The following is a 57619-nucleotide window of genomic DNA, read 5'->3' on the forward strand; positions in this document are numbered from 1 at the left end:
TACGGGCCCTTATCTAGAGAGCCTCCTCCTGCACAACAAAAGCTCGAGTTAAAGCCAGGCCCCGCATTTTGGCCAGGTATGTACCCAAGTCCCAATCATTTCCTACCGATGTTGATGGCAACCTCCAATGCTACGGACATTATAGTCGGATCTATGGTAACCAAACGATCTTTGGTTTGCAAGTCAGCTGAAACATACCAATAGGGCAATTTTGATTTGGATATGAGTGGTACCATCCAAACCCGTTGATTCAAAAGTCCTGTCCAAAGAAGAAACGATGCAAGAGTCTCGTCGCTCAGGTTAGGGGGTGGGGGGTGTGGGGGGTCAAAAGCAGCTCAACCGGAAAAGCTTAATCCGACACGGACCGGTTCAACCAAAAAGCTTAAAACTGATAGTTTACTTGTACTTCAACAATCTCTTCTCTATTAACAGAAAACGGCACATCTGGTGCAGCCTAGGCGTGGTCAAAAAATAACACGAACAGACAAAGGAATATGTGGTTTGGATAACTGATGCTCGAGGGCTAAGCCTATCTTTAACCAAGTGTACCAAGCAGTTAAGTAACCTGAGGAGGCTTTCGCAGATAAGGCTGCTATGAAGTCCTGATGTCACTTTCTCCAGAATTTCCTGGATAGGATTGGGCGCTGCCGCTCTCATAAAATATCTGCACCTCGGTTCGTTCTTGGGAAGAAAGGCACGGCCAGCATGCGCGAATGCGTCCGTGCACGAACAACTTGCGCCATCCTTTGGTTGGTCGCTGCATCTCAATCTCACGCGCACGCGCAGCGTCATGCCAGCAAAATCCAAGCTCGATCGATGCTCGTACAGATGCACGTAGACCTGTTCAGAAAAAAAAGATGCCCAGATGACGTAGGCAGCAACATGTACGTAGCGCTAGCGATTTTCGGAGAAACAATCCCTGCCAGAAGAGCAGAGTGATCTCGCGATCAAGCTCCCTGAAATCCTCCCACGGACCCGACCTGTCAGGCCTGTTCATTCCACAATTGTATCTGAAAGGGAAGCACGGTCGGCCCTCTTTGCCCGTGCTCAGTCAGCAGATGCACAGCACGCGCTCCTAATTGGCTGATTTCCCTGTGATGACGCGACGCCGCACGAATGATTGGTTGGTTCGTTGCGCTCGCACACGGCCGGTTGCCGTCGTCCCACCAGATTTTGCGTGCCGAACCCCGTCAGGCCACCAATTATCCGGCACTAGCTACAGCTGCTAGCTACCTGCGCCGACAGCCGTGACGACAGCGACACGCGCGTCGACGAGTTTGGTATGGTCCCATTTCCCCGAGAGGAACCACCGACCCATGGCCGCCTGCGCGCGCGCCTCGGCACGGCAGGGCAGGGCACGTCGGCCGTCCGCCCGCCCGGGTCCCCGCGCCGCGGCGCGCCGGTGCCTGCGCGCGCGCGACCCCCGACCCCGTCACGGCGCGGTGCGTGCGCGGCGGGTGACGGACGAAGGCAGGGGCGGATCGTTGCGGGAGTGGGTGTGCCGTGCAAGCGACCGCCGAAACGGGGGACCGGACGGGCATCGTCATCAGCAGCAGTAAAAAATACGGCGGGCGAAAACCAACAAACGGGGGCAGAACCGAAGGCAAGGAGGAGGAAAAAAATAGAAAAATATCCAGCTCGTCGGCTTCCCCGAACACTTCTGGCTGGAGCGCAGGAGGCGCAAATCACTCCCACTCCCTCCCCCCAATCCGACCCGGCCCGATCCAATCCAACCCGTTCCATTCCTCCCATGAACAGCGCCCCGGCAATAGATTACTGCTAGATTTTCATTATCCTACTACTTGTTGGATAGAAAGCGCGGAGAGAGAGAGAGAGAGAGGAATGGAATCATCTTACCATACTCCATGACTCCATCTCCAGACTAGAGAGAGGGAGGGAGGAAAGAAAGAGAGAGAAACCCTTCTCCCCCCTTTGTTCCTCGCGTTCATCACCCATTCCCCCGAGTCTCCGGCCCATCTCCACGAGCGTCAAGCCCGAGGAAGCGGAGGCGGCGGCGGCGGAGGAGGAGAGGGGGAGATTCGGCTTTCCGGCCGGGAGCCTAGGAAGGAGAAGGAGGAGCACGGGAGATGCAGCGGCGGCGGGGGCACACGTGGGCGGGGGTGGGGAAGACGGCGCAGGCGGCGGCGGCCCACGCCGCGCTCTTCTGCTTCACGCTCCTCCTCGCGCTCAGGGTCGACGGCCGCACCACATACTCCTGGTGGTACGCACTCTAAACCCTAGACCTCCCCGCCGCTCCGCTTTGATTCGATCTGATTGCGCGAGCTGGGGGGCTTCGAGGTGTTCCTTTGTGCGGTGATTTTTTTTTGGGGCGGGGCGGGGGGGGGGGGGGGGGGGAGTGGCTACACCTGTGATGCAGATGCGGTTTTGGGGATTGGTCGATTCCTATGCTCGCTTTGCGTGCGATTGAGGGTTGGGTGATGGTGCCTGGACTAATCTGCTCTACTGGCGCGTTATTCAGCTAACTTTCTGGGGCACGAATGTTGGCTAGTGAAGATTTGCTGGTAGCATCAATTCAGCTCATGCTGGTCAGTGACCCGACTTATTATGCCGGCCAGCATTTCCCTTTCGTTATTGTTCTGGGGAAGTAGATTTCATGCCAATTTTGGTACCTGCAGCCATTGTTCTGATTTGCTTATGTTTTAGCAGAATTTAGAAACTCTTCTATAATTAGGCCTCCCGAATTGCAGGTTACTTCATGACAACTGCTGCAAATTGGCAATGGTATAATGTGAAATGCTAACTGTGCTTTTTTGGTCATGTAGGATAATATTCACTCCGCTATGGCTCTTTCACGGGATTGTTGCGCGTGGAAGGTTTTCAATGCCAGCACCTTCTTTGCCTCATGGCCGTCATGTAAGATTTAGATACTGATATGTCTGTTAAGCATGTTCTATTTCCACTGTTTGCACTAGCATGGTTCATTTGGCACCCAAAGGGTCTAATATGTTTCTCCTTGCGTGCAGTGGGCGCCATGCCATTCAATTGTCGCAGCACCTTTGCTAATTGCCTTTGAACTGCTTCTGTGCATATATCTTGAAAGCTTAAGAGGTAGGGTCTGAATCCATTGGGTACACTAAACCTTGGCAACTGCATTTGAGATAATGGAATCCATCGAATTTTTTAATCTAAACTGCAGTTGCTGCTAGCTCTTTCATCCTGCGTTCTTCACACTTTTTTCTTTTGTGTGTGCCCAGTTAGGAATCATCCATCTGTTGATCTGAAGATTGTGTTCCTTCCACTGCTGGCCTTTGAAGCAATTATTCTTATCGACAATTTTAGGTAATCAGTGTGAACTATTCCCTTTTCTTTGTGGGGATTCTCAGTCTGATACTATAAGTGTTTTCCCCCAAATATGAGAATGTATTGCCCAATGCCCATGAACAGGAGTTACCATCGTCTTAACGCTTGATATGCTTGGAATTGCTGTATGTACTTGATATGCTTGGAATTGCTGTTTGTACTTGATATACTTGTAATTGCTGTAGGCAAACGACCTTTCTAAAATTCATTGCCTTACAACTTCCAGAGTTTCAGAAATTCTTAGTTGTGTGTGATAACTGCCACATTATGTCTAGGACAGGTGTATGTTGGGTTAAACACCATCTTAATAAATGATCAAATTCCTAATGTAGCCATGCAAGTTTATAGGTACTGTATCACAATATGAATCCAAGTGGATTATTCTTGATGGCCCTTTATGGTGCTAGCTTTCTTCTGAAACAGATTTAATGTTCCAGTTATCTCTGCTGGGTAAAGGCTGGTCCTGTATAAAGATTTTATCATAACTTCTATTCCAATTGAATCATCTGTCTATAATCACAGCCTAAGCTATAAATTTTGATTCTAGTTCCAAGTAAAGCTCCATTACCTGCAAAATTACATGCGACAGATTGGACACAAAATCTTGTGATGGGGATTTGTCTTCCATTGTTCTTTTGACAGCATTCTGACCATAGTTAATTCACAAGATCCTTCTGTCCATCTTAGTTTGCTGTGCTTGTGCCATACCATCGTGGTGTAGCTCTCTTTGCTGCATACAATAAGATTGTTGCATTTTAGTATTCTACCTCAATGTTATGGATGATATCGTTAAATATAAAAAAAACTCCACCGGTAGGGGAAAGACCGCCCCCACGGCATTGCACTAAGAAGAAACCTCAGCCAAGCCGGCCGAGAAAACCCCCGAACCCGGCTTCACCCTATAGGGCCGCACCGTAACCTGGGCCGACCACGACCCACTGTGTTAGCGACCACTGCAACTACCCCCTGGTAGGAGGGCCCAAACCAACCACAGGTGCCACAGGCCGGCGCCCTGCCACTATCTTTTGGGTTGCCAGCGAGTTTTCTTTTTTTTTTTTTGCTGCCACCAGGATTTAAACAAGGTTTTAAATAGCTGGCTATAGCTGCCGCTAAACCTGGCTATAGCTGCTAGGAAGGGCAGCCGCTATGGCATTTAGCCCGCTAAAGCCGGCTATAGCCCGCTAAATGCCGGCAATATCCCGCTAAACGCCATAATTGCAGCCCTGCCGCTAAACGCCTTAGCCGACGATTTAAAACCATGGGTTTGAACCCTGGTTGGTGTTTTCCTCAACTGGGAAGCTTACCATTACACTACAGGAGTGTTGGCGATATCGTTAAATATTAGCCATTGATCACACTTTCATGTTTGCATGCATTCAGGACATTGAGCGATGTTTGAATCCTTTTGATCTTCTTCATCGGTCCTAATTGTGAACCTCATTGGCCAAATATAAACAGATTATTGTTATTGTTATTATTATTGTTATTATTTTGCTTTCAGAGAGTAACTATATTATAGTTGCTGTGGACAATGGACATTGACGTGTACCTATTTGTTGGTATTTTTTGTTGTTGTTCAGGATGTGTAGAGCTTTAATGCCTGGAGATGAAGAAAGCATGAGCGATGAAGCTATTTGGGAGACACTTCCTGTAAGTTTCTCATACTAGTGGATCTGACTACCTTAGGCACATTTTGTCCACTGGTTTGAATTGCAGTCCATTGTTTAGTAAAAAGAACTATAGAATACGCTTAACCAGGAAACTTTGAGTCGTGCAATTTAGTAGTATACATTTGATGCGCTTTGGTATTGAATGGAGCACTATGTGCCACAAATCAATTATAGGGTTGAATACAGAACAAATATATGATGCAACGTTTTGACATTATTGGAAAGATATTTAATAGGACAAAACAAGAATATTGACATAACTTTTAAGCTGCCTTGCATCACTTTGCGAAAGTACCATTTTAGCACTTCGGGTCAGTGTAAAGGTGTGTTATAACTATTTCTGGTGCTCTATAGTGAGAACTGATACAATGAACATATGTATCAGTTCATTATTATAACATGTTGAAATTTGTTCTAATCAGAGTAAGCTCTCACCAGGACTTGTATTTATCCAAACATGTTCAGATCGCTCTCTGATATTCTGTATGGTAGCTAGAAATTTACTTGTTTCATTTCATATGAATATTTAGTTAATGTAAAGCATCACGCTTACCCCCTTATAATTTACAAGCAGACAACCCTTTTGAATTTTGATATTGCGTAGATATCTCACTAATAGCTGGTATAATCTTGAGAATGCATCATGTTTTACTTACAGTAGAATGTTACACTATCTTATGACATTTGACCTTGTTTGGTAACCAGCATTTTTGGGTTGCAATTTCAATGGTTTTTCTTATAGCTGCTACAACATTCACACTTCTCAAGCTGTCTGGTAAGTTTCCTAAATCGCCTTCCAATTACTATTTCCAAAATTGATTGCCTCATTATAGCTGACATGGCCTAAGTCCTATTCTCTTTATGATTGAACATCTGCAAATTTTGAGGCAGCACCTTATTTATTTCGAGTACGGCAACTACGGAATTAACGTAGAGCGTGTCATGTTTTAGTTATTCTGTTTGTAGAACATGATGCATTGTGAATAGTATCTTGCATGCTTACTTGACTAGTAGAGTTCACTAAGGTTCCTCAACGTGAATCCTTAGAATTCAACAAGTTTTTCTTCCTGTTAGCTAGAATGACTGTTTATCATGATATTTTTCTTCTCTTAGATAGTATTTGGGGGTTGGAAGTGGAACATTTCTTTTTGTTCTTAGGTTGGACAATGCTCAGTTTAGAACTATATCTCTCCCTCCCCATGAGCCTGTAGGATAGTTGAACTGGTAACTATTTTAAGTTGCACAAAGGCAAAGTTTATCTTTCCCCCTCTCAGGCCTCCTCTGCCTTTGTTGTACAATGTTCTGTAATAATGTGTTATTATATATGACAGGTGATGTTGGTGCGCTGGGGTGGTGGGATTTGTTTATAAATTATGGGTGAGATTTGTCTCAGTGTCATTCTTCCTTATTTGTTGAGATGTTTCCTATAGTCTAATTCAGGACCTTGCTCATCCAGGATTGCGGAGTGTTTTGCATTTCTTGTTTGTACAAGATGGTTTAATCCCATGATTCATAAGCATCCCACTAATGGGGAAGCTAGCTCGTCATCAGCAGCAATTAGATACCGTGACTGGGAAAGTGGCCTTGTTCTCCCATCACTAGAAGATCACGAACAAGATAGGCTTTGTGGTCTCCCTGATATCGGAGGTCATGTAATGAAAATACCTCTGATTGCTTTCCAAGTTTTGCTTTGTATGAGGTTGGAGGTATGTTACATCCAGATCTTGTACCACATAGGAAACATTTGTTTGATAAACATAATATGGGGATGAAATGACCAAAGAACGTTTTGTCGTCTTCTTTTTGAACAAGAACCATCACATTGCATTGTTTTAATATATTAGAATTTGACCTATACTGATTACGGTTTTACCGAAACAGCTTTAACAAGTCAACAATACTGGCTGAGTTTAATTTTCTTTTTTGTGGTAAACTCGGTCCCAAGCCCAGACAGCTGGACAGCATACAGGGATGAATTTACAAGGAATCCTTCTTTTTTGGGAACACGAACCATCACATCTGATTGTTTTAATATATTAGAATTTAGAAAATAATTTGACCTATATGATAACAGTTTTATTGAAACAGCTGAGACCATGTCAATAGTACTGGCTGAGTTTAACTATCTTTTTTGTGGTAAACTCATCCCAAGCCCAGACAGTTGGAAACTAGCTGACAGTTAATGGCTGCTCTCTGTTAACTGATATAATCATTTTTCGTTAGTGCATGACTCACCATTTTGTTTCAGGGCACACCGGCTAGTGCTCAGTACATCCCAATATTTGCACTCTTCTCGCCACTATTTATTCTGCAAGGCGCTGGTGTCCTTTTCGCTCTAGCAAGATTGGTGGAAAAGGTTGTTCTGCTATTGCGTAATGGGCCAGTTAGTCCTAATTATCTTACAGCCTCATCAAAAGTTCGTGACTGTTTTTCCTTTCTTCATCGTGGTTCAAGGTACAATCTGATATCTAACATGAGCTATTCTCTGTATGTATTTATCTTGCTGGTGTGTCTTTTGATTTGTTTGAATCATACGCTTTCCACCCTCATGCAGGCTTTAAACTGTAGCTTGTTTATCCATGTATGATGCAGGCTTCTTGGTTGGTGGTCTATCGATGAAGGGAGCAAGGAAGAGCAAGCCCGGTTGTTTTACACTGAATCTACTGGGTATCTTAGTGTTCGTCTACGTTCTGTTAGTTTGCGCTGTTTTTTCATGCATTATATTCTGATTATTCGCTCTTTTGTTTGAAGATACAACACATTTTGTGGTTATCCACCTGAGGTGGTTAGGAAAATGCCTAAAAAGGATCTTGCAGAAGAGGTTACATGATATAATCATATTTTTTTATTCCATGATTTTTTGTCACCACATATCTCACATCGTTGCATGATAAAATCAGCAGATATTGACTTCCATCTTGTCCACTTTCAGGTTTGGAGGCTACAGGCAGCGTTGGGAGAGCAATCTGAAATTACAAAGTGTACCAAACAGGAATACGAAAGGCTTCAAAATGTATGACCCCTTCCTGTGTCTGCATTGTCTTTCCATTTGAAGTATGCTGTGTCTGCATTGTCTTTCCATTTGTAGTATGCTGTGTCTTCATTCTCATCTTTTTTCCATTTGAAGTATATTGGCACCATATGCCCTCTCACAAGTGAATCATTTAGGTTTAGTCAACTTTAAAAGACCTTAGGCGATTCTAATTATACTATTTTAGGGAAACTGTTGACTTTGTAATAGGAATGGATTATTGCCATTGTCTACTGATAATTACCTTCTTTTATATGGGGCACAGATAATAAATTATTACAATTCATCACCGAATCTAACAGTCATCTTTTCCTCCTTTTTCCAGGAGAAGGTTCTTTGTAGGATTTGCTATGAGGGGGAGATATGCATGGTCCTACTTCCTTGCCGGCACAGAACTTTATGCAAGTATGTTTCATTCTGTTTTTTCATAAACGCTCTTACCAGCTGAGCAATGGCTCAATCATTTGTTGCACATTGAATTGAATGTACATTTTCACTGTATTAGGTCTTGTTCTGAGAAGTGCAAGAAGTGTCCGATCTGCCGTGTGCCAATTGAAGAGCGCATGCCTGTATATGATGTTTAAGCCTCACTAACTCAAGCTTAACATTACAAACCTGTACATGTGGGTTCTGTCATGCCGTGCATTTGGGCTCGATCACAACTTTAAGCTGATTGAGGTGTGCACAACATCAGAAAAAGGTTTACAGTATGCATATATGGGGGAAATACAAGTATCCTGTCTAACCAAAAGCATGCAAAGGTGGCTGATGAGCATTTTGTTGGTTCGGTCCAGTTATCTATTGTAAGTATATGGTCAGTGTATTTCCCTTCCTCTTGTGATTGATAGACGGGTCAGGTAGTCTGGTTGGTTTAGCAGCATCTTCTCAGGGACATGCAGTTGTCTCAGTGTAAATAAAAACTTTGCTTTGTTTGAATGTAGTTCTCTCTTGGTTGAGAAGTGAAACAAGACAGACGGTGTAAACCTCTCTGCTATATCATCTGATAGGAAAAATATCCGCGCCCAATTATCTGACTGATAGATATTGTTCGTCCAGTAAGGGGTCAGGTGGCTTCTCACAATGCGAAGGGTCACCCAAGCGTGTCGGACAAGAAAGGTTGCACCTGGTCTGTGCCAAGGAATCATTGGTGATTGGAGCCAATTATACGTTTGTCTTGGAGATCATCTTGAACTATAGGAGATGTTAGGCTGTTCGTGTTTGGGTTTATCGTGCTGGCGGAGGGAGTAGCTGACCATCGATGATGGTGCTAATATGTTTCTGCGAGCGCTGGAATGAGTACGAGAAGATATAAAGCCTATGCTTTGGGGCAGATCAAGCTGCCCATGAACATGTTTACTGATCAACCAAGAGGACGGAGTACTACTAAGAATTTGGATTTGTACTAGTATCTTGTGATTTCTGCACAGCTTGTAGGTGAAGTTTCTTATTTCTTAGCTGGCCGCAAAGGGCCGACAGAATTATCTCTCCGCTCCTCTATTTTTTTCATCTGCGCAACCGTAAACTAAAATGCGTCCTTGATGCACTAGATAAGAAGTTACTGTGGACCAATTTTAAAAGTTGCTTTGTGAAATAATAGGATGTTTACATTTGCTAATCGCTTAATGAAAGGGAAAAACTAGCCGTTCCTTTTGGTGACCCTAATCAATCCCAGGCGGGCATTCCTGTCGAAATAATGTCCCCCGAGTTCCAGATGGAATTCTTGTGAAGCTTTCCATGTTCCAAGCAGGTCTTAACCTTCACCGCCGGTCAAAATGTAACTACCGCGGGAGCTCTGATCTAATCGAATTTGCTTCGAGTCAAACTGTCAAAGTCTATGCATGCGTCCTCACAGTCAGCGCTGCACCCGTGGCCCGGCCGGCCGCGATGCGTGCTCGACCAGCACAGCTAGCTAGGGTTAAGCAGCTGCCGAATTCAGGCCTGCTGCGCCGGCGGCTGCATCAACAGAGAGTCTATCTATGGTCGAGTCAAGATCTGGAGGCGCGAGTGAATCCCAATTCAGACATGCATCGTCCAGCGCACCACCTCCCCCGGCCGGCGTGCTTAGGAGCTTAGGATTTGAAAGGGCGCCGAGAGGATCTTCCTAGCTAGCTAGAGTGCTAGACCCGGCTGTCCGTCCGCTTGCCTGTCGGGCTGCGTTACCCTGTTCTAGAACATGGAAATCGCTGTTCATCGAACTGTTGATCACGCTTCCACACGAAACGACCCGCTGCAACAACTGCCATCGACTTGATCTGCGCCGGTACTAGACGTATCCATGTGCTTTCGCAATCGCAGTCGATTCTTTGGTACAACTGCTGATAGGGCAAGGGCAACGGCTGATGCTCGACAACACCTTAAGGTGGGACCCATAAACAGTTGGACATAGCTATGGTCAACTTCACAATGCTTATGGTTTGTACTTGAAAATAAAAAAGCATCTAGCAAATGGTGTGTGAGAGAGAGAGCAAAGGGGAGAGATTATTTTTTATTTACAATGGCTTGACCTTAAGCTTAAGGTGCACCATAGGAATCTTTTTGCTATTGCTACTTTCCACAATGTATAAGGTGCACCATAAGATTGCATTTATTGCTTAAGGTCACTTTTTTTAGTACATTGTAGATTCAACTGTATTTCACTACCGTAGTCTGTAGGATCTACTCCAAAATGTATAGCAGAACTGAAGAATGTTTCGAGGATGGCCGGCAGGATCACCAAATTAAGCATGCGCTAGCTACTGTAGTAGTACTACCAGTATAATTAGCAGTTTAGCGCTCGGAATTGCCATGACCTATGTGTTGCGGGCATCTAACAGCGGCTAGGATAGTGTGGATAAGAGCTGCCGGCCCGGCGCCGGCGCGGAAGGGTTTGGGGAATTGGCGAGGAGGACGCGGTCCGCGCGCTCACCGGGATGGGACGGCACGAGCGTGGTAGGGGCCCGCTCCGGCGGGCGGCCAGCATGGCAGGCGTGCGGGTGGCGCGCGGCTGTGCACGCATGTGGCGCGCGCCGCACGCGTCTGGTCCCGCCCTGGAACGTCGGCTTTGTCCGGGGCCCCACGTAATATATAGCACGCCCTGCCATCTCTCTCTCTCTCTCTTCTCCCACTGGCGTCTCCGGCCAGAGCGAACGAGCGAGAGAGAAGGGCTGCGTCCTACTGTGAGGAGCCTTGGCGTAAACGCTACAGGTTGACGACGGAGCTAGCGGGAGGACCGAAACGGGGTCAGCTCGGCTAGCTGATAGCCGCCTCGGTGTTCGCGGGAAGCATCGTCGTCCGGGCACAGCGCTCCGCCACTGGATCCTTCCATTGCACAGTGCTGATCGATGTGCTCGCCTGTTCGGGGCACTCGTTGATGAGCCCCTGAGCTTCTTTTTTTCGAAGAACAAGCACTTGAGCTCCCAGGTAGCTGTCGATGAATGCTCACGGACGCATGGTTGTTCTCGATCTCTTAGCTTGGCTAATGAATTGAAGCTACTGAGCCGCATCGTACCAGTAATTAACAGGCACTTTAATTTGACATGCATGTGGAGATGGCAACACTTGCAGGGTTGTTGGTTGCTTAACTGACAGAAGTGGAACAAGCCTCCACTCTCCTGATGAAAGTACAGATTACCGCATGGAATATGCAACACACGCGTGCACCTTTCACACTCTGGCCTCATCTGCACGCGCGTACTGCCTTTGATTATATGTGGGTAACTACACTACTACTCTCGTGCTGTTTGAGCACTATGTAAATCGCACTACGTGCATGTAAAATGATTCTTTCGGGAAGAAGAAGAGTCATCTATACAAATAGTGCAGAGCTATGCGGTTACAGTTTACTGTGCGTTTATTTTCCCCTTGCGCTCTTCAGGTGCATGATGTACTCTGATCGTTACAGAATAAACTACATACTAAAATTAAATAATCTACATACTTAAATTATGTTCAAATATAATGATTTTAAACACGAAATGTAGTACTGTATTCGGTAGGTTAGCTGTACATTGAGTCCTAAATGAAAATGCATTCACATTGCTCATTTTCAGGGGCAGGTGATGGTATCACTTCGCCCCTAAAAATACTTTTCCAAGTGCACGTCAATGGCTACAGTAACTCCGCTCATTTTGTAGCAGCGGATTACCTTTTTGACCTGTTATTGGAAAAAATGGAACATACCAACAAATCATTTTTTACAGAGAGAACCATCTTTGACTGATCATATGCTAGCTGTCTCACCAAAGCTTGGTAACGTTGTAATTAAAATATCCATATTTGGAATACACAGAACTTTATGAAGCCCAAGCTCCATTTGTTAGTGATTAAGGGTTAGTTTGTGACTACAATTGTGAATTTGTGATGCTGTGTTGCATACGGAATCTAATGTACACAAGAATCTTCATTAATTGCAAGCAATATGGTTGCGTTTACCATATTTTTTGAAATATGGTAGCTATTAGTTAGAACACTACTTATACAATTTCATTATGGCAATAACGGTGGTGGATCTAGAACAAAGGTATTGGGCTGAGCTGGTGGGTGTGGGATGGGCAAAGAGGGGGCTGATTTTCCTCCTCTTCCACCTCTATCTATCCCCCTGTTCTTCACTTCCATGTCGAAAAATTGATGAAGGGGCTCATGAGAGAACTCCACTATTGGCAGGCAAAGGAAGTTATAGACCCTCCTGCCTACATATCTAGATCCGCCCCCTGTACCAAAAGATGGAAAAAAATCTACTCATATTTCGTGGTGAATTGAAGTACTAAAAACAGATAGGGATCATTGAAATAACAAATAACCCAACAAAAGGCTCTCTTAAATTAATCTAGAGGAAGTAATTATTATGTGACCATTAAGCTTGAGAGATCTAGTTCAATACAGTAATTGTTACGTCGAGTGATCCCAGCCACGCCATATATTATAGAAATGTTGAAGGGGTGCCTTTGTCCTAAAGTCAAAGTGGTGAATGTAGTTATTTTGTCTTTACGGGCAAGCATAAGAATTTTTGTGAAGCTACTACATTGCTAAATGAAACCTTAAATAAGATGAAAGTTATAAAGTAGATTTGCACATGTAAAAAGTTTAGAATATTCTCTTTACTAGCATAAGCAATTTTTGCAACAAAAGGCCTCCCAATTTTTCCGGTAGCTATTATCTATTTTTTATGATTAGGTTTTTTAACACGTGTCCAAACAGTTACTTACACGGATGCATGGTCACCCGTAAATGCACGTCACATATTTTACCCCTATAAGGACATTCGGAAGACTACGATGATAGGTCTTGAGATTGACAAAGTTATCCTAGTCGCATCACTATCAACTAGAGCGCTGTCTGTTAATAAAAATAGTGTTGTTAATTTCTAAAATATATACAGAAAAAGAGGCGAGTATGATTCAAATATTGTTGATATGTTCACCATAAGGAACATAATCAATCAAACTACGCTCAGTGTTTAGTTTGCGTATTCTTTTTAATTATTTTATGTGAATTATAAGTAAGATCTACTACTGGGTCGATATGGAGGCACCGGCACATGCATAAGGCCTTGAAAGCTCGAACTTTGCCTAGTCACCTGAGGAAATATTAAGTGGAAACCACCTTTCTAGTAGAAGCATAACAACCTCCTACAGATATGATTGCAAGTATTTCAACAATTTAAGAATGATACATGACCACAGCGCTGCACATCAATTGTGCACCCATACATGTAGCAAAAGTTGAGATTCAAATTTGTTTACGAAAGTTTCATCCAAAAATGACAAATTTCATATGCAAGTACACTTGAAGACAAAATTCTACTACCTACAATACAGCTATTTTTAGGTTTTCTCCAAGTCAAACCTTTTAAACTTTGACCGTAGATGGTAAAAAAACCATAAAGATTGTGTCGGTGTTTCGAATCACTGACTAGTAAATCTTGTGATTACGTGTGTCGTCCGGATGGTGAGCAAAAAAGACACGGGGGTTTATACTGGTTCGGGCTGAATGTTGCTACGTCTAGTTCGAGCTGCTTCTGCTCTTACACAAGATTTGCAATGGGGATTACAAACGGACGAGAGAGGGATTAGGCTCCCAAGTCTGTGGTGGAGTGTACGTGTACAAGTGTGAGTCTGAATCTCCCCCCTCTGGCGGGGGGTCTCCCTTCCCCTTTTATAAGTCAAAGGAAAGGGAGTGGTTACAGAGAGAGAAAAAGAGCGAAAGAGATCCCCGGGATTGTGCTGCTTCTCCCCTTCGCGGGGGCCCCACTAGCCCTGTAGATGACGATGGAGGCGCTCCCATGCCGTGCCCTGGTGCGACATGCGACGTACATCCCAAAGGGATGGGCGGTGCGGATCTGTCCGGCCGTAGGACGGGCGACGTGCGCCCTGCCGAGATGGGCGGCGCGAGCCTCCGGCGCATTTTACGGCTTAATCCCAGCATGGTGGACAGCTAGGGCTTGCCGTTGTTGCCTACCCTTACGCCAGGGGTATGTCCTCCGACGTGGCCCGTCGTTTCATGGGGTCCCTGGGCCCCCACGGCCTATGGCGGACGTGCCCGACCCCTCACCCTTGGGGTTAGGCGAGGCGGACGTGGCCGACCCCTCATCGTTGGGGTCGAGCGAGGCGGACGCACCCAATCCTTTACCCTTGGGGTCGTGCAAGACGGCCATGCCCATCTCCCACGCTTCGCATTGGGCTGTTGATGCCCCTTCTCCTGGTGGGCTGTTCTGTGGTCTTGTGACGGCCCAGCTGGCCCAAGCTAATCAGCCTCCTAAGGAGCGCTCTTTGGGTTGTCCATGATATTTTCCCCCGACAGTAGTCCTCGAGCACCGGCGCGGCTTGGAGAGCGGTGCTGGGGTTTCGCTTTACCTGGGCAGCGTGGCCCATGCCGGTCCAAACGTGTTCTCGGCTCAGCGTTTAGGTTGACGTGACTCGGAGGCGACTTGTCTTTGTCATGCTCATGCGAGCGCACCCACTGGGTGTAACCCCCGAGCCTCTGGGCGAATCAAAAATTCACACAGAGGGTTCTGCTGGCGTGCTCGTCTTTATGTCCTTGCTGATGCGACCGCTCAGAGCGTCTCCCTCCTCGTGTCTCACGTGGGTGTGCGCAAGCACACCCAGTGGGTGTAGCCCCGAGCCTCTGGGTGAATTGGAGATTCGTACAGAGGGCCAGCTAGCATATCCGGGGGTTGCCTAGTGACGACGTCCTGGCTCAGGCGCTTTCCCGTCGGGTCTCATCTTTGACGCCCGCCGACTATGGCCGGTGGTAGCTTTGGTGATCACCGAGTTACGTGGCGTGCGCTCTCCAGCCGCGTCCGCGCTCGCTCGCCTTAGGGCTCGCGCGATGTCTGTCGCTTGCTCCCATCCTAGTATGCGTCCGCCTACCCCATCTTTTCTCGTGCCATCCCGCCGGGCCCGCAATCGCTGATGGGGGTTGGGGTAGGTGGACCCTTTTAATGCTGGCTGCTTGGTCTCCTCCCTGTTCGAACTTGCGTTGTCAGCTTGCCCGGGCACGGCTATATAGCGCTGTTGGGTTTCCGGTTGTGGCACCAAGCCCGGGCGGCAAGTCCTCCAAGAACGCATTGTAGAGCTAGGCCTCATAAAGCCTGGGTTCGGCTCGTACGAGCTGGACCCCGTCCCCCCGTCGGTTGCTGTTTGTGGATTGACTGCGAGCGGAGGAGCACGATGAAGGAGAACTCGAGCTTCCAGATCCTCAGCTTCGCCTTTAGGAGGCGGTTGCCTTGGATCGGGTGCTGGTTCCTCCCGGGAGGCGGATTCGTCGCCCTTCGTGAAATCGTTCTGTTGGGTGCGACTCACCCGTAACTCCCTACTTCCTTCCCGCAAGGAGGTGGGGGCGAGTCTTGCCGCACCTGCCCTGATTTCACGCGGGGCTAGAGGTTCCTCCGGTGCAGCACGGCCTCGCCGAGCTTCCCTCTTTCTCATTCTCCCCGCTACCGTTGCTGGAGTCACCCAGCAATTGCTGGGGGGCGTGTCTAGGCAGCACGAGATGTACGTGCCGTCTGCCGGCCGCGTATGGCTCTTGCTTTCAAGATAGTCTCGCTGTTAGTGGATGGACTGCGACGTAGCCACCCATCTTGGCCCTATGTCAGCCGGAGAAGACCTTGGACAACCTTTGGCGTTACCCTGCGCGGTAACGCTTAAGTTGTTTTTATTCGCGCATGGCCCATGGCCGGCTACCTTTATGCCAGAGGTATGTTCTCTGGCGTAACCCATCGTTTAATGGGGTCCCTGGGCCCCCACGGCCTATGGCGGACGTGCCCGACCCCTCACCCTTGGGGTTCGGCGAGGCGGACGCGACCGACCCCTCATCGTTAGGGTCGGGCGAGACGGACGCGCCCGATCCTTTACCCTTGGGTCAAGAGAGGTGGCCGTGTCCTTCCCTCGCGCTTCGCGTTGGGCTGTTGACGCCCTTCTTCTGGTGGGCCGTTTTGCGGTCATTTGACGGCCCAACTGACCCAAGCCGAGTACTTTGAGAAAGCTAATCCGTAATCACCCTCATAAGGAGTGTTCTTTGGGGATTCATGATATTTGCCCCCGATAGATTTTTAACAACATAAAAATAATATTAATTTATTTATAATGAAACCAACTATCGTAATATGTAATTTTTCTATTTTAAAATAGTTATTTTTGAGATATTATTGGTTAAAGATAAAAATGTTTAACTTTAACCAAGTCAAAAGTTGTTATATTCTGAGGCAAAGGTAATAAGTTTTTTCTTCAAGCGTACGTGCACCTGATTTTATTTTTATATAATTTTTCTATATTAAGTTTGCATTTCAACTTTTGCAATAAATTATATACCTGGATGCACTATAAATATGCATCTTTTTATTTTTTTAATATTTGTAGCTTTTAGTAGGTTTTCAGGCTCGGAAGGGTGATTTTCACCTAATATTTTCGCTGGCCATGTGGACGCGTGTTGACAAGTCACGCGCCTAGCAAGCAGCTTGCTGGGCATTCCTCGGGAAAAATGAAGGGAGAAAAAAGAAAGAAGGCAATGCAGGTTGGTAGCCTCGTACTAGCGATTTCTGTTGATTTGATGGGTCGTACACCATGGAAACGACATTTCCTATTTGCGGTGCTTTATATTCTTGGGGCTAACAGTAAAAGTTGTCCTCATCCTCCAGTTTTATCCAAAGCCAAGCGACGTGTTGGAGGTGGATTGCACTTAGCCAGTTTCGTCTTCCTTTGTTCTCTTCTCTGGAAAAGAAAGGAATACCTGCAGCCTTTTGCTACAGCAACTTTGAAGCATTTCCTCGAGAAGCCAGGAACCATCACGCCAAGAAATGGTATATCCACTCTATATATAGAGAGAGAGAGAGAGAGAGAGAGAGAGAGAGTGAGGGGGGGGGGGGGTGGGGGAGGGGGGAGGGAGCGAGAGAGAGAGAGAGAAAGCCATGGTGGGAAGTAGAGATACTGCCATTGGTGGGAAGGAGATCAATGGCCACTTCCTCTACCTCCTGGTTTCTCCTCACCGGCGGCCGTCTAGGAAACTGGGTGAAAGAATCAGCAATTTGTTCCAACGATCGAGTAGGGTGGTAAGCTAATGAATCACTTCTTCTCCTCCTCGTCTCCTTTATTCTTCTCCTCCGATCCTTGGCATCGCGTCATGCTCCCATTCGAGTTCCAGGCCTCATCACCTAGATCCCCCCGGCCCGCCGGCCCCTTCCTGAGAGTTTTCTAGTACGTATAAGATTTTTTTGGTTATATTATGGAGGTAAGCTAGCAATTATAGTGACCTTTTATAAGCAAGCTAGTAGAGTGATGGGTTATTTTACTTCTGCTCTTATACCAGTCGACAAGGCTGCTACAGCGTCAATTCTTCTCATTTTATTGTTTCCCCCAATTCCCTATGAAATGCTGAAGAAACAGCATGCGCGCTGTATAAGCTCTCTGTACTTGAAAAGCGGGCTACATTAATTTGGTTTTACTTTCTACTAGAACAAATTTTCGCACGTTTCATTTTGTTATTCTCATGAAAGAATTTTGAATTTAGAGATGATATTTGGTTGTCTATAGATGGTATGGTATCTTCTCCTCCCGGCTCATAGTTGTCAGAGGCATTAACTGTTCTCTGAATAATGAATAGCAGAGCTCCAACACTTATTTCCCAATTGAAGTGTTACAATGGACAATGGATCAAGTACTCTATATATATGAGCTGGGTTTCTTTGATGGATTAAGCTACTGTAGTCATGACAAGGATTCTAGTAATTCTCAAACTTCGATACATCTTTGTATACACAAGTTATGAAGAATCTGTTAAATGATCCGCATGTTTGGTGTGGCTCTCTACCACACTATGGCACAAAACCCTTGATGTTCATCCTCTATAACTGCTATTTATATATAAAAATCTCGTGTTTTATTGGTTTCGGTTGTACAATTTAGATAAGCACCCTTATATAAAACTAATTTTTTATATATGGTTCATCTTCTTGCCGTCTCAATTGTGTGAGAACTCTTAAATTATATATAACATTAAGATACATATAAGATTTAGCCTACAACATCCTCATATAATGCGGTGAATGTATTTAAAGATTTCTGTAGATACAGGTTTGCATAGATGGAAACAACAAAATTAAGGTTCCTTAAACTGAAAATTGACAAGGATAGTTAACTTTTCAAGGATAGGATCCATCGATTAAACAAGTAGTGTAGGTGATCTCATTAATACCCAACATTTTTTAGATGTAAAGTACTAATGTTATATCTTTCAATGCATGAAAGTAAGTAGCTTGCACTATTCTTCATATACTTGTAACTATATAAGCAATCTAAGATTGGATCAATGAATGATTTGATTATTGCCTCCCCAATCTTTTCTGCAGGTGATATCCAGGAGTCCTGAGTTATGCAATTATTTTTAATTGGATTTAGAGTTGATCGACCATAGTAACAGGGTGAAAGGTCTGAAGCCCATATTAACTAAGGTCAACTCAAGGCACATCTCTTTCCAATAATATGAAGTGTTGTATTAACTTGTTAACACTATCACAAGCAGGCATGTGTGTGCACTAAATTTGGGTAGATTATAAAGTCATCACACCATTCTTCTGTTTGATGCTCCTGAACATTTATAGTTGATCCCCAACATAATATACTCTAAAATAATTGAGGTATGCTGTTTTGAAAGTACTTCATAATAAAGTAATTAGTGGTCTATTTTTATATGTCCAATCTTGATAGTTCCAAAATACTGATGGCGGAATTCTAGAAGTATTGGCATCACAAGCTGTAAACATGTACAAGAACAAATAATGCATTTTTAAGTCAAATAAAGACAAATGAATATTCAATTTCACCAAAGTGTTTACTGATGTATAGGTAAAGCATAAACAAATGACCCCAAAACAGACACCACCATTGTTTTTCAGAAAACAAGATATGAAATACAGTTTCAGATGAGGCACAGGAACACAAACTACTGAAGGTATACTCTCCACAATAATAAATTCTTTCCCATGCATAAAGCACATGGTAAAAGAAGACAAAACTAATACTGAACAGATGGGTTACTATAAATACTTCGTGTAACATACACTAGCTATAGACCAGTGCATAATTATTGTGATTATTGCTCAATTGTTTTGTTAGATGATCCTTTATATGAGGATAATGGAGATAGATATCATAAACTTTGATCCAGAGAAACAGGCTGACTAAGATGTTGTAATATAATATTGAAGCATGACAAACCCGACATGACCTCTGTTTAGATACATTGGATAACACCAATCATAACACTGATCGTGCTAATAGAATTGATATATACATCCACTACATGGACCACAGCACAATATGTTATTTTGGACTCTTCATCTTTTTCTTTTTTTGTAAATTGTTTGCTTCTACTAATTGCACACTAGATTGTCAACTCTAATATACACAATTGGCAGTAATCAATTAACTAATTAATAGTGACTTATGGTGAAAAGTGATGCTTCAAAATCCAAGATAAGGATATACGTTTGCAAATACAGAATTTTCTAACAATTGATTTTAAGAATATGATCTACATTGCAATTAGTACACGCTGAGATCTATTTATTCTAGAAGACCATATTTTTTAAAGAAAAAGGCCATGGTGTGCGCAGGCAGAAGAATAGAAGGTGGCCAAAAATGGTGAAAGCAAGAAGCTAGAATGTATATACAGATAAGGAACTACTTCAGGTATAATATTGTAATACGAGGGAGGTCCAACGTCCCCATGGAGTCCCACATGAGCTTCAACTCTGATGCTAAATTCAACAGGTCAGATATATTTGCAGGTATTGCTATTTTTTCCGAGAACACCCTTGGATGCCTTTTGAGCCGAGTCTTCCTTCAAAATTCTGAGTTATCTGGGTATCCCAGCTGATGTTTTCAAGTGAGTGAGTATTTATAATGTTCAAGCCCTAATGTGAAGGCAGTCACATCTAGTGTTTCAGTTCCTCCTTAGGTAGCAGGTGCTGAACTGATTCCAGCTCAAGATCAATAGGTTTCTGCAGCGAAGCACTTGTTTTGGAAAGGTGAGCCAAATGAAGAAATTATACTTTCATGTGTAGATGACCATAATACAAAGATTAATCTATTTTCATAGCTAGCTTTGAATCATCATCATTGTTGTACCATAATGAATACATAGCGTATGCTTGAATCATCATAGCATACAGTACTTTGTAACTGTAATTTATTGAGTAACAAATAAATGTGGTTAGCCCCTGCATTTCCCCCAAGTAACTGTTCATATCTCTAGGAAGAAAAATCTTATTAGTCAAGGGTGGCACCGAAGGCATATATATTGGTTGGTGTGGTCATATGACGACTCTGTGCTTTTATTCTTGTAGAGACTATACAACTTTGAGACAATTGCATAGAAGTACACAATGCTCTGAATTTATTTTGCTCATAAACATGTCATATTGTTTTTAAAAAATAATTGCATAATTATACTGAAAATATTCTACAATTTATATTTTTTGCCCCAAAAATACATGGAGTTGCAATTTCACTTGTCACGCATCACATTGCCCCAAAAGCACAATTATATACTGCTTAATTGATCTCACAGAAAGATCACACATGGTGAATCCTTTCAATTCAGTTCAGATTTTTTTTCTCTGGTGCATTATAATTTCAGAATCATTATTTTACATGTAGGTAGATCCATGCATTTATCTTGTGTCAATATTCTTCCATAGGCAATATGACATTGTTGCCCTTTGATTGAAATTAAAATTAAAATGTTTCTGTGTTTCGCGCAGATTGAGTAATTGTTTGCTTCAATTCGGTGGCCGGCTCGAGCTCCTGCACTCAAGTAGGGGCGTGCAGCTGGTTTGCTAGCTGCAGACGAATGAACAGTCTCCGGTACAGTGTGCTGCATGCTCAATGTACGTAGTGATCCTGATGTGGGGTACGTACGTATTGCCTGTTGCACAGATCATACAATTGCCTTGGTCGTCTTTTTTAAACACAAAGTACTCCAGAATGACAAGACTAGATACATGTGCACACACTGTTTGTCCGAAGCCTTGCAGTACAGCATGTGACCTCTGAGAGAGGCTGCATTGTGTGGGTGGAATTAATCGGTGGTGTACAATTTTACGTGCACCAACAGTTACCATATGTTACTGCATGCTAGCTAGGGCCCATCGCGGTGACAGATCAATTGCAGTTCTTGTTATAGCTGTGGCCAGTGAAGGACTACAACACAAGAGAATAGGCAGGCTTTCCCATTAGGCAAAGCATTCTTTTAAGAGTATGCTAGCTCTCCCTAGGCATTTTTATTTGTGGAATAATTTGTGATCAATTATTACATACACCTAGCCAGCTGAGAATGTTAATAGGTAATAAAGTATATATAAAGGACCACTGCGATCTTACTGTAAGTAATACAACTGTCACCTCGCCAAAAGAAGGTACAGGATCAGAAGGTAGGTTATTCTTTAGCATTACATTTTGTGTAGTTATTCTTAAGCATTACATTTTGTATTGTTTTATCAGTTGTTCCCCTTTATTTCCTTAGCTGGGATGGCTGAAAAAACTTTGTAATAAAACAAGGCTGATGCTTATGCAGACGGCGGAGTCATTTCCATTTTTTTAAAATATAGATTTTGTGTAGTGCAAACATAGATGGGCAAGAGGACTGCTAAAGATAGATAAACTATCCTGTACTCTCTTGTGGTGTTGTGCTTAAAGATTTTCGTGGCCACCTTAGTCAAATTGATTATCACTTCGCCGCGATTAGTTTATTAGTTCTCTATGGTATTTATCTACTTGTTGATATATAGTATACCCTCTAATAGTATCTGTCACTCTGCACCCTCTGCTAATATATGCCGCTCATCCTTATACTAATTTTTGGGGATTTCATTGCTGACCATCTCTAGCATTTAGTACATTTCTTACCCAGAAACCATTAACGTGTGCTAACTTTGAGTGCTGCTAGCTCAAGTACAATACATAGCATCCTTGGGGAAATCAAGCTTCAATCTAGCAATAATTAAGCTGCATAAATTTAAAATCTGTTTAGCTGCATTCAGCTTGTTCTGGAAAGAATATTGTTTGATTTTTTGTAGATAAATATCATGGGCAAACTGCATCCCATGAAATTGTAAATTCAGAAACAGGTTTTCATCGCAAAAAAAAAAGAAACATTGTTTTCATCTGGAAGCTACAAGACCTGTGCATATAAGCAACACCTCTAGGTCTGGAGGAATACAGTTCTACATTTAGAAGTATATACACCTAGGTTAGGTTCATGCACTTGAGCACTTGCAAATAAATTATTTAAAATCGCATACACTGCCTGTTAAAATACTTACATTTGTGCAACAAAAAGTTCCTATATATAAACAACAAAATCAAAAAACCCTAAGAGGTAAAACTTATCCTCCAGACCTAAAAAAGCTTATCTATTTTTTTTTCTTACCAAATGCAGGTGTATATATATACTTCAAAATGGTGTACAAGGTATAATTTTTTTTAGAACTTTTTGAAATATAAATTAAATATGCAGAAAACAAACTTTGATGTTGATACACCTGACGTAGAAAATCAGCATGTCATCTTTCTTATGTTAACATCAAGTTAGTTGCGTGTATTGACAAAACTAAGACGCCAAGGTCTCACTTTAACCTGATTATGATGTTGTCGCCATGGACCTATAGTTTCTGTCGGCTGTGCAAGTGATGGGTGTTATTTGAGCTGACTGGATTCTCAATAAAGGCTAGATTTGAACTGAGGACGTTGATGTGCCTCCTGAACCTTATTAATAGATAGACATACATAACTTTCAGCATATACTCTATGCTACAGAAAATGTGTAATTAAGCATGCATGGAAGTTGGCTAATTAGTATAATTATAGCTGCATGATATACGATCCACTCAAATAGCAGTTGATAATTAGGTATACAAACTGAAATCATGCATGGTACTTTTAATGTGGAGGTATGGTATGGTAATGTAATTAGAATATGAACTATAGCATATACAATAGCTTTTTAGCGTAACTCGAGCAGAAGAGTATGATGTCAATCTACCTTGAGGGACCGAAATATTGTGGAGTATTCTCAAGAAGGTTCGAATCAGATTTGCAATTCATAAAGAAATTAGTGGGAGATAAAAGCAATTATTTTATGAACATCCCATGAACTATCAGACTATAAAGCCATTATTATTAGCTGCAGATTTTAACATGCATACAAGCTGCATCATGGTACAGCTTCAGCCTTCAGCTGCTTAAACTCATTCTTTCATGAAACAGCTGAATTATACTTGCTTGCCAAATAATGAAGTTCCATCAGCAGCAGATACTACTTGATCCCTTTCATTAGAGAGATGCAGTAGTTTGGAAATCACAGGATCAACATATAGATTAGATTCCATTGATGAATCAACACAGTTCATGCTAGCTATAATACATCATGCGATGACCAAACCAAGTTCAACGTCACGCAGTCAATTACGAAGGCTAGGAAGAAAAATACACACGAATTAATTAAAACAAGAAATTATTGGGAATAAGTTCATGGGAGGGGCAAGGATATATGTAAGTTGGATTGGAAGAGTACTAGTACCTAGTGCCCATGTTCAGTAGAAGCGCGAGTTCTGCTGAAAGACGACTCCACCAAGGTCCCATTGTTCTTGGCAGTAGTAGTTGCCGGCGGCGCCGTATCCTCCATTGCCGAAGGCTAGGATCACGTCGCTCGCCCCTGTGATTTCTTGCATCCTGGTTCCTCCATTGTTGAGGGTTGATGAGCACCTCTCCTCCAATTCAGCAGCACCACACGCCATGTTCGACGATGAGTGGTGGTTCAAATTGTTCGAGCTCGGCCTGTCCCTCGCCACCGAGGCAGCCGCCGCCTCCACGTCAATTGCTGATGCAAGCTTCACCCACCGCATCCGGTGCTTCTCCTTCGTCCGCTCCCTCGCCCTCTCCCTCGCCTTGGCCCTCGTCTCCTTGTCGGGGACTGGGTGTGCATTGCCCGATTTTCTTGGTGGCTTTGGGGCGGTCGCCGCCTTTCTTGCCTTGGCCGGCTTCTTCCCCTCGCTGCGGTCGTTACACTTCGGCTGCTGATCTCCTCCTCCCAGTCCCAGCTCCACCGGGTTGGGCTTGCCGTCGACGGAGAGGCTGCTGGAGCCGTCCTCCGCGCACTCCGACGACGCGTCGTCGGTCATGATCTCCTGGATGGCGGCCTTGGACGTGTTGAGGAGCCATTGCACCGTCTTGCTGGCCTTGTCGAAGCCAAGCATGTCCTGGAGCGCGAAGAACTTGCGGGCGACGTCGAGGGAGAGCCGCATCCGGCGGTCCCTCATCCCGCCGGCGGTGCATATCTTGCTGTGCCGGTCTTTCCTCGCGACCGCGGAGGCCCTGTCGAGGCTGACGCCGGCGCCTTGTGCATTGGCGCAGGCGGCGTCCAGCTCTGATGCCGGCGCCGGCGCCTGCTCCATCAGCGGCTGCGCCGGCAGCTCCGGCGAGTCGATCACGGCTTGTGGCGGGGTGGCCGCTGCGGCGGCGCTACCGAGCTGGTAGCTGAGGTGGAAGCTGGCGTCGGCGGCGGCGGCGGCGAAGGGAGGGGAGCATGGGTAGTAGAAGAAGCTGCTGGATTGGTCCGGCTTTGGGGAAGGCGGGCTGAGCTGCAGCTGTTGGTAAAGCGGTAAGTCCATGGGGCTCGAGGAATCACAGAAAGGAAACATGTGCTTTACTGATGGGACTCCAAGGCCCCCTGATGCCTCTCCCCTCCCCGCTAGGTCCTGGCACCAAGAGCAGTGTGTGTCGATCTCTGTGAGCGTGAGTGTGAGAGAGAGCGGCAGGAGGAGTGTGGCCTATGATCAGATGTGTCCGGCCATGCATAAGGTCTAGGCTTGTGCTTCAGACAGGTGAGAGAGAGGAGAGAGGTCTAGCTAGGTGATCAGATCATCTCATCTCTATGCAAGTATGCAACTGCAGACAGAGAAAGAGAGAGAGTGAGGAGGACTGGAGGAGGAGGCATGGGCTCATGTGCATAGCCTGTGTAGGAGACCAACAAGCAAGAGAATTGTGCTTAGGAGAACCTTGGCATTTTTTTTTTATGTGAGTGTGAGACACTCGCCCCTACCTGAGAGGGCTGTGCCATCTTATAGAGAGAGGATGGGGGAGAGGGACACTGCCTGTTCGTGTGGATGAGGTGAGGTGAGATGAGGCCGTGAGGTGAGGGAGTATACAAGGACCTGCACTATTGGGGAAAAAGCTGCGTGCATGTTGAGACGCTATTGGCTACAAGTGACCTAGGACATTTATTGGCCAGAGATGGGGGCGCCCATAGCTGCACTAGGGTGGATGTGCCTCCTTGAAATCCTTCTTCAGGAAACCAAAGACCGTGTATTTTTGCAACATCCACAGGGATTTGAGTTGTGTACACTGAACATTGTCAAAAACAAAGGACCAGCACTGTATGTAGTGTACAAACATGGTAGGGGACCGAGATGCGGTCATATGGGCTGGTCTTCCCAACTTTAGGCATATGGGACCTGTATTGTATGAGTGGTGATAGAGATCCAATGCAAATGTGATGATCGATCTCGACGTCACACAAAATGGCTGCGTGCAGACAGGAAACTAAAAATTATTTGTTCTGCGGCACAAAATGCGATCTGGCGGTGCATTTGTGTTTTATCGGCATACAACTTCGTAGTAGGTGGTTAAATAAAAATTGTCTTGAAAATTAAATGATTCCGTCGTGATGCTAATTTTTTTGATAGACCTTAAACAAGGATGCAAATGCCAAAGTTCTGTCTCGAGAAAATTTCCACGTGCAGAGAGTATCACATACACTAGCTACTTCCAGATAGGAGTGCGAGTTCTGTCCTATTTTCCACTAGCATAATTTTTCAATCTCTGATGTGTTTATGACATATTGGACCTCTATTTGCAATATGTCATAGACACAGACATAGAGATGGAAAGTAAGAAATCGAAGGGATTTTTTTTCCGGGTACGGAATTTTTATCCCATATTTTTTAGTACTATATTCCAACCAAATTTTCTAGTAAAACCACTTGCAAAACCAAATTATTACATGTAGCTTAATCACAATTTCAGTTTTCGCACAACACATAGTTTTGAAGATATTGTGAAAATCTAACCACATTAATTATTGAAACCACTTTCAGAGTATTCTTGCTTGACATCCTTTCTTAGGCCAAAAAAGACACAAGGAAAGAAGATATTTTCTCGGATTCAAAATACATGTCGTTTAAGAGATCGACACGGTTACAAGGTGACACCATGACCAACAATTCCACCAACACTACCCATCAAGAACCTAGATACATTTATACAGTCAACTTAGATATATATATATTTAACAATTTCCATATAAAGATAATGAAATATTATAAAAGTGTTTTTCGTGATGAATCTAGATATATTTATACAGTCAATCTATTTAGATGATGAAAGTTTAAAACATAACCGTCGATATCACTAAAATGACATGCATTTTTAATCCAATAGAGTATCGATCTACCAACAATATCTGTCGGCTCTTAACAAATGACCGGTGCATAACATACCTGGCATCGAAGGGCTGCCAAAAGAACTCTTGTGGTAGAAACAATTTATTGTTATTTCTTATTCAATTTATATTTGTTCCAAAACGAAATTTATTCAGTCAATTTAGAATAAACTTCTGCTCTACGAGTCTTGTTTCATTAGCATTATAATGAGATTGCTTCTTATCTATAATTAAGATGATACTTATTAACCCAAATATTACAAATTCTTGCAAAAGCTCACTTGCTTGATAGCCTCCCTACAGGGCACCGGCTACCTCACTCTGGCACTTGGCTTGCAGATCCGGCAAGGTCATCACTATTTCCTCTTTATTTTTAAAAAAAATGAAGGTACTCGCTATTAAACCACCCTACCCTACCATCACACGTAATGTTCTATGTTCTTCCTCCAAAGTGCTTCTATCCCTTTGATCTGAACCCTTACCTCACTGTGCGAGGTGTCCTGATGTCCGCGATCGAGAATTATAGGATTTCTAGGGTGACTAATTGACTTTAGGATCACTTCCCGTTATGTTATTCTTATAAATAGCTATGCCTACAACGGAAACGTCCCGGACCGGCGTAGGATTGTTCTGACTAACTTGGGTGTATTGTGACGTGCTAACAAAACTCTGTGGTTGGTGGTGGTATGTGAGTTGGCTTCTTTTGCACACGATGGCATTGCATCTGCCCTAAGAAACAACCACATCATGCAAAGGCAAAGGTGCATGGTCCCTGATAATTAATTAATGATGTGTACAGTTATGTGCCATTATTAATTAGTTCTGGAATGTGAATTACACTCAGCTCCCACCGATCAACTCGATAAAATAAAGTAAAATAAAATAAGTCATAGGGAGAGGTCAATTTTTTACCTTTACTAATGCTTCTGTACTTTTTGGACAGTTAGGCTCATCTTAACCACTACACAGTAAGCAGATATACACTAGCATGCACATGCACTGTACGTGGACCACATTCTGACCAAAAGGCCCTGTAGCTCGCTAGGTTTTGCCAAAAAACTGGACCGGTTAGCTGCACGTAGCCACAACCCCTGTAGCAGTTCGATCGGATTGTTTTTGCAGTTTTTTTTGGAGGTGTGGGGCTAACTGTGTACACGCATGGGCGTGGGGCCAACTGAATTCACCCCAAAATAAAAACCTATTGCAGAACAATCAAATTGTTGGTGTGCATTTCTTAGCTCTGAGAACACAGCATCCTCAAAAGAAAAAGGTTCTGACCGCACAGTCAATGTAGCTTCAGTACTAGGTGACATAGCATTTCGTAGAGTGAGGTCGCGCCCCATCGAGCTATAGCCGTAAACTTTGAAACTAGCTAGCAACTGAGATATGAAATGATTAAATGAGCATCCACCAGACCACCACGCAGTGAGGAAGTGATAATAACACATGTTAGCTGCTTGGTTTTTTTCTGGGCCGGAGTGATCTGCCAGAGTCAAAGATCGAATAATGCTTCTCGTTCTCTGTGATCTATGTTAGCCATAATATAACACTAGAATAATAATGCTGGCTTATCTGCAGTTGTAGTCTTCGGTACTTTGTTATGTATGTCTTTTTGCCAACAGTTAGATCTTTCTGTCTTTTTCATTTTTTTCAATATATGTGTTTAGTTACTTTATCATTAACCTACTACACATGTGATACCAGCTCATATGTTAATTTCTTTATTTTTATTGCGAGTTCAAGTTATCTATGCTGAGTGTGATTTTTTATTTGTGCAGTTTCATTCAATATATCTGCGCCATGTGATACAAATCATTGCTAACTTCAAACGATCTCTTTGGTTAAACCATCACACGTATATAGACACATAATTAAGCAAAAAAATCTATCTAGACTTGGGAAGTGTAAGGTGCCCTGCACCGATAAGTAAAACTTAGAAATGGAATGCTCTGTGGTATGCAGTGTACAGGATTTCGAAACACTCAATTGTGAGCTGTGTTGTGTTTTTATGGTTTAAGCAAGACAAAGCACAAGTACTTTTGAGAAAAAAGTTTTTTTTCATTTGACTCAGTAAAGGAAAAATATATAATATGAGGTTTGATTAATTCATGCATATTTTCCTTGAATTGCTGTAGAAAACCAATTCCATAAGAATTTGTGATCCTCAATCAAAGTTCTAAATCTCCCGCTATAGCTGTTTGAGGCAGGTTACAACTATTTGAACTCATGTATAATTTACCCGTTATAGACCGCTATTAGCTGTTTTTAGAGTTCCGCCGCTAAACCCCTTATCCCGCTATTTTGAACCATGTCCTCAATTCTATGTTCAACTTTGTTTTTTTTAAAGAAAAATTAGCATGGCAACTGGTGTACCTCATGTATGACGATTATGCTTAAGAAGGTGATTTGGACCTTGGAGAAAAGTATCCTCATTTGTTATCATGCTCGGTCTTTGATATTCTTGGAAAAAGAAATCACACCATCGATCTCCCCTTTTCAGTAAGCTATTGCCTTAAAGCAGTGCTTGTGCTTGGTTACGAAAATCCCAGTGGCCTCCATTTTTCTGTTTGGATAGATATCGATATTTTTGCCCCTGTTGCGGTACAGTGTTCAGTTAAGTAGCTTTCATTGATGGTGACAGAATTTTCCAACAGCACAGGAGTAAATGCATAAGTGGGGCGTATACATGCCTTGCAGGTACTGCTAGCCCGACATGCGCTAGCTGTTGACGACACAAGTGCGCTGAAACCAACTTTTAGCGTTGGATAGAGCCTGCTTATCTCCTGAAACAAATGGTGCCTGCCTGCCTGGATTCGTGATCAAGAACAGAAGTGTATGTGGAAATACTGGGATCGAAAACAAGAAGCAGGCAAGTGGCATCAGCGGCATGCATTTCGATCGGCATTGGCTGGTGCCTCGCCTTGCCTACATGTGGACTAGATCGATCTGCCTGCGAGCGAGGTCGATTGGACAGTGTGGTTTTTCTTTCGAGTAAGTGGCTAATTGCCATATTTCGCACCGGTCCGATCCTTGGGAGGAAAGAGTGGTGGTGGTGAGGTGATGAGGGGGCCAGGCGGGGAGTGATACCTTTCGCCACCAAAGTGGAATTTGCCCCTGGCCTCAATGCCGTTATTGGGGCACACGTTTCGGGATGCCAGAGGGAAGCGGACGCTGCCATGCCTGTAGCCTAAAGCAGCCATTGAAAGGGTCGCCGTGCATGCTTGTGCTCCCAGTCCCAGCCAGAGCCTCCCAGCTTTATAGCCAGCCAGCCTCGCTCTCCTCTCGCTCACAGACACTTCTGTAGGCACAGTCCGACTCCATTCCCCAACAGATGTTCGGATGGAACTGAAACCGACCGATCACCATCGATCTATCGCCTGGTAAAAGCTCTATCCATGGCCTATGGGAACTTGGGAGCCCTTGGCATTTGAGCTGTGTGATCATGTGAAACTCCCGTGAAATTGGGTCGATCTCCATCAGTCCCAGAGGTTGAAATAAACTAAAAACCCTAAAGATCGATAGATGTAGCTGAAATTCAGAGACATGAATGGCCCTTCATTCGAGCCGACGATGCAGCTGAGCTTCTTTACCGGTTTACCCTGCCCCAACAGTCCTCGCAGCAGCAGCAGGATTCTGGTCCAGATGCTAGGTAACGTTTGGGCGGGTAGGGAGGTGTAGCAGCAGCAGTAAATAGTTATGGATATGTCCATCAAGCTACTAGCAAGCATCGACGACTGCCCGCAGCTGGGCATGGCGCATGGCAACAGTGGCCGGCCAGGCCCAGGCCATGAGGCGAAGGCCACCCGCCATCGCCTCTCCTCCTTCCCCTGCGTGCGCGCCGGCGCCTGCTCCGCTTTCACTTGTCGCTATAGGTGAGCAGTGACTGATCTGAGTTTGGTACGTACGAGCATATGGCCATCAGGGCAGGCCATGGCCATGGTGGGTGGGTGCGCCTGCGCAGGGCAAACACTCCACCTACAAAGCAGCCTACATCTACATGGGCTAGCTAGCTGCTGCTGGTGAGTGTCCCCTAGACTGCAGAGCAGAGCGAGCATCTCTCTCCTCTCTGACACTCTTCTCGGCCCCTTCACTCGTGTTGCTGTTGGAAGCCCGAAGGGACAATTATTTCTCGCTGGTGCTGTCATCGTCTCCTTGCTGCTGCTACTATCTAGCGTGTGTACTCTCACTGCCCGCCCTCATCACTTGCCCTACTGTTTGACCGAACCACGATTGCATCCTGATCTCTCCCCCATCGCCATCGCCCAGTCCGGCTGCGGCACGCTGCCCCCTGTCGGTCGCCTGCTAATAATGGTCAGACACTGATGGGGATCTGAGCACAGTCGTCGTCTCGTGTTTCAAGGACACGCGTGGTAACAACACCAGTTATCCTAGGATAAGATAGGTTTTTTCCTCCTCCTTGCAGACAGTTTTCTTTCTTTTAGATAGTTTCTTGCTGTCCTTGAGGCTGAGGCAGGCGCGCAACAACCTTGGACGTACGGCCGGGAGGATAGTAACACAGCTCATCGCGTTGGCAGCAGGTTCATGGAACCGAGATGGTCGAGCTAGCTCTCGGGTCTCGGCCAGCGAGAAAAGCCTGGGGCCTGGCTGCTGTGTGGTGGCGAAACTGCCACCGGCGAGTGAGAGACTAGCAGGAGCAGCCTCTTCAAAAAGAAAAACCCACCGGAGACTGGGCCGGGAAACCTCATTTACTGGTCAAGGCTAGCTCGGCCGGATCGTTCGGCCGGGAATCCGGGGATGGCCTAGCCGGCCCGGTGGCCACCAGCGTGGGCGGATCGGGCGTTCTCTTCGCTCCCGAGGCCACAACCCCCCTTGCGCGCGTGCATCTGTTGTTGTTTCTTGACCGAAGAAGGAGGAGAACTGTAGATGGTATCGGGTAAAATCCGCGTGGATATTAACTTTGTATATCTGTATCCGCGTACTAAAATCCGTACCTGCGCTCACGCCCGCAACCCGCCACTGACACGAAACGACGCCCGTATCCGCTATCCGCGGATATCCGCGTACCCACGGGCACGCCCGTGTACCCGCAGATCATAATCTTAGCTGGAACTCATGCTTGTGTCTCTCCTGTAACTTGTTATCTAGTCAAATTTCTGGTAAATGACCTTGCGATGGTTTTCTCCATGGCTAATCTATCAGTATCATAATGGTTTCTACCAAATGTTATGGTTTGTAGAGACAATTCACCTTGTATACTGCATAAGCAGTAAATATGTTCGAGCTAGGCTGCACATAAAATCATTAGAATTTGATAAACTATCCTCTACCTTGGTGCATAGTTAGAGACCTATGCTATGCAAGTTATTTCAAACAATGTATTTCACTTCCAGCTAAATTCATGTGGCAAGTGTATACGGAATCATCTCTTTATAGTGCATCCACAATTCCAATTTCCACATGCTTGAACCACCTAGCCTATCCATCTTGCTTAGGACCAAGTGACTAACAGAGAAACAGGCTATGTTGTTGTACCTTCTACTGGCCAACGATTGGAGCAGTGATGGCGGTGGATGGCGGCACGGCGCGGGCGGGGATGGGGACGGCCGGCGGCGGCGGGGATGGGTGACGGCGGCGGTGGGGATGGGGACGGTGGCGGATGGCTACACGGCGCAGGAGGGGATGGGGACGGCCGGCGGCGGGGGGGATGGGCGACAGCGGCGGCGGGGATGGGGATGGCAGCGGACGACGGCGGCACGGCGCGGGCCGGGATGGGGACGGCCAGCGGCGGCGGGATGGGCGACGGCGGCGGTGGGGATGGGGACGGCGGCATGGCACGGGCGGGGATGGGGACGGCCGGCGGCGGCGGGGATGGGTGACAGCGGCGGACGATGGCACGGCGCGGCGGCGGGGATGGGCGACGGCGCTGGGTGGGGTGGCTTCGTGGGCCGTGGCGGGCTGGCGGAGTGGCGGCTGGAACTGGGGAGTCGGGGGGGGGGGGGAGACGGGGATGGGAAAATTGAGAGAGTAGGAAACCCTAAAATTGTGTATATATATAACCACTCGGCCCCACATGTCAGCGGGTCTGGCGGGTTTGTGGGTTCGGGTATCAATTTTTCAAATCCGTTAGAAAATATCCGTTGGGTTTAGAGCTGTACCCGTGCCCGTACCCGCGGGCACAAATCCAGACCCATATCCGCGCCCACCGGGTTTGGTATCCGCGGGTACGCGGATATTTCGTACCCGTTGCCATCCCTAGGGAGAAAGGGGGGATTTCTATACATCATCGCTCGGTTGATTTTGTTTCATGTTATCACTTGGTTTTGCACGGCTATGATTTTTTGGCAGATTCATTGGGGTTGTGATTTGTTTATTGTTTGACGTTGTGGGGCAAATTTGCATCTGTTATGTTGTCTACTTTCGGACCGGTTGCATTTACTTTCTTCCTTCACACTCGTTTGGGCCTTGAGCCTTACATCCGCGGTGACGAGTCGGATGACGACGACCTTCTCCAAGGGCCGCCCGACGCGACCTCTAGGGCAGGGAGCTCGAAAATCCTATCCATCCATCTTTCCACTAGATTTTGGTTCATGCATCTTCCACTGCGTGTTGCTTGGAGCAGACAAGCAGTGGTGGGATGTCCATGTGCTGCGATGCAAGTGGAAGGAGAGGATGGGAAGTGTCGGAGGAATTCTCCAACCGGGTGGCGGAGTTCATCCGTCTAATCCTAGTTTAGGATGAGTTTGGAGGAAGCCAAGGAACGCTAGATCAAGAGGCGTATGAACACGGAAAGCACACAAGGAATTTAGAGTGGTTCAGGCCGCCGGAGCGTAAAATCTTACATCCACTATGTGTTGTATTGCTTGTGATTCTGAGGGAGTTGAGCGAGCTTGAAAGAGCCTTGTGTCCTAGCGTGCGCCCTCCCTTTTATAGGCTCAAGGGGAGCGTGTATACTGAGCGGGATCCCGACTGGTGGACCCGGCGATATATTAAATAACGTACACATCGAAGCCTTAAATGCCTCAGATCCTAAGATCTTCCTCCTCAGCCTCTGTGTGTATCCTCCGTCTGGATTTGGTCTTGTGCCGTCTCGCCTGCATAGGGTCTGCTACCAGTGACATGCACAGTAGGAGATGTGCTGACACTGTTGGGTCACAATTCCCGTTGACAGGCGAAGGGGCTATGTTGACCTGCCATGCTGTAGCCTCCACGCGCACTATACCAGCGCACACCGCGGCCCTCCTGCAGTAGATCATGATTACCCTTTGCTCACGCGCGCGGTGCTGTGTTGTGACGCTGTGTTGTGACTACACGCCGCCCGTCTGCGTACACACTGTGGTGATGCGACGCACCGCCTCGGTAACAGGCGGGCTAACCGTGGTGTCAGCATACCTGCCCAACGTGTCAGTGGGCGGCCCATGCCCTGTCTCGGGCACGCGCACCCCACCTACCCGCATTTAATGCGGTAGTTGGGCTGACTTCCCGCAGAAGGCTGGCTGCCACCGGACACGTGGCAAGGCTGGCTTAGCGGCCGCTTCCCCAGGGGCACGCCGCGGCACCGGACCTCTTCCCCGATGGGAAGGGAGGTCCGGGTCGCCAAGGTTGGCACAGGCGCGCAGGCCCCCTAGGGTTCCGGCTTCCACACGTAGGGGCCCGGACCACCCCGCGGTGGACCGGGCCGGCGGTGGCCGTTCGTGTGCGTCTTGTCCTCATGGGCACGTGGAGGCGCCGGAGCTGCTAGAGCACAGGCGGAGGTCCGGAGACCGTGATCCCAACTGTTAGGCCCGGGCCGTACGCCCCGTCACCCAAAGGCTTAGTGCGAGGTTACGGATAACCTCGCGCCCCTTAGGTTGGACACACTAGCAGGAGGTACCCCTATCTGTATGTACCGACAGAGGCTCCCGAGCCCACCTCAGGTGAGGAACGAAACTCGTAGGTGGGGCCATATCCTTGTGTTGCGCCGGGTGGACAGCTTACGCCCACAGTAAAGGGGGCAAGAAGGACATTTCCCTTCCAGCGAGATCCCCGAGGGGTCGTCCTCTGCCCACGCTCTGCGCGCCTGACGGTTCAGCTTCCTGTCTTATTCGCGCGCGTCCGGCCGTACTTGCGGTTCGGATTCCACCTTTTCCGTCTGCCTCCAGCGGCCGTACTTTTGACTGGCAGGCCCGGGCCCACCGGTCATAGGGGGTGAGAGGCGGGCACCCGGTGCGAACGACTCTTCGGATTCTCCTCGGTTGCCGTGGAGTCCAGAGGGGGAGCAGCTTTATTTAAAGGCATGCGCCGCTGGGATCGGCTATCTTTTCGCACTTGCCTTCTCCAGACACCGCAGTGCCCCTTCGTCTCCACTTGCACTCTTGCGATCAGCTCCTGCATCCTTGCAATCCTTCCCCTTGCATCTGCAGCAATCGCCACCATGTCTCCTCTTAGCCATCCCTGCCGCTTCCAGTGCTCGGAACAGCTCGACGCGGTGCGCCGCCTCTTGGGGTGGACCACGCCAGAGCTCGCCTGGAAGATCCGGGTAGGCTCGAGCTCCCTCAACGACCTGGTCGCGGGGGAGTTCGTCCTCTTCAACGCGTACATCACCTGCGGGCTGGCGCCCCCAATCTCCACCTTCTTCCTTCTGCTCCTGGAGGAGTTCGGTCTTCAGCTCCAGCACCTCACCCCCCACTCCGTCCTCCTCGTGGCCATCTTCGCCCACTTCATGGAGATGTTCGTGGGGGTGCGGCCCTGCGTCTCCATCTTCAGGCATTTCTACGCCCTGGTCGGGTCAGGGAGGAGCAAGTACGAAATCGGCGCCTACTACTTCCAGCTCCGGCACGGGGTGTCCAGCTCCTACATCAGCGCCTTCCCCAGCGCCAAGTGGGAGGACTGGCGCAACGACTGGGTCATCGCCATGACCGACGCCAACGACCGCCTCGAACTGCCGACGGAAGGGCCCCTCCTCGATCGCAACTGCTGGAAGGCCAGACCGTCCCTACCAGCAGAGCTCGACCCAGTGCTGGACTAGGTCAAAACTCTGGCGAGGGGCGGCCTGTCATCCATTATGGTGCTGGGCGACTTCCTGAGGCGCCGCATTGCTCCCCTGCAACAGTGATCCAGGATGGCCTGCATGTTCACCGGGGTGAACGACTGCAAAAGGATCGTGCGCGGGGCCGGCTTAGATCTGTCCGGCGCGGAGCTGGAGGTCCTGATTCGGGCGATAACCGGCGAGGCGTACGCCCCGGAGTCGTTGGCGCTCCCGAGAGCGGTCAAGGCCCAGTGCGAGGACCAGGCGATGCGGACGGTGGTCCTGGCGTCGCTGCCGACCCTTGACGAGGGCGGCTTGGCGGTCCGGCAGGTGGGGGTGACCCCAATCGCGGGATTCGGATCCCCAGCACCTCGGCCGACAGCCAGCAACGCACCGACCGAAGTCCTGGCGGGTCATGCCACGGAGGCCCGGCTCCCGCCGGGAAGGAGGAGGTGCCGGAGCTCCGCCACAAGTACAACATGCACTCTGTCCCGATCAGCAAGGACAACGAGGTGCCGGAGGAGGCCACCTTGCGGAGCAGCCGGGACCGCGAGGAGGACAGGCCGCGGAGGCTCTGCCGCGGCGACGGATCCTACATGGGGGAGCCAGCCCCCAAGCGCTAGAGGACGACGGAGTCAGGAGTGCAGGGTAGCTCCCAGACTCCACCGCCGCCGCCGCTGCAACGCCAGCAGCCGTAGGGGAAGCCGGAGAAGACGCGGTGGTCTTCGCCGCAGCATCGACCACCGCCACCGCCGCCTCCACAGCAGTGTCAGGCGCCATCACAACAGCATCAGGCTCCGCCACCTCCACCATCCCAGTGGCAGCGGCCGTTCCAACCGCCACCGCCACTGCAGCAGCAGCAGGCCCCGCCACCGCTGCCTGAGTCGACATCGGCGGAGAGGCTCCGCCAGTCACCCGGGGCATCATCCTCAGGAAGGAGAGAATCCCTGGTCACGCAGGCAAGATGGGGGGTGCGGAGCCCCACGTGAGTGGTTATCTTCTCATGTCTTTCTTTGTTTCATTTATTTCCTGGATCCTTATCTTGATGATGTTTGCCAGGACTGCTCGCCCGGCCACAACCTCTGCATCCTCCGGCGAATCTCCGGCCGGGAGGTCCGACCCCCAGCCGGCTTCTTCCACCACCGCTGGGGGACCGGCAGCACCGTCGGCAGCACCACCGTCCCCGCCCATGGCCGCGGAGGCCCGAGGCGGAGCCCCAGAGGCCGATGCCGCACCCCAGAACGAGGTGACCCCTCCAGCCGTGATGGGCGGAGCGTCAACTGCGGCAACTGCATTGGGAGCCACGGCGGAGGCCCCCTCTGCAGAACCGGCTGTGGAGGAGGCTGCGGCGATGGCGGAGGCAGCCACAGCGGATGTCGCAGAGGCTCCCAGCTCCGGCCCCCAGCCCGCACAGGAGGACGTCCCGGAGGTGGTGTATGGGAGGCACCTCCTCCCGAACCCGGTGAAGGTCCCTCTCCCCCACCTCTTGGTCAAGGCCCATCGGGCAATGGAGGAGGCGGAGGCGGGCTTCCGGCAGGAGTGGGAGGAGCTGGAGGCAGAGCATCTTCGGCTCTCCGACTGGGAGCGCCACCTCGGGAACCGCATCCAGGTGGTGGAGCGTGAGGTCCAGCACGAGAATATACGCAGGGTCATCGATCGGGAGATGGCGGTTGCCCGGCGGGAGAAGGCGGCGATCCAGAAGGTGGCGGAAGTGGAGCTGAAGGAACGGTCCGCTCATCAGTCAGTCGACGCTGCCAAGACTATGGCAAAGTTGATTGACGACGAGCGAGCCATCCTCAAGCAACAAGAGGTGGCCGTCAAGGAGGGGGAGGCCCCCCTCGCCGCCCTCCAGACAGACATGGAGGTCCGGACCCAGGACCTTAAGGAGCGGGAGTCCAAGGTGGAGGAATTCCTGGCGGAGCAGCGCGCCGGGGTCGAGCGGATTGTGAAGTGGGTCGGTGAAGCAAGCACCTCCCTAGAACCCCTTGGGCTAAGTCCCATCCAGGTCACAGAGGCCCCTTCTTTTCTCAGCGTCGTTCTTCCAGCGCTGGACTCTGCCGCTGACCGTCTGCAACGCCTGGAGTCCACCCTCGTCGGGCGACTGGAGGCCGAAGGGCAGGAACTTGCCCGGGTAGTGGTCGGCTACGTCCTCACCTGCTTCCGGAGTGATGACCCTGCCATCTCCTTGAATCCAGTCCTGGTGGGCCCCGTACCAGAGGCGGAGGCCGCCGCCCGGGAAGGAGTTCAAGAGGCAGTGGAGATCGTGGCTACCCGCTTCGAGCGCTTCACAGGGCCGGACCTGCAAAAGGAGGAGGCCCCTCCGGACCACCAATAGAATAGAAGCAGTTTTTTATTGTTTTTTGTATATATTGTAAGTTATGTAATGTTCTGTATATAGCAAGCAATAAAACTTAGCTGTTTTGCGAGAAAAACTTAGCTGTTTTTCAATTTACTTGCTCTGTCATGTGCTTTCTGGACTAACAAGGTCTTTTGGCCCCCTGGGAGGTAGTCCCCAGGGATTGGAACTAGCTACCACGAAAACGAGGTTTAGTCCTGCACATGACTTAGGATCGACGCTTAGTAATCGTTCCCACGGGGTCCCAGACCTTGCCAGCGACAGTCCTTTGAGATGCTTAGTCATCAGAATGCCAGGGCCTCGGTTCAAGGATCGAAGGGGTTCGGACTTACGGGTCCGCAGTTCTAGGTACTACGGTACTTATCTTAGGGAGGTAGAGCGTGTAGGCTTAGGGTACGGAATCAGGCTAAGCGGCTATACAATTCTGGACCCCGCTGAGGACAAGTACGCTTCCCTGAAGCCGGTCCCCAGAAGGCCGGACCCTTTCTTCCTGTGAAGGAGAGGTCCTGGGCAGAGACACAACCCAGCAACTCGATTCGAGCCTCAAGCACGGTCCAGGAATAAGGGACCACATGGAGGTTAGGGTAACAAGAAAAGGAACTGAATTGCATAAACCTCAAAGACAAACTGAGAATAAATTTTTCCTTGATAAGTTGGTACAGATAGAACGTGCAATGGACGCCAGCGGCCGGGTTCACGAGGGCGGACCTCCACCGCCCTGATCCGCACAGGGGTGATACCATATTACAAGGAAAAAGTTTATTCTCGGCTAAGCCCCTAAGGATAAAACTTACGGAGGTGCTCAATGTTCCACGCGTTGGGTAGTTGCATGCCTTTCTCCGTAGCTAAGCGAACAGATCCGGGTCGGCACACCTTTGACACCTTGAAGGTGCCCTCCCAGCTGGGGGAGAGCTTGTGGAGCCCTTCTCGGTTCAGGATTCGCCGTAAGACTAGGTCCCCGATCCGGAGCTCCCTACTATGCACGAACCGTTGATAGTAACGCTGGAGCACTTGGTTGTACCGTGCATTTCGGACTACTGCTCGCCATCTTCGCTCATCGATGAGGTCTACATCTTGGCGACGCTGCCGCTCCTGCAATTGCTCATCGAAGGCTTGGACTCGTAGTGAGCCCATGGTGATCTCCGGGGGAAGGCATGCTTCGGCCCCGTAGACCAGGAAGAAAGTGGTCTCCCCGGTCGCTCGGCTGGGTGTGGTCCGGTTCCCCCATATTACGCTCGGAAGCTGATCAACCCACTTCGCACCATGCTTCTCAAGATCATTGTAGGTGCGAATCTTGAGCTCTCTGAGTATCTCAGCATTAGCCTGCTTCACTTGGCCATTGCTTCTGGGATGTGCCACAGAAGCGAAGCAGAGCTGGATGCTGATGTCCTCGCAGTACTCTTGAAAGTGTTGGCTCTTGAACTGGGTCCCGTTGTCGGTGATGATTCAGTTCGGAACCCCGAACCTGCACATAATTGACTTGAGGAATGCAATTGCTGATGCCTTGGTGATGTTGACCACAGGGGTTGCTTCCGGCCACTTGGTGAACTTGTCGATGGCAACGTAGAGGTACCGGTACCCGCCGACGGCCCTGGGGAAAGGTCCAAAGATATCCAACCCCCATACATCGAAAGGCCAAGAGGGTGGAATCATTGGCAGAGCCTAAACTGGAGTGTGCATTTGCTTTGCATGGAACTGGCATGCTTTGCAGGACTTTACCAGCTCAGCTGCATCCTGGAGCGCTGTCGGCCAGTAAAAGTCATACCGGAAGGCCTTACCGATCAGCGTGCAGGATGAAGAATGACTTCCGCACTCGCCTCCATGGATCTCTGCGAGCAAGTCACAGCCCTCTTCCTGGGTGATGCACCGCATGAGGATGCCATTGGCACCACGACGGTAGAGATCCCCTTCTACAACCATGCATCGCTTAGCTAATCGCACTATGCGCTCAGCGGATGCTTGGTCTTCAGAAAGGAAGTTGTCTTTCAGGTAGTCCCGGATCTCGGAGATCCATGCATCAGGACTCCCCTGAGAAACTGGGTGTGGCTCCTCGAGGTCTTCGGGACCCTTGAGGGTGCACACAACCCTTGGCGGACCCCACAGATGGAGCGCCGCCGGGACCGCTAGCTTCGAGGTGCTAGTCTGACCCCCTTCGCCCAGTTCGGCGGGCTAGGCGGATAGCTTCAGCAGCCCTCTTGTCTGTATGTACCGACAGGAAGTTAAACAGATTCGAAACTTCAATGGATCTTTTCTCGTCAGCCATACATCCAGTTAAAAATTCGTTTGAACCACAATATTAGTTGGAATTAGTGCAAGAAAATAAGATCCAATATACTTTTTTATTTTTCTATCTAACAGTTCAATATTTTGATATACTAGTTCAATAATTTAATTTATGATTTTAACATTCGTAACATACAGTTTCAACATTTTTTGGAAAAATGTTGAATTAATTTTTTTCAGAGTGTTGGATTAGTTCTTTTAGAATGTTGAATACATTTGTCAATAATGTTGACTCCAATAAAAGATTTAGGTAAAAAAAAGAAAATACTAGACTAGTCTATTAGGTCTTAGCTTCTGCGTTGGATGATAAAATACCGTTAGTGTCTGCTGACTGCTACTTCTATTCAGACCATCGCAATGCCGCCTCCGTTCTCTCTCTCCCACTGTTTTGTTATTGGCTATGGGCTGAACGTTACTGAGCAGTTGGGCTGAGTTGGGCTGTGCGACAAGTTGCTTAACATCTTCGCGGCGTTCACCTCCGCCGATGATGGAACGTGATGGTGAATTGGTCCGGGGTGGTTGTACAACATCCTCGTGGCATGTCCGCATGTGTGGTGCTGTGGAAGTGATCATGGATGGCGGCCTATGGTTGTGTGCATGCGCTGCGCTCAGCCCAAACGATCATGGCCCAAATAATTGTGGCCTTCTCAGAACCCAACATTTCGGCCTGGAGACACTGGGCCCTAACGTGCTCGACTACGACTCGTTTCCAAGGCACTCTGGGGCCACTGGGCCTAAGTTGGCGGATCACACAGTCGTCGTCTCTGCTGACTGACTGCCGACTTTTTAAAAAAAAGGGGTTTAAAAAGAAATTAAATTCGAAAAAGGGGTGCCATTTTGGAAATATTTGAAAAATGGGTACCTCCCGCCCGATCAACGGGCGGGAGGTCTCCGGCCCTATGGATGGGCGGGAGGTCCAAAAATATTTCCCAGGCCCCTCCCGAAGGGCTCTTCACGAATAAGAAACTTTTCTTATTCACGAAGAGGCACCTGACGCGGCATCCCGCCCGTCCAACGGGCGGGAGGTCCCCCGAGGGGCATCCCGCCCTCCTAACAGGCGGGAGGTTCCCCGGAGGGGCATCCCGCCCTCCCAACGAGCGGGACGTTCCTCTCCTACCTCGAGCGTTCCAGGCCGTGCCGCGCAGCATACACGAGTAAGTTTGTGATAACTCGTTTTGTATTAATTATATAATCGTTATCATGAAATAATATTGTCTTTCAAATGTTTGCAACAGATATTCGCGCAGGGGATATCATGCCAACGAGGTCAACTGGGTTGTCAAGCTGCAGGTGTACGTAGGAGGGTGGCTAGACGCACCTGACGATGTGTGGGACGAGCCGCAGCCACACACGGAGGCGTCTTACGGCGCATACCTCCGCTGGTACCTCACTCGCACGCGTCCGTACGTCACTCTTTCGCGTATTGATGACACGGAGCATCAGCACCAGCCGACCATCTCGGACACGTATCCCTTGTACCGTGATCAGGCGCAGCATGGCGCGGTACGTCTTTCGCAACTTCAATTATTAAATCTTTTTTTATAAAAAATCGATAACAATATTACTCTGCTTCCCATTACGTATGCAGATCGATCTGATCAACTGCGCGGAGGTTGAAGCTACATCTCAGATCACGTTGCTTGAACGTGGAGTACGTGTTCCGGACGCACAATACAAGGACAGCTTTCGTAAGATTCAAGACAACTTGACGTGAGCATTACGTGCACTGACGTGTCGTGGCAGAGACGACGTGGGGGCTCCAATTCATCTCATGCGTCCGCCCACGTGTACGCAGCTGGCCCGTCGACCTCTGCAGCACCGCACGCAGCGTCCAACGGTACTCCTGCTGGTTCGAGCTGTAAGTCCTTTATAATTGCCATTTCGATTAACTTTGATTTACATGACTAATTTTGTTTGTTTTTATAGTCATGCACTCGATGGCAATGAGACCTCCTGTCGGAGGAATTCTCCAGCCGGGTGGCGGAAAGCACCCGCCTAATTCTAGTTAAGGATGGATTTGGAGGAGACTTAGGAGCGCTCGATCGGTGGACAAATGAACGCAGGAAGAACACGAAGATTTAGAGTGGTTCGGGCCGCCGGAGCGTAATACTCTACGTCCATTTTGGTGTTGTATTGGCTGTGTGAGCCTGAATGGAAAGCAGCATAAGCTTATGTGTGTGCAACCTGGAACTTGGGACCTGTCTTCTAACGAGTGCACTCTCCCTTTTATAGTTCAAGGGGAGTGCTTACACTGTGCGGGACCCCGACAGGTGGGCCCGGCCAACAGGGGCCGTTCTACGAGAGATAAGGAGGTCTTCTCCGTAGTCCTCTCGATCGAGAAGTTGATGCGCGTATCCACAGCCAGGATATGGCCGTGTACAGCCTTGTCTTGTACAGTGTCCGGCGTCAGCGTTACCCAACAGTGAAGCCGTGCTGTCACTGTTGGGATGGTACCCTCGGTCAGAGGGCGGGACGGAGCTGTCCCGTGGTGCGCGTACTGTTACAGCGCACGCCTTGGCTCGCCTATTACAGGCCATCATCACGCGCGCAGCGCCGTGACGGGACTGCACACAGTCCGCGTACTGTGCGCGGTGATACGACGCGCCGCCTTGGAAACAGACAGGCTTACCGTGGTGTCAGCATACCTGCACCTTGTGCCAGTGGCAGGCCGCTCTTTTTGACTTGGGCGCGCCCAGCCCAGCTACCGCATTAAATGCAGGTAGGTGGGTTGGAGACCCGCGAAGGGCCTTCAGCCGCAGGCACGTGGCAGGGCCAGCCCCGCTCCCTCTGCAGGACGGCACGTGGCGGCACCGGACCCCTTCCCGGGGGATGGGGGTCCGGGCCCCCGAGGCCGGTCAGAGCGGGCTGGCCTGTGATGGACTGGCCACCACACGCAGCGGTCCCGGACCTCCCCGGAGAGACCGGGTCCGCGAAGGCCCCCCGAAAGCTCCCCAGCCTTCCTGGGGACGTGGAGGCCCCGAACTTGTAATAGCTCGGGGAGGGTCCGGGGACCACGGTCCTAGCTGTCAGGCCCGGGCTATGTGCCACGTCCCCCAGAAGGTGAGAGGGAGATTACGGATTGTGAGGCGCCAAGCCCTGGACAGCCTAACAGGAGGTATCCCTATCTATATATACCGACAGAGGCCCCCGGGCCCACCTTGGGTGAGAGACGAACCCGCAGGTGGGGCCAGATCCCAGCACCGCGCCGGGTGTACAGCTCGTTCCCGCCGGGAAAGGGCATGGATGTCCTTTCGCCTGTAGCGGGATCCCCGAGGGGCCCGTCCTCCGCGCGCGCCGTGCGCGTCAGACGGTTCAGATTCTTGTCTTATTCGAGCCCGTCGTGCGGCTCGAGCGGTTCGGTTTCCGCCCTTCTTCTAGCCCCCCCCCCCCGAACTTCCTGCACCCATGCCGATGACTGGTGGGCCCGGGCCCACCGGTCATGGAGTGTGAGGAGAGGGGAAGCTGGCGGTGGCAACCGTTCGACTTCTCCTCGGTCAAAGCAGAATGCGAGGAGACAACAGCTTTTGCATAAAAGGGAAGCGCCGAAGGGATCGGCTACCTTTTTGCTCTTGCCAACAACAGACGCCGCAGCGCCCCTTCGTCTCCGCATCCTCCCTCGTAATCAGCTTCCTTGCGCTCGGCCCCTTCTTGCCCGCGTTCCTTCGCAATCCACACCCAACAATCTCCATGGCTTCACTTCCTTTCCCGCGCCGCTTCCAAACCCGGGATCAGCTGGACGCGGTGCGGCGCCTTCTGGGGTGGAACGCGTCGGCGAACGCCGAGAAGGTCAGGGCCGGTGAGATTCCCCTCCGCGACCTCGCCGCGGGGGAGTTCGTCCTTTTCAATTTGTACATTGTGTGCGGGTTGGTTCCTCCGATCTCCTCCTTCTTCCTCCTACTCCTGGAGGAGTTTGGCCTCCAACTTCATCATCTCACCCCCCACTCCGTCCTCCTCGCGGCGGTCTTCGCCCACTTCATGGAGATGTTCGTGGGGGTGCGCCCCTGCACCACCATCTTCAAACATTTCTACTCCCTAGTCGGGACCGGGAAGAAGCGCGGCGAGATTGGCGCTTATTACTTCCAGCTCCGGCACGGGATGGCGGGCTCCTACATCACCGCCTTCTCCAGCTCCAAGTGGGAGGACTGGCGTGAAGGTTGGGTCATCGCGGCAGTCGAGCCCCACGACCGCCTGGAGCTGCCAACAGAGGGTCCCCAGAGCGACCGGAGCACATGGAAGGCCAGGCCGACGATACCTGCGGAGCTCGACCCGGTGCTGTACCGGATCAAGAAGCTGGCAAGGAGCGGCCTGACTTCCATGATGGTGCTGGGCGACTTCCTGAAGCGGCGCATCGCCCCCCTGCAGCAGCGGTCCCGGATGGCCTATGTGTACACGGGGCTGAACGACTGCTGCAGGATCGCGCGCGGGCCCGGCGGCGACTTCACCAGGACGGAGCTGGAGGCGGCGATCCGGGCAATGACCAGCGAGGCGTTCATCCCGGAGGCCCTGGTCCTCCCGAGCGGGGTCAAGGCCCTGTGCGTGGACCAGGCATTGCGTTCATCAGTCCTGGCGTCGATGCCGACCCTGGACGAGGGCGGCCTGGCGGTCCGGCAGCTAGGAGGAGACCCCAACCGCGGGCCCAGATCCCTGGCGCCTCTCCGGACCGCCAGCAACGCCCCAGCGGAGGTGCCGGGGAGCCGGGACCCAGGGGTCCGGCCCCCGGCGGGAAAGGAAAAGAGAAAGCGCCGGTGCCAGAGCACCGGCGGAAAGATAGTGCGGGTGCTGCCCCGGCCCAAAGGAGCGACGAGGCTCAGGGGGCGGCACCCGAGCGGCGCAGCCAAGCCGAAGGGAGCAAGTCCCGGAGGCTCCAACGCGGCGACGGTTCCTTGGTCGGGGAACCGGCGCCGAAACGCCAGAAGACGGCGGGGGCAGAGGAGCAGAGCAGAGCTCCACTACCCGCGCCACAACGTCAGCAGCCGGAGAGGAGTCTGGAGGAGACACGTCAGCCTCCTCCGCCACCGCCACCAAAACGGCGTCCGGCGACGCCACCACCACCGCCGGAGGGCAATCCACAGCCCCCATCACCGCCACCGGAAACTCCGATGGCCAGGGACACCCACCAAAGGTCCGGGGGGTCCTCGGCAGGGAGGAAAGTCCCCCCGCAGCCCGGGGCAGATGGGAGTGGTACGACTTCCCGTAAGTGGTTTTGTCAAGGTTTTTCATTTTCATCAATTTTTTTTGGCCCCTTGTCCTCAACCATACTGGTGATACGACAGGCCGCAATCTTCGGATGCTCCAACTGGGGGATCCGGCCCCCAGCCAGTGTCGGGACCCTCGGCGCCGTCCCCAGCAGGACCTCCACCTGAAGCAACTCCAGAAGCTACCGGACCCATGGACCCAGAGCCGGATGCCTCCACCCCGCCACGACCCGAAGCTGCCCCCCCAGGAGGAGGCCACCAAAGCCGCTGTAGCTATGGAGGCAGCGATCGCAGCTTCAGACGACGAGGCCGGGCCCGCGCCAGCCGAGCCAGCGGCTGCGAGGGCTACTGCCACGGCGGAGGCTGCAGCGCCGGAGGCAGCAGAGGTGGCGGCACCAGAGGCAGCGGAAGAGGCGGAGGGGGCGGCACCAGGGGTCGCCGAAGTTGCCAGCAGCGCCTCCCCACCGGTAGAGGAGGTGGATCCGGAGGTGGTGCTGGGAAGGCGCCTCCTCCCAAGCACGTCAGAGATCCCTCTTCCCCGACTCATAGCCAAATGCCACCAAGCTCAGAAGGAGGTAGAGGCCGGCATGCGCCGGGAGTGGGAGAAGCTGGAGGCAGAACGCCACCGACTCTCCGACTGGGAGGTCCGTCTGGGCGACCGCATCAACTCCGTCTCTGCCCGCTACGCCGAGGAGCGCGCCAAACTCGTGCAGGGGCGCGAGCTTCTGCAGGAGGAGCTCGAGCAAGCTCGCGTCCGGGAGGCGGCGGCGCTCCAACGAGAGAAAGAGGCCAGGTGGCGGGAAACGGAAGCCCTCCAGGGGTTGATCGCCTTGGAGGAACTGAAGCAGGCGGTAACGGACAGGGAGCAGACTGCCCGGGAGCTGGCAGCCGCGGCGAGGGAGGCGTTTGCAACGGCCGAGGCGCACCTGGCCACCCTTGCGGATCGGGCGGCGGCGGCAGCAAAGAAAGAGGAAGAGTTGGCCGCCCGAGAAGCAGAAGAGGTGGCCCGGCTGCAGGAGCTCCAAAGGCGGGAAGTGGCCGTGGAGGAGGAGCTGACAGCCGGGAACCGGGGACTCCAGGAACGCGAGGCAGCGCTCCAGGAGAGGGAGGCCAAGGTGGAGGGGCTCAAGGCAGAGCACCACGCCGGCATCAACCGATTAACAAGATGGGTTGGTGCGGTGAACCCTCTGCTAGAGGCGCTCGGAGCCAACCCCATCTGGGTACCGGAGGCTCCTTCACCATTCGGCGCCACGCTCCAGCTGCTGGACTCCACCGCCAGGCGGCTACAGGATGCGGAGGCCGGCCTACAGGACCTCCTGGAGGCAGAGGGACGAGTAGTTGCCCGGGAGATGGCGGAGTACATCCTCACCAGCTTCCGAAGCCATGATCCTGCCGTTCAGCTGACTCCCGTCCTGGTCGGACCCCTCCGGACGACAGCGGCCGCCGCGCGAGAAGGGGTCCAGGAGGTGGTAGACATGGTCGCGGCTCGCCTCCGGCGACGTCCCGAACCTGCAGAGAGTGGGAGTGCCTCCGGACCACCAAAGCAGTAGTGCCAGTATCTTTTTGTTATTTCTTTTGTAATATAAATTTTGTTATTGTAAGATAACTTTATAATATTGTGCACATTTTCAGTAATACGTTTAAGTATTCCATGTGTCTACTTTTTGCGAAAAACTTAGCTGTTTTCCTGGTTGTCGATCTGCAAAGTGCTTTAGGGCACACCGAGGTCCCGTGGCCCCCTGGGAGGTAGTCGCGATAGGTCGGGATTAGCTGCCATAGAACTGAGGTCCTGCACATGACTTAGGATCGACGTTTAGTAGACGTCTCCGCAGGTTCCCGGTCTGGCCAGCGAAGGCTTCCTAAGTTGCGTAGCGAGTCAGAACTCTAGGACCCATGTTCGAGGGCTAAAAGGGGTCCCGGCCCCCTGGTACATGGTTTGAGGTACAACGGCGCTCACCCTAGGAGGGCAGGGTGTGTAGGCTTAGGGTACGGAACCAGGCTAAGCGGCTACACAACCTGGACCCCAGCAAAGGGCGAGCGCGTCTCCCTGAAGCCAGTTCACAGAGGTCCGGTTCCTTTTCTCCTATGAAACAAAGGTCCCGGGCAGAGACGTGGCGTAGCAACTTAAGAAGGGCCTTGGGCATGACACAGACGCGGAAAACATGCGAGGGGTTAGCGTAACAAGAAGCGAAAAAATATAGAATCGCATAGACTTCAAGGACTCATTTGAGAACAAATTTTCCCTTAATGAATTGGTACAGAAGAGTTGTGCGATGTACACCAGGGCCCGGGTGATGCTACCAATTACAAAGGGAAAATTCCCACTCAATCGGGTCCTAGGGATAGAACTTACGGAGGTTCTCAATGTTCCATGGATTGGGCAGTTGCATTCCATCCTCCGCAGCCAAACGAACAGATCCGGGTCGGCACACCTTTGTCACCTTAAAGGGCCCCTCCCAGCTGGGGGAGAGCTTGTGCATGCCCTCTCGGTTCAGGATCCGCCTTAGGACTAGGTCCCCGGCCCGGAGCTCCCTACTACGCACGAACCGCTGGTGATAGCGCCGGAGCGCTTGGTTGTACCGTGCGTTTCGGACTTCTGCTCGCCATCTGCGCTCGTCGACGAGGTCCACATCTTGGCGACGCTCCTGTTCCTGCATTTCCTCATCAAAAGATCGGACTCGCAGAGAGCCCATGGTGATCTCCGGGGGAAGGCACGCTTCGGCCCCGTAAACCAAGAAGAAAGGAGTTTCCCCTGTTGCCCGGCTGGGTGTGGTCCGGTTCCCCCATAACACACTCGGAAGCTCTTCAATCCACCTTGCGCCATGCTTCTCAAGGTCACAGTAGGTTCGGATCTTGAACCCCCTGAGGATTTCGGCATTGGCCCGCTCAACTTGGCCATTGCTCCTCGGATGCGCCACTGAGGCGAAACAGAGCTGGATGCCCATATCCTCACAGTACTCCTGGAAGTACTGGCTCGTGAACTGAGTCCCATTGTCAGTAATGACCCTGTTCGGGACCCCGAACCGGCACACGATTGACCTGAGGAAAGCAGTTGCCGAGGCCTTGGTGATGTTGACCACTGGGGTTGCCTCCGGCCACTTAGTGAATTTGTCAATGGCAACATAGAGGAACCGGTACCCGCCGACGGCCCTAGGGAAAGGTCCCAAAATATCCAACCCCCACACGGCAAAGGGCCAAGAGAGAGGAATCATCTGCAGCGCCTGAGCTGGAGTGTGTGTCTGCCTTGCATGGAACTGGCATGCTTTGCAGGACTTTACCAACTCAGCTGCATCCTGGAGTGCTGTCGGCCAGTAAAAGCCATACCGGAAAGCTTTACCAACCAGCGTGCGGGATGAAGAATGACTTCCGCACTCGCCTCCATGGATCTCCGCAAGCAAGTCGCGGCCTTCTTCCTGGGTGATGCACCGCATGAGGACGCCGTTGGCGCCACGGCGGTAGAGATCCCCTTCTACCACTGTGTATCGCCTAGCCATCCGGACAATGCGCTCAGCAGATGCTTGATCTTCGGGAAGGTAATTATCTTTCAGGTAGTCCCGGACCTTAGAGATCCATGCATCAGGACCTTCCTGAGAAACTGGGCGTGGCTCCCTGAGATCTTCGGGACCCTCAAGGGAGGACACAACCCTTGGCGGGCACCACGGATAGATTGCCGCCGGGACCGCTAGCTTCGAGGTGCTAGTCCGACCCCCTTCGCCCAGGTCGGCGGACTGGGCGGAAGGCTTCAGCAGACGTCTCAGGAAGACGCCCTCAGGCACGGGTGCCTGGGTCGATGCGCTCGCGGAGAGTGCATCAGCTGCTGTGTTGCCTTCGCGTGGAACATGTTGCAGTTCCAGCACATCAAAGTCCTTCTCCAGCCTCTTCACATGGATAAGGTAGGCTGCAAGCTGGGGGTTGTTGCAGCAACACTCCCCCCGGACCTGCCTGATGATGAGTTGGGAGTCCCCTTTGACCAGGAGCTCCCGGACCCCCAGGGACAGAGCCGCCGTGAGCCCAAAGATTAAGGCCTCATACTCCGCCATGTTGTTGGTGGCCTTAAAATCAAGGCGCACCATGTACTTTAACCGCTCGCCACGAGGGTCGATGAGGACCACGCCAGCCCCGGCCCTCTTGCCACGGGCGGACCCGTCAAAGAAGAGGGTCCAGTGAGATCCGGTCAAGACCGGAGCCTTGAGCTCCGGACATGGGGGGTCCGTCCCTTGGTCCGAACCCCCGGACGCGCTTGGCGCAGGCGTCCATTCCGCGATGAAGTCAGCAAGGATCTGGCTCTTGATGGCGTGACGCGGTTGGAAGTCGAGCTGGAACCCAGCGAGCTCTGCTGCCCACTTGGCGATGTTGCCTGTGGCGTTGGAGTTGTGGAGGATGGCCCTCAACGGGTAGGCGGTCACCACCACAACCTTGTGAGCCTGAAAATAATGGCGGAGCTTCCTGGACGCAACAAGTATGGCATAAAGAAGGTTATGCGTTTCAGGATACCTGGCCTTTGCCTCGTGAAGGACCTCACTGACATAGTAGACCGGCTTCTGGACGGTCCTAACTCTGCCAGGTGGATTAGATCCTTCGGCTCCAGCTGGGTACTCGTCGGCCCCCAGGCTGCTTAACGCTTCTCCGGGTCGGGACCCGGCCGGACCCTCCGAAGTAGGGCCAGTTACTGGAGTGGTGGAGGCTGGACCTCCTTCTCCTGCAGGGGGTTCCACGGGGGCCCCCTGCGGGAGAGGCTCTGACCTCTCGGTGACCAGCACCATGCAGATCACTTCGGTCGTTGCTGCAAGATAAAGGAACAGTGTCTCACCAGGGTCCGTGTGACGCCCTAAAAACTTACCAAAATCAAATCACGCGTTAGAACGTTTCGATTAAAAACCACTCGTCGCCAGACCATAGCCCTAACCCCGACCGTATCGCCATCCCATCCCGCGTCGCTCGGAAGCCTGCCGTTCGCGCGCGGTCACCGCCGCGAATAGCGCCGGCGCAAGTCATTTCTCGCGCAGCGCACGAATCCCGCGCGCGCGTGGCCCATCGGTCGCGGCTGCGGCCGCGATTGGCGCCGACGCGTTTTCTTTTCCCCTCGCCGTTCCCCTCGCGCCGCGCGTTTCCCCGCGTGGCCGACCGGCCGCGGTCACCGCCGCGACCGGCGCCGGCCCTTCTCCCTCCCTCTTTTTCTTTCCCTTTATTTCTTTTTCCCTTTTTCCTTTTCTCTCCTTTTCCTTTCTTTCTTTTCTCCCTCCCCTCCCTTTTCTTCCTCCTCCCTTCCTTCCTGTTTTTCCCCTTTCCCCCTGCTCCCGCGCGCGTGCCCGGCCGCACCAGCCGCGCCGGCCACCGGCCCCCCCTTCCCCTCGCGCGCGCCTGTGCCCGGCCGCCCGTACCCGCGCGTGCACCACGTGCCGCGCCGCCCGCCGTGCCGCCCGTCGCTGGCGCACGCGCGCGGCCGCACGGCCGCCGTGGCGCACACGCCGCCGCCCGCTGTGCCGCCTCGCCGCCCGCGCCTCCCCTGTGCCGCCTCGCCGCCCGCGCCCCCCTCTGTGCCGCACACCGCCGCCCGGCCCCCCCACGTGCACGGCTGAGCCCCGTCGCAAGCCACGGGCGCCATTAATGGCCGCCCGTGGAGCCACCCGCCGGCCGCCGCCTCCCCCTACCGCCGGCCGCCTATAAATAGGCCCGGCCGCACCCCGGCACCCCCCACAACCTGCCCCGCCACCTGGCCCCTCGCCTCCACCGCCCTAGCGCCGCCACGCCGAGCTCCAGTACCCGCCGCCGCAGCCCGCCGTCGCCCCGCCTCCGCGCGCTACCCCGGCCCGAGGTGAGGCCGGGAACGAGTTCCCCGTGGTCCCCTCTCTCTTTTCCCCCTCTCACCCGAGCCGCCCGGACCCTAGGTGGCCGGAGTTGGCCGCCGGCGCTTCCCCCCCCCCCCCACTCTCCTCTGTTTCCTGTGAGGGGAGGAAGAAGAAGGAGGCCCTTTTGCGAAAAACCCCCTGGCCTCCCCTGTTTGTTCCAAAGAAACCCCTTTATCCATTCTCTTTTGCAAAAATAGCCCTACCCTTTCCGTTAATTCAAATCAAACCCCTCGGAACATAAACCTAAACATAATCGACACCTTTTAGCATGCTTAGGGTATTTCTAGGATTTACAAATAGGTCCGCACTCTTTCCGGATATTTACGAACAAGCCCTCGAACCCCCGTTTGAGCCCTGAAACCACCTTTAGCGCGTCATTTTATGTGCGAAACGACCTCCGATTGACCTGAAACTTTGCCACGCCCTTTCTAGTATAGTTTTAGCCATGCCATTAAGAAACCACCCAGAGATATTGCCCCTAACTCCGTAACTAAATTATTTCCGATTTAAGCCTATCGGTAAAAGCTTTTAGTTCTTTCGCTTGATTGTGTGTCTGTTTGTTTGCGTCGTAGGACACGGAGTGAACGACGAGGTCCCCGACCGCGACCAAGCAACTGAGGACCAGTACTGCGACCCCGAACCCGAAGGACAGTGCTCCGATCAGGACTTCCCGCAAGGGTTTGACGATGGCAAGTTCAATTCCGCCCTTTGATGCATGTTTCTGTCCTAGTTTTTATAAACACAACCTAGTGGCCTGTTTTATAAAATTGCATGGTTTTGCGTGCTGAAAACATGGTAGGATAGCCACCCTTGTTTGAGATAACCCTACCTTGACCACCTGATTTTATAAAGAAAATGTGTGTGTGAGGGAAGGGATAAAATGCGGTTTTGAAAAGTGAGTTAGACGGGATGGATGGCAATGCGGTGTGAATTGCCGTTGGTGTGCTCGTACCTGTGTGGTTGAGCTAGGAAGGGAGATATCCATCTTGTCACCTCTAAGGACCGAGTTGATGTGACATCTCACCTAGCTTCTTGTCGTGCGAACCACTTGACCGTTGTATGGGCAACGGCTTAGCATAAATCCCACTAGTTAGTCTGATAGCCACCAGGCGAGCTGAGAGCAACGGGTGATCGAGGAGAAGGGATAAGATCTGTGTGACTTATGCCCCGGTTAAACCTCGGAGATAGGTCGAATGACCCCTTGATGGATCCCGTGGTGGCTAGTCAGGTCTAGCTAAGGTGGGTAATGGCTTTGTTGGGATCTGCACCGGCACTAAGGTGTTCGTGCTGTGGTACCCCACTGTGGGTAAAGTTGCACACCTCTGCAGAGTTAAAATCTATTCGAATAGTCGTGCCCACGGTATTGGGCAGGTTACGGTGTGGTCACATAACTAGTGTTTATCTCTGGGAATGGATGGGCTGGTGTGAGTTGTTTGGAAAGTGTCCGGCAGTTGTGCCGTGTGCTACGGCGGACGGGGAGTCCGGTAGCAGTTTAAAACTTGGATCCTGTGTGGATCAAAATCGTGTGTTTTTGGTGCCAGAAAACTCGTTTTGGAAATCGTTTTCAAACGAACCCTTGCATACAGTTGAGTTTTTCACAAATGAACCATAACCTATCCTTGGATTGTCCTGTGCATATGATTACTGTTATACCCCCTCCGTGGGTGTGATTGGACTTGCTGAGTACGTTTGTACTCACCCCTCTCTTACTTTTACAGTGGAAGACCCAGACTACATCCCCGAAGACAACGAGTAGGGTTTCGTCCTGCACCCAGTCTTGCCTGTGGTTGAGGCCACCGTTGGATTCCGCATGGCGCAAGACTCTGATGACCCTTTGTTCGTAGCTAGTGTAGTTGTGTGGGTTCTGGTTGTAATCCTCGCGATAGTGGCGCTTCACTGCCCATTACCGCGTAGAGTTGTACGGTGATGTACCATCTGATGTAATAAAAGTGTTATCAGCCTCCTGGGACTGATAAATCAACACTTTTAAGTCTTCCCTGATGGGGGGACGCTTCAGGTGGTATCAGAGCCGTAGGCTGGCCGTAGGACGTAACCCTAGGAGCGAGACCCCTTTTCAGACCCTAGAACTTATCCTGGTTTAGATATTTTTCTGCACAAGCACTCACCACTGGTCTTTGCCTTGTTCCAGATGGCTGGCAATGGATGGGTTAGCGGAATCTGCCACGCAGAGCCCGGCCTCCCCAAGTTACTATTGCTCAGCCTGGAACGCGTCGGGGTTATGGAACCACCGGAGTATGCCTACCGTGAGTACATCGCCGGAGGCACCCTTCGGTGCGACATAATGGTTTTTGTGGGGAAAAGCACCCGCTACCCGGATGTGGACCCTTGGTTCATCTCCACCACTAGTTTCCGCTTCCCCGACTCCTATCGAAAGGCCGCTCGTAAAGCCCTGCGACGACTGCGTGTGCTATACAGGCGCCACCTTCAGCGGACTCCTATGGGATTTTTCCCACCCGCTGTGGGAAGAGGGCGCACTTGGATTGCCCGGATGAGAGGGCTTGGACGAGAAGAAGAAGATCTAGAAGATACGGTCTCCCACCTGTCTATTTACCTTACGGGCTTAGATGCACTCTGCAACGAGCAGGCGGCACAACTGAAGAAATTAATCCATGGAGTTGAAAAGTTAACCCAGGAGCTGGAGGAACAACGGGCAAGAGCCGCAAGCGCCGAGTATTCCTTAGCCGCCCTCCAAGCCCAGATGCAAGAATATGAGAACCGCAACGGAATAGGTGGATGGATCGAAGAAGAAGAAGAAGAACCCATGGAAACCCATTGGGACAAGGGTACTCAGACCGAAAACGAGATGGATCGGTTCCTTCCAATAAAGAAGCGCTCTATCAGGACCGAGGAAGAATCTCCATAGGACTAGCACCCCTAGCAAAAACCCTACCCGAATGACCACTATTCATGAAAGCTGTACCACCCTTGTTGTAATAATAAATATCATCTGCTCCCGTTGCACCTATACCAGATTGTCTACCCTGTTTCTGTTTCAGATGGCTGAGGAAGGATGGACCCAGGGCGATTGCCAAGCTGCACCTGGATTCCCCAGCCTCTTGATCAACACCCTGGAAGACCTTGGCGTTACGGGGCGCCCAAGGTACTACAGCCGAGAGTACGAGCACCATGGTACCCTCCGCTGCAGGGTGATCCTGGTCATCGCCAGGAGCAACCGCTACCCCGACATCCAGCCCTGGCGGGCGACCGCCACAGGGTTTAGACACCAAGACACCTACCCCTTGGCCATCAGAAAAGCACTCCGTTACTTGTGCCGGATTTTTGAAGAACACCTCGCCCCTACACCCGCGAAGTTCTTCCCGCCGGCCATCAGAACCCCAGTCTGGGAAGCACGCATGAGAAACCTGGAGCGACGTCGCCACGAAGAAGGCCCCCTGTACCAAGTGGCGACTTACCTAGCCGCCCTGGACCAACTTTTTGATGAGCAAGCCAATCTTCTAAGGGAGCAGACCCATCGAGCCGAGCAAGCAGAGCTCGCGGTGAGGATACAGCAGATCCGAGCCGCCCATGCCGAGGCGAGAGCCGCAGCCGCGGTCAGTAGCGAAGCAGTCGCCCAAGAGAGCCTCAGGCAGGCCCGAGACCGGCGTATGCAAGATTGGACCCAAAGTGGAACACCAGTCCCGGCGATAGGGGAAGACCACGTTTTACTGGGACACCCGTCATAGGGTGGGGATCACTCTTTGGGAGCACACGAGCCCCACCCGAGAATCCTGGAAGTTCTGCCGCCACTGACGAAAGGGATGCGGCAATGCAACCCCTGACCGATGGGAACCCAGAAGACGGCGAGCGAGAACCTCTCACCCTGTCCGCCCCGGAAGAAGACACACCACGCAAGTAGAATGATCGACGCCATCCCAGTGATGCCCCAGCCTTTCCGTTTAAGACGTGCCCTTTTGCAAAACCTGGCCGATTAGCACGAGGCTTAGTCGTACCCCTAAGTTGTACCCCCCGTGCTTAATAAAATAGTTGATGCTTGTTGTTGTGGTGATTGTATGTTGGTTTGTTGTGTGCTACTTATATGGATACCGGCAGAAGGTAGATCCTGCCTTATATATATGAATTAAATAACTTAAACATCACAAAATCGTAACCCCGATTTGCCCAATCAACAGGTGACCCCCCGGAACGTTGCGAGGGCCTCCCGTGGCCGAACCCCGTAGCCGCTAGTGTCGGAGCACATCCCGTTGAACAAGATCTTCCCCAAGGAGAGCAAGAAGTAAGCCAGAACCGAGGGGGAAGTCATGAGGGAGAACAACTACCACCACCCCACCCCTCGGAGACCTGGCACAAATCATCCATAACCAGACCCTCATACTAGAGACTCTGGCGAACGCCCTCATTAACCGGCAGCCGCGAGGGCAGAATATGAACGACAAGCTGACGGCCTTTCTAAGGACCAAGCACCAACCTTCGCCGGATCCTGCAACCGTTGGATGCTGACGACTGGTTGCGAGTAATTCAGAGGAAGCTCGAACCATTCGAATGCCAGGACCGGGATAAAGTCCTTCTGGCAGCTCACCAGCTCACCGGAACAGCATTATCCTGGTGGGAAAACTATTGTGCTGCAGCCGAAGACGCCTCTACCATCACCTGGGGAGAATTCGTAAGGGAATTCCGCCGCTACCACATTCCTTCTGCCACCATGAAACGCAAGGCGGATGAATCCGCGCACTACAACAAGGAGTATGACGGTGGAAGAATACACCCACCGGTTCATAGAATTGGCCCGATATGCGCCGGAAGAGGTGAACGACGACGACAAAAAGCAAGACATGTTCAAGAAGGGGTTAAGCCCAGAGCTCCGGACCTTGCTTACTCCCCAGATCTATCCGGACTTCAACACCCTAATGAACAAGGCCATCCTCACGGAAAGGGCCAAGGCCGAAGAAAGAAAGGACAACAAACGCAAGTTCTTGGAAAGTAAGGCTCGCCAACAAGACCGTTTCCAGAAGCCGAGGAATTCCAGCTATACTGCACCAGGAACTCAGGCCCCAATGCAGTATAGAACTCAGTCCCAGGTGACAGGATCACAGGCCCCGCCTAGAAGCCAGAATACCTCGAGGGCCCCGCAAAGCAATGCAAGTCAGGCCACCCCCGACAACAACAATGTTAGGGCTTGTTTCAACTGCCGAGAGACAGGGCACTTCATCGCCAATTGCCCCTACGCCAAGAATAAGCCGGCAACGTCGACCTTCTCCAACACAGTGAATGGGCCCAGACCAGCCCTGACCGGTGCCAACCGAGTGCCCGTCCGCAACAACGACAACGGCCAGCAGGTGAAGCAGCAATCATTTGGACGAGCCCGCGTCAATCACATCGACGCGCAGGAGGCTCAAGAAGCTCAGGGCGTAGTGCTCGGTGAAGTACTTAGTCAACTCAGCTCTGGCGACAGTATTATTCGATTCTGGAGCATCGCACTCGTTTATATCCTCGAGCTATGTGGAGAAACACAAAATACCTACAGTACTACTAAGAACACCCCTATTAACCCGGACGCCTGGAGGCGACATCAATTGCCAATTAGGTTGTTCACGGGTAAGGATCAACTTAAGTGGGGTAGACTTTCTAGCAGATTTGGTAGTACTTAAGCCTGGGGGAATAGACGTGATCCTTGGGATGGATTGGTTAAGCCGACACAATGGTCTCATAGGCTGTACCGACAAAGTGGTACACTTAACAAACCACGAGGGAGTACAAGTGGTCTGCCGTACCCGGGATAGTAAGTTTGATCAATGGTGTTTAGCGTGGACGCCAAGCCCTTAGAAGGAGTCCCGGTAGTAAGCGAATACCCAGATGTATTCCCCGAAGAGCTTCCCGGTATGCCGCCAGATAGGGATATAGAATTCGTCATAGACCTTATCCCGGAACATCCCCCATAGCCAAGAGACCCTATAGGATGGCGGCCTCTGAATTGGCAGAATTAAAGAAGCAACTAGAAGAA

The 57619-nt window shown here is 50.6% G+C and overlaps 2 protein-coding genes and 1 long non-coding RNA gene across 6 annotated transcripts; 2 read left to right on the top strand and 1 right to left on the bottom strand.

Annotated features, from left to right (window-relative positions):
- Window positions 1–1589: 1589 nt before the first annotated feature.
- LOC112874388 lies at window positions 1590–9048 on the top strand. The gene is made up of 14 exons (XM_025937681.1): window positions 1590–2221; window positions 2784–2874; window positions 2985–3069; window positions 3216–3300; window positions 4902–4971; window positions 5697–5766; window positions 6323–6368; window positions 6448–6697; window positions 7240–7445; window positions 7584–7658; window positions 7743–7812; window positions 7924–8004; window positions 8348–8427; window positions 8528–9048. Exons 1-14 carry the CDS (start codon window positions 2088–2090, stop codon window positions 8604–8606), a joined length of 1422 nt encoding a protein of 473 aa, XP_025793466.1. The 5' UTR covers window positions 1590–2087; the 3' UTR covers window positions 8607–9048.
- Window positions 9049–17387: 8339 nt separating this feature from the next.
- Window positions 17388–21855, top strand: LOC112876930. 4 transcript variants are annotated; one of them, XR_003225398.1, is made up of 6 exons: window positions 17388–17545; window positions 18842–18943; window positions 20108–20183; window positions 20265–20379; window positions 20452–20521; window positions 21257–21855. It is a non-coding gene; the product is annotated as an uncharacterized LOC112876930 (long non-coding RNA). The 4 variants fall into 4 exon arrangements; XR_003225401.1 differs by having other exon boundaries at window positions 20270–20379; XR_003225399.1 differs by having other exon boundaries at window positions 20108–20379; window positions 20441–20521.
- A 2097-nt stretch (window positions 21856–23952) lies between these two features.
- On the bottom strand, window positions 23953–25556 carry LOC112876998 (transcription factor TEOSINTE BRANCHED 1-like). Its single transcript, XM_025941190.1, has one exon. The coding sequence runs from the start codon at window positions 25190–25192 to the stop codon at window positions 24086–24088; it is 1107 nt and encodes a 368-aa protein (XP_025796975.1). The 5' UTR covers window positions 25193–25556; the 3' UTR covers window positions 23953–24085.
- Window positions 25557–57619: the final 32063 nt, after the last annotated feature.

Source organism: Panicum hallii, chromosome 9 (genome assembly GCF_002211085.1).
Source record: "Panicum hallii strain FIL2 chromosome 9, PHallii_v3.1, whole genome shotgun sequence".
NCBI lineage: Eukaryota > Viridiplantae > Streptophyta > Magnoliopsida > Poales > Poaceae > Panicum > Panicum hallii.

Bases quoted from the DNA above. Each gene is read 5' to 3' on its own strand.
- LOC112874388 (XM_025937681.1), top strand. From the start codon at position 2,088: ATGCAGCGGCGGCGGGGGCACACGTGGGCGGGGGTGGGGAAGACGGCG. The intron at 2,222-2,783 runs GTACGCACTCTA...TTGGTCATGTAG, and splicing joins CGCACCACATACTCCTGGTG to GATAATATTCACTCCGCTAT. The intron at 8,428-8,527 runs GTATGTTTCATT...TCACTGTATTAG, and splicing joins CGGCACAGAACTTTATGCAA to GTCTTGTTCTGAGAAGTGCA.
- LOC112876998 (XM_025941190.1), bottom strand. From the start codon at position 25,192: ATGTTTCCTTTCTGTGATTCCTCGAGCCCCATGGACTTACCGCTTTAC.